The 54,272-nt window shown below is 43.1% G+C and overlaps 1 protein-coding gene across 11 annotated transcripts; it reads left to right on the top strand.

Moving 5' to 3' along the window:
* Window positions 1-1,014: 1,014 nt before the first annotated feature.
* LOC109984204 (calmodulin-binding transcription activator 1) lies at window positions 1,015-53,270 on the top strand. Of its 11 annotated transcripts, XM_065954567.1 has the most exons (23): window positions 1,037-1,142; window positions 3,218-3,305; window positions 8,403-8,506; window positions 26,438-26,505; window positions 29,361-29,496; window positions 32,388-32,459; window positions 34,131-34,284; window positions 35,919-37,789; window positions 38,972-39,098; window positions 40,296-40,442; window positions 43,508-43,656; window positions 44,159-44,343; window positions 44,422-44,500; window positions 44,587-44,854; window positions 45,475-45,986; window positions 46,162-46,310; window positions 46,420-46,666; window positions 46,809-46,877; window positions 47,615-47,760; window positions 47,936-48,007; window positions 48,183-48,213; window positions 48,744-48,815; window positions 48,978-53,270. In XM_065954567.1, exons 1-22 carry the CDS (start codon window positions 1,095-1,097, stop codon window positions 48,774-48,776), a joined length of 4,755 nt encoding a protein of 1,584 aa, XP_065810639.1. In that variant the 5' UTR covers window positions 1,037-1,094; the 3' UTR covers window positions 48,777-48,815; window positions 48,978-53,270. The 11 variants fall into 11 exon arrangements, with proteins under 11 accessions (XP_065810644.1, XP_065810637.1, XP_065810643.1 ...); XM_065954572.1 differs by having other exon boundaries at window positions 1,015-1,142; window positions 3,210-3,305; window positions 40,296-40,430; window positions 48,744-53,270; XM_065954565.1 differs by lacking the exon at window positions 48,183-48,213 and having other exon boundaries at window positions 1,015-1,142; window positions 3,210-3,305.
* The last annotated feature ends 1,002 nt before the right edge of the window (window positions 53,271-54,272 follow it).

Genomic DNA, 54,272 nt, shown 5'->3' with positions numbered 1-54,272 from the left:
AATTCCTGAGCGCCTGTGTGGCTTACATGCCAAGCATATGTAACTGAAAACAAACCATTAAAAACCTCTATGAAGCGTGTCTATGGAGACGATTGTGTGTATAAAACACAAGGTTGTTTTTTTTGTGTGTGTATAGGTTATGTGGCATATAGAGTGACAGTGTGGGCTTGAAAGGAGCACATAATAGACCCGGTTATGCCCCACTGTTAGGAGGGAATAGCCTGTTGGAAATAGGGTTGGAGTTAGTATTTTGTGATTGGGTTATTCACTTCCTGTATAACATGAACGGTTTCCTCCTGCAGCCAAAAACAACAGGAGATACCATATTATCGTACAAGGTTTCACCTCACTTGTCATCGCTGCTATAGAATAACACGACCCGAAGACAGCAGGTAGTGAGCCTGTGAGCGTGTGAGGAGCTGTCCTTTCAGCACCACAGCTTCAGCACCACAGCCAAAGACTACATCACTATATCGCGCTTCAAAAAAAAAGTCTCTCTCAAGCAGGTCTTTAGGTTAACATTCACGAGGGGTGCTTAACTTGTGTCGGGACGCGACCTTACATGGCATTTTCGCAACCAAGTCCACGGCCTATGTGTGTGTGTTTGTGTAATGTATAATTCGTTGTGTGAGTGTGTGAGAGAGAGAGAGAGAAGACGATGATGAGCATGATGATGATGATGATGCTGGGGGGAGGCTGTCAAGGTGTCCTCGAATACAGACGTCGTTCAGTGACGTGAGAGGAGAGAGAGAGAGAGTGAGCCGGGAAGAGTGCGCGTGTACGTCAGGGGGGGGTGGGAGGCGGAGTCTACGTGAAAAAACCGGAGGGAAGGACAATTCTGCGAGTCACCATCACGGATCCCCGCTGTCAATCCTCTCCGCTTGGTCCAATGGTGTGTTAAAACGCGGCAGGCTCGCTCCCCCAACCCCTTCTTTCTCAGCCCCGCCCCCCTCCTTGAGCTGTCCTCTCTGTGCACGCGCGTTATCCTCCCCCCCCCCCCCCCCTCCCCCCCCCACTCCACCACCACCACCTCCACCACCACTAGGTCGAGTCGAGGAGGAGGAGGAGGAGGAAGAGGAGGAGGAGGAGGAGGGATGAGGCGCGCGGCGGAGGGGAAATGGCTGCCGAAAACAAGCCGGAAGGTAAGAGAGAAATAAGGGGTTTTTATTTGAGGTGGCAGAGTCCACCTATTCGGGGTTCAGTCGAGGCGATGTTGGGACGGTGGCATGGTGGTGGAGAGAGATAACGGCAGGGCTTTCCCTTTCTGCTTGCCCGTCCCGAAAACACGGACGCTGGTGCTGAACCAGCGACTGTGTGGAGCACGGTTAACCGACAGCAAATAAATAACGGAAGGAGAGTTGTCCTGGTCGGTATAGGCTCCGAGCCGGGATAGGGTAGTCTTTCCACCGTCCAATGCATGCCAGCGTTTCCCCCCCGAGCAGCTGGTTTCTGAGTGCTTCTGAAGCGTTTAGTATAAAAAGGATGGGGATGAGAGAGGATGTGAGTGGTTCACGCTGAAGGAATTCAGATGCTTTCAGTGTGTGTTAGTGAGTGTGTGTTTGTGTGTGCGTTTACGTGCGTGTGTGTTTATCTGTTTTTGTATCTCTCCCAAAGCATAAGATAGACCATTGAATCGTAGATTTCCTTGCCTGACAGGCACGCAACCTCCTAGACCAGCTGTGCTTTTATCTAGTCAATCCAGTGTTGATGCGTGTGTGCGCGCGTGTGTGTGCGCGCGCGCGCGTGTGTGTGTGTGTTAAGGTTGGTGTGGATGGATGTGTGCTTGTAGTTGCAGTGAAGGTGAGAATAAGGCTGCATTTGAGAAGGGTGTGTGTGTGTGTGTGTGTGTGTGTGTGTGTGTGTGTGTGTGTGTGTGTGTGTGTGTGTGTGTGTGTCAGTTTCAGGTCATATTATGAATCTATTTTAAATCCTGAATTTATTTAAATCTTGTTATTGATTCATTCATGAATAATTGAAGGTGTGACCAAAATCACAATGTCAGTTTTATCCTCGTCTCAAATTATGAGTCAATGAAATCTTTGATTTTTTTTTCCTCAGAGTGTTTTGACATTTGTTTGTAAACATCCTCTGGCTGCTCCAATAATTGCCTTCTTTTCTGACTTTACATATAAACACAGCAGCAGCTTTCATCATGGACAACCGGCTGTTCCTGAACTAATTAAGAGCCAAAGTTACCCTAAGCAATGAAATAGTGCCTTAGACATCAGTTTCTATTGTTATTTGATTCTTGTGATCTCTGTTTAGCAGTGATGCCGAAAAAGACAGGAGGAGACTTTACCCCTCTGCCCACTAGGGAGTGATGCTGAGCAAGATATTTTGACAGGGCAGTTTTTTGGAATAACTTGAACTGCTGAAGTAGTATAGTACACTTTCCAAGCAAATACTCAGGAGTACCACACTTTGACGCAAACATACATATACACAAGTGTGCATTGCGTGCATGCAAGAGGAAGGCCGGGGGTTGCGAGTCCCATGGCGTGAAAAGATTAGAACTGTAGATGAGACAGATGGCCCATGGGCTGATCGGCATGCACTGAACCACATAAATGTTAAACCATCCCCCCTACCCTTACTGTGCATGCTTTACCTACACACACACGCAAACAGAATCACACATTTTATAGTACAAAGAGTTTTGTCCATCAGACCCTCAGTGTTGATGTGCATGGAGGATGTAATAATCAACAAGCCTCAGACATACTGAATGAAAGCCAAATAAATCAAAGGCAGGAGACAGCTGTCCACTCTTTCTCACAGATGTATGTGACGCTGATCAGAAGAAGAGTACACTAGTGGGCATAAGAACAATATCCACCATAAAGCATGGAAGACCATCTCCCTCTGTGCTGGTTGGTCTACTTTGTATCATAGCAACAGTGGTCAGGGAAACAGAGAAATGATGAGAGAGAGAAGAGAAACTAAAGCTGGGTACAAGTTAGTCACACACATGGAGGCAGTGTTTCTACTGTGGCCAATCGATCAGGGACACAATGGATGCAAGTCAGAGGATCACAAAACGGATCAGCCCACATGCATATCACAAGGAGTTTTTGTTTCAGGGCTTTAGGAGGAGGAGGAATGAGGTGAGGTGTGCGACTGCCAAGAAAAAAAAAAAAAAGTCTGGAGCGACTCCTAAATATCTCTGTTGTTGCCCCCCTTTTTCTCTCCGCTCCTTTCTTTCCCTTAAGGACTGAAGAAGATAAGAAATCCAGAGCGGATGGTCAGGATTGCTGTTGGCTACACAGGACACACCCCTCCCAAGAGTGACGACACTGACGCCAACAGTAAGAGACGCACAAACACTCTTCACACTGCTTGTGTGTACGGGCGCACACACATTTGTCTGTAGTGCTGGGTGACTGGGAGCAAGTATAAAAAGCCTTCTGGCAGAATGATGTGATGCAGGAACTGAGGTCTCCTTCTCATCTGCTCTGTTACAGACCACACTTACACATACATTCACTCACACACACACGCACACACGCACACACGCGCACACACACACACACACACACACAAACACACACACACACACACACACACACAAAACAAACACACTATCTCTGTCTCTGCTGAGACGTCATTCTAATTCAGCTCTGTTACACATCATGTTTATTCATGCATGCCAGTACAGTATTAGTGGGGGCACACACACACACACACACACACACACACACACACACACACACACACACACACACACACACACACATACAGTGCTGCACATAGCTATAGAGAAGACAGAGCTTACTTTGGCTATCAGTAGTTTATTGTCATACCTAATCTGTACACATGGCATTATGTATCTATAATCCTCAATGGGCCTGGTTAAACTAGAAGTGAGATGGAGTGTGTAATCTGGGGTCGCTGCGTGGCCGTGTGTGCATGTGGTCGTGTCCCCGGCATTTGTGTGATTGCTGCGGTGTTAGATGGACTATAAAGGCGATGATTGCTTTGATTGGTTATTGATTTCAGAGGACATGACGCAGATGCATGTCTCTGCCGCTGTTTGTATATGTGTGTTTGTGTCTGTGCAAGGGGGGACAAATTGGAGGAAATAAACAGATGTGAGAAGGAGCAGACAGACCCGCTGCTAGTGAAGTGGTGGTGGGGGGGCGGGGGATTATGGGAATAAGAGGGGGAAGGTATGTGAAAATACACACACATAAAAAAAGAACCTTTTTCATTTCAAAAAGAGCAGATGGCTTCATACCTGCTCCAGACCCTCTTATTTTGTTAAGAGGGACGAGCCAGACTGTCACATAACAGCAAATAAAGAATTAAGAGAGATGCCTGAACAACAATAGCATAGAAGAGAATAGAATAGAGGGAGAACAGAGAGTTCTGTTTGGGATGGCTGTTTAATATGAGCTGAGACTTCTCGGGCCTATCCCTGTCTCCTATCTGTTCTCACGTCCCAGCTGGAGGATTACTGGAGGAAAAGTTTATCAGCAGAATGATAAAATTAGCATGCACGCCCATCTCTCTACCCCCCCTTTAACGCCCCCTATACTCTCCCTCCCCTTCTCTCTCGTCTCTCCCTCCCTCTTCCTGCACTCTCGCTCATCCCATGCTATGTTTCTTTTCTCTCTGCCCTGGCTCCCTCCTGCCCTTCCATCTCCCCCTCCCTCCCATTCCTCTATCTGGCTGCTGTGCAATGAGCCTTTCTTTCTGTCACATTAATTTCATCCTGAAAAGGGGGGGGAAATGTGAAAATTTCCCCTGACGCCTCCTAATATCAGAAGGGGGGGGGGGGAGTTAAGAGTTGCATTTGGAGCATTTTTCTCTCTTTTTATTGAGGAGAGTTTTATAATTAACTGACAGCCATCTCACAAGGGCATTGGCTTGTTTCTGTGTTAAATATGGAGATGACAGTTTTATGAGGTAAAATATTCATCAGTCGAAGGCCGCACTTCTGTGTGATTCTAGTCTAAATTATGGTATTTGATAAGCTTCTAAAGCAATGTTTCACTTTGGTCTAACATTTTTTTTTTTTTCACTTTTAAGCACGTATACTACTATATGACTTAATGAGCCAGCAGTCCCACATTAGCATTCAAGCTTTGGCACTCAATCGGACCCCTTTTTTACAAGATTAGCAAGTGAGTGAGTGATCTTTGAATTTGCAGCTCACTGCTGAGGGACTCACATGAAGCAAGGCAGGTAATGAAACTGTTTTATTATTTCCAACATAAACGTGTACAGCTCCGAATTTCCATATTAAGATGTGTTTTCCCCCCACGTTGCAGCTCGTTTCTTTTTTCCAGGGTAGCCACAGAGGAAAGAGAAGTTTTTTGCCCCGTGTCACATCCCAGTACAGCCCCACTGAGAGCTGTTTGGAACAGATGGAAAAGAGGATTGCGACAGTACCCAGGCTAGATTTTTTTTTTTTTTTAAACAGGGACACATTTTCTGGTTTGGGATTGTTAGAAATACAAGATACAACCCTTTAGGGTGTAAAAACTCATCAGCATTCAGCCTATCTGCAAAGTTGGTCTTTCATTCATCGTCAGTGGGGAGAGTGTGTGTGTGTGTGTGTGTGTGTGTGTGTGTGTGTGTGTGTGTGTATGTGTGTGTGTGTGTGTGTGTGTGTGTGTGTGTGTGTGTGTGTGTGTGTGTGTGTGTGTGTGTGTGAGAGGAGGTAAAGACAACGGCCGTATCCGTGAAGGTGTGCTTTGAAAGGGATTTCAGCACCAAGGTCACTGGTGAAAAACATCACTCTTGGACAAATACTGTTATGTGTGTTCTTTGATCGACCGGCCGTGTGTGTGTGTGTGTGTGTGTGTGTCTGTTTGCATGTATGAGCGTGAATGTGTGGTCGGGTGTTTGGGTGTGTGCCTACACATGTGCAGCAGGCTTGTTTGATGTGGTGGTTCTGGTATATTTCAAAGGCGAGGCTCTGATGAGAATTCTTCAGAACAGCATTGGGTGGGGGTGGGTGGGTGGTGGGGGGTATAGCCAGGAGGGGAGGGGTTTAAACACTGATTGGCATTCATAGCAGAGCGGCTGGAGTGCTGCTAAAAAAGAAATTAGGCTTTAACTAAGCTGCACCATTCAGCTGTTTAACTAAGCTGCTGCACCGTTCAGCTGTTTGAAATTTTGTCTTCTCAGGCCTTCTATTAATAAATGCATAATTGATTAGGGGGAGCATACGTGCTTGAACACACTTTTTTACTGAGACAATCACACACACATGCTCCTACACCGATTCACCAGCACACACACGGAGCCCCCTCTCCTGTCCATTCACAATACTTTTCTCTCTTTGTTTTTTTTTGTTTTTTTGTGTTGGCTTGATCCATCGTGTGTCCTTGTAAATTTCTAACTTTATAAATCGTTCTTGCTCTCACATTTTTTTTCTGCATTTACTATCTCTCTCTGGTTCTTCCCTGCATCACTCGGTCTCCCTTTCCAGACCCTAACCCCTCCCCTCCCCTCCCCTCCCCACCCCACCTATCTCTCTATTCCTCTCGCTCTGTCATCTGCCCTCAGGTAGAGTATAATTCCTATTTTCCCAGGGGAGTCATGAATGGACGCCCTCTACTCAAATGCTTATCAATAACCTTTGAGTGCTTGCTCTCTTTGACTTCTGAGCCGCACACCCGTTGGGCTTACACTCACAAACAGGCGCGCACACACATACACACACCAGGGGCTCTATCTTTGTGTGAACGCTATCCACTGGTGAAGTGGTATTTTCCTGAGGCGCAGTGGGATTTTTTTTCCTCACCTGCAAACCATTCGGTATTTCGGTGATTCTCCAGGCAACGCAGTCAGAGCATAGGGACAGTCTCCCAGGTTATCCTACTGCACCATATAACTCATCTGGTGGTGTGCAATTCTTATAGCTCTCCAAAATTTAACACACACTTCTTAGTCATGTTTCTCTAAGGCTGCTCTGTAACAATCTTCCACCAGTAGTCATGTCATATTATACCAAACAAATGTAAAAGTTAAGGTTGTCTCTTTAAACAAATCCCATAAAAGACAAAAAACAACAATGTATAATACCATTTCAAAGTACGTCAATATGTCATTGCCCTGACTGTTGCATTAGATAAAACCGGTCACATTGATATTGATGTATTTCTGACATGATAAACAATTTTCACAAACAGCTGAGCACAGGATGTTTTAGCAACTGTTACCTAAGCATGCATGAAAAGGGCATTTGATGACTGTTTGGATCTGTGGATTTGGCAAAGCCTTTTCAGATAGAGGAAAGTAAATGTGGAAAGGACTCAACATAAACCATCATACCCATGTGTCATTGTAATAAAAAAAACACGTCACACAGAGTGTGAATCTCATCATTTTGGACAAAAGAGGTCAATGACAGAGAGAATGAGCTGAGTTAAGCTTTAGCTACACAGACAATACTTGTTATGGGGACCCATTCACTGCTGACTTTTTGTCGTTAGGGGTTTTTGAATGAGGAAAGTAAATTGCTAGACTGTCTTTGTCAAAGCATAATGGAAAGAGGTTTATGTTATTAAAGGATATTTCAGATGAAGTTACCTCAACTGAGGTGGGCATGGGATTCATCGTTTTTCACAGACGGTATTTTTCACTCCAGTTCAGTATGTCCAGCACCTGATTTAAACTTTGAACTGAACATCTCTGTTGTGTATCAACATCATTTGGACGTGGTTTCCTCTCAGGAGGAGCCTCGTCTTGAGTTTCTATTCCATTACCAAATTGTCTGTATAACACTGTGGGGAGAGCACTGCTTTTAAAAGGGATAAGAGGTGCCCAGGTGATTGACCTCCATTGTTGCTTATGCACTGTTAATGTATGATAATGGACTCCTCTTAATCCAAACCTGTCCCCAGTTGGGCTGCAGGTGCAGCGTGCACCTCCACCTGCTGTCCAAAAATAAGCGACACTCCCTCTGGCACTACTCACCAAACTGTTGTTTACACCATGTACCTACAATGACAAACCCATCAGCCACACTTGTCGACATCATTGTGAATCATTCGCGAGTGAGTAAGATACAATGAGACAACTTACATAAAGATGAGATGGAATTAAAAATAACTGAAGGGGCAGCTTGCTCTTCCTGTTTTATTGTTTAGGATCATGTTTTGAACATCAGATCTTTTTTGATTATTTGCAAAAAAAAATCTACTCAAGTTGAAGTCCTTCATAGGCCTGAGCAAATTTACTTGCTGGTGGTCACAGCAGGCCATTAAAATATCTTACAATAAACGTTTGCTATGATTTATTCTTCCTCATCCAATAGATGCAGTGTTTTGGTATTCTCCTCTCTCCATGTGTCAGTGTCTGATGAAAAATGTCTCTCCACTTCCTACTTTTCTCTCATTTATCTTCTTTTATTGTCCCCCCCCTGTCCTCCCCCACCTCCCATTCTGCCCCAGATGAGCCTGGACAGTTGAAGATCTACCTTCCTAAGAAGCTGCTGGAGTGTCTGCCAAAATGTTCCTCTCTGCCCAAGGAGCGCCATCGCTGGAACACCAACGAGGTGAGAATGAGACACACTCGAGAGGGAAATATCTGTGACAGTGAGACGAACTCAGTGTTTTCTGCTGGTGACTCATCCCTGGCAAATGTCACATTGAGAGATGAAGAGGAGGTAAACAAACACAATGGCAGCTTTTCATTATGGGACCCTAAAACTGTGACACCAAAAAATAAAAAAGACAAAGGGAGCTCACAGCCAAAAAAATCCCACTGACTGTACATTCTCGCTTTCTTTTTTGCTTTGTAATCCAAACACCTCAGTGTTCAGGCGTAAGAATTGGGGGACCGGGGTATACAACTATACAGGGCTTAGAGGCTGAGAAACAAGAAATGAGGGAACAAGATTGAATGTTTCCAGTGCTGATTGTTACAGGGTTCAAACACCCTGTGGTCAGTCGGATAAAGATTGTGATCTGAAGCTAACGTTGTTGCTATGCAACCTTAGAAAGCTGTTAAATGTGTGGCACATTTCTGCTCTGGATGCTTTTTCTGTGTTAAATGAAAATAAGGCTGGAGTTGAATTGTGTAATGTTGTCCTCCAAAATAAGAAACAGAGAAAAATCAAAGGCTCTCTGTGAGGTGTACTCTACAAACACAGTTAGCATGCACACAGAGGATTTGATCAGCAAAGTTAAAGTAACTTCACACACAGCTTTTTGCTCTCCATTTACTCAATGTTGACCACATTTTAAAACTTTAAGCGGGCTTTGACTTTGACGGTATAACTCAACCTTATGGCCACCACTCATTAACATAGGGCAGGGTTTACCATTGCTAAGGGACAACATTAGCATGGTATTTGCTGCATGAACAAAAGATGACTGAAACTGTGTCATGCTGGCTAAATGGTAAAATGAGGCTAAATTAGTTTGGGACAAGCCTTTACTGAGGGCCACTGATAACCCTGGGCTACACATTTTGGGTGTGAAAAAGCTTTTCAGAGTTGCATGTTGTTCCAGACTTAAGCTGTTAGCTTAGGGAAGTGTTTGATGGCTGGAAATTGACGCAGGCATTTATCGTCAACAGCTCCTTGTTTATGCATTGCACAGATCTCCACTGGTGGTTTGCTCCATCCATTGTGATGTGGTTGGCCTCTGCTGAGACATTTTCTCCATGTGCAGGCTGTGCACTCCATTACGGATGTGTGTTTGTGTTATTGATTACCAAGTCCAGCATTGTTATGCAATGCAAAGCTGATTTGGCCTGTGGTTTTTCTCTCAGGAAAGTCATTACATTTTTCATGCAATCCATCTCAAAGAAGGTCATATTGGGAGTTAAGCATGGCGCCTACTGAACAGTATGCTCCCATGAATAGGCAGTGTCTGTGTGTGTGTGTGTGTGTGTGTGTGTGTGTGTGTGTGGCTCAGGAGAACATGACCGCTGCTAGTTAGGGACTTACGCTTTTCAGCCTAACCAAGAGCAATTGTGCATAAGCACAACGACAAGACCAAAGCACCTTGTTGCTGCCCCCTCTCCTGCTCCTTCTTTCTCTTCTTCAGTCTCCCTTCAACCTACAATCTCGTCCTCTCTATCTTTATCTGTGCCCCCCCCCTCCCCCCCTTCTTTCTCTCTCCATGGCTCTCTCTTCCTGATGAGGAGGTACAGCCTCAGTTCAGGGGGAGGTTGGGTGTCCCTCAGCGAATTCCTTCAAAGCTCCTCTTCCACCCAGGCATAAAGTTTCCTGCATACTTAAACACTCCATTGTGTCTGCTGCTCCTCTCTGCTCTCTGCCTTCATAGGGGGAGCTGTGTGTGTACGTTGGCTGTGCCTCTCTAGTGCATGTATGTATTTCAGTCGGTGTGTTTCTTCCCATGTGTGTGAGTGTGTCTGTCAGGAATATGAATGACTCCAGATGACTGTGCGTGATTATTTTGTAGATGGTATGACAAAAATAATTGATGAATTTAATGTGTTTGTTGATTTCCATCGGTTTCTACTGCAGACTTTAGGAGTAGTATAGTAGTTCTCAGCAGAAAGCTTTTTAAATATTTATTTCTGGGGCTTTTTTTTTTTAGATAGGACATTGGCTTATTGGAGGAAGACAGGATCTGTACATTGTGCGTACAAATTAACCGTTTGTCAAACCAGTGCCCCAAGCAGAAAACCTTTTACCTAAAAATCATTATTGGCGAACAAATGTTGTTATAACTACGCAGGGTGTGTATATTTAAAACAGATAGTACTGTTTTCTAACAGGATTTAACCTGTCACATATGAAGCTTTCAATTTATTTTTTTAGTTGCATCGCCATAATGTGTGTGTATTAAAAATAGACTAGATATTGCTCTTGAAGTGTGGTGATGCGTAATTGACGATTGGCATGCTGGAAACACCCTGTAACTGTTTGGGTTTTGTTTGTGTTTAGTAAATTTCTACTCTTGTGGGGCTCTATGGAATTTTTCCCGTTTTAATACGCTTACACTTTAACCTCATCCTCTGTGTAAAATGTCTGAATATGAAATTAGGACTATCTGTAGTGTTTTTTTTAGAATGAAAAAGAGCAGAGTATGATGGATAGAGATATTTCCAATCTGTGTTTGAATGAGCATACCTTTGATAAAGTCAGGCCCAGTCTGTGAAAGTCTTTATCTGATATGTCCTTATTCTCACCTTTTTCTCGGCATACGTATGTCTTGTGTGTGTGTGTGTGTGTGTGTGTGTGTGTGTGTGTGTGTGTGTGTGTGTGTGTGTGTGTGCTTTTTGTGTGCGCGTGTATATTTTTTTAACATGTGCGCAATTACATATGATCCTCTGATCTCTGTTTTGTCACGCATGGTTCCCCCCCGACACCTTGGCCTCCCACCAAGCGGAGCCCATACATTTTCACCCCATCCCCTACTCCACCTCTACCTCCTTCTTCCCTCTCTTCCTTCTCACATTATCTCTCTCTCCCTCTCTCTCTCTCTCTCTCTCTCTCTCTCTCTCTCTTTTGTGTATCTACTGATGTGTGAAATTATTCTGGGATGGAGGGATGGATTCCTCCCTGAAGGGCTGAGCGGAGGCGTGAGCCTTTTGTTCAATAATAGATTGGGGGTGTATGTGTAGCTGTCCATGGTAATAGACTATAGACTAGTTTTAGATAACAAACCACACTCAGGTGGACAGACTGATGGTGGAGCGTTTTTTTATCCACCCATCGGGAATGACTTGTTGTTTGGTTTCAGCAGATTCTATGGAGCGCTGTAATAAGAAGGCAATCAAACTTTTTGAAAATGTAGACAAAGACAAACTTCAGAGCTTTATACTCCAGCTCATGATGATATATGATTACTCTTTTGGGGGACCCCTGACGTCCTGACTCATATTTTTTAAGAAGTCAGGCAGAGTTGAATTCTGGGTAAATTGTCTTTTGCAGAAGCTTTAATTAAAACAGGATATTATGCATACAAAATATGCAAACGTGCACTTCCTTTGCATTATTCTCACATGCATTTTCAAGGCTTGTACTTCAGAGCAGCCCCCTCACTGTGATTCAAATGACGCAACTGTCAAACAGATTGGTACAGACTTCAGAACATCACTCAGACGACAGCTGTCTGTGCCACAATGCTATTACTGCATGCTAGTTGGACCGACACATTGCTCAACTTTAAGAAGAGAATAGAAGATGACACTATTTTCCGTGTTATTTTTATTGAAATAATACTTTATGAAACACACTATGTTGTATTGTCAAACTCCTTTCATAGTATGCATTGATATTTGGTAGCATCGTGGTGTGAAGGCAGCTAGTTAACAGTTCACACACGCTCGTGTCTGGCTGTGCTGCTGCAATGACACTAACATGATTGCCTGAATGAGAAGCAGATCGAAAAAAAGCATATACATTTTAGACCACTGCCCCATCTGCCTCCTCTGTGTGTGTCTGAGCATCAAGGGTCAGTGTTGCCAGGGTAACAGATTGGGTGTGTGCATGTGTGTGTGTGTCTGTAGGTATGAGTGTTCCTACTAATGGTGTGATTGATGTTGCAGGTGAGACACAAACGCTGGTACATCAGGAGGTGATGAGACAAACGTGACACAGTCAGTACGACTGCTTGTGATGCCAAACATGTATGACAAAAACAAACAGAGGAATTATGTGAAGGACTATAAGCTTGAGCTTTCATGTATTAATGTCAGGTATCCAGTCAGGTATCCAGTCACATTCACTTGTGCGTGCGCTCTTGCATTTCAGTTTGTGTGTGAGCCCAAACACAGCTTTTAGTGCACGGTTCTCTGTCTATGTTTTATTTATTATTCATGTCATTATTGTTGTTTGTGAGCCATTAAATAGAAACATTGAACTGAATATGCACCAATTTCCATTCCTACGTGCCTGTGTAGCATCATTTCTCATTTTCTCCTGGAGGTTAAACAGGAGAAGTGTCTGGGAAAAAGAAGTTACACAGGAAGGTGGGATAATGTTAAATGTCAGACGACATGAAAAAAACACTGTAGAGTAAAGTTAGCAGACAGCCAGTTTCAGGCCTCTATTCAGATATTCTGCAGTGAAGGACACCCTTGATTTATGAATCTGATTTGTGAATCGCTAATGTCCAGCTCACACTGGCAAATGGCCAGTAATGATTAACCCACTCTGTTTGGTCTGCTTTGTCAGAACAAAGACAACAATAACACCCCTTTGTAAACCTACCCAATGTTTCAATTTGGAAATGCACTACAATGCATTGGGTAGTGCTGCATATGCATTTATTAGACATCATGATCATGAGAAACTTAGTGTTTCCTTGTCAGTGTGTGTATACGTGTGTGTGTGTCCCTGAGCCTGCCTGTAGCTCTAACCTCTCGAGTTGACATTGAGCTCTGTGCTGTTGCCGTTTACCAGAGTAAAGCATGCTTTAATGAGGGGACAAAGAAGGCACACACACTTGCACACACACATGCTCACAGACATGTATATACTCACACAAAAATGCACACACACCCTCACTTTACCAGAGGGTTGTTTCACAGCTCCTTACATTTGATTCCTATTCTTTTATCTTTAATCATTCCTCGTCTTTTGGGTTTGAGAGATATTTTATGTTTAGAGAGCGCCAAGTTATTATCACTAATTAGTCCTCCAGGCTCTCTCTCCCTTCCCTCTATCTACTTTACTTCTATTTGTCTATTTCTCCATTTCTCTCTGAGCCAAGCCTGGCCCAATTAACACCCAACGTCATTCTGTGACTGTTCTGACTTCATTTCCGCTCAAACTCTTCACATCCATTCTGTCCTGCTGACCAAACTGGCAACATGAGCCAGATGTGCTGCAACGCAAAGAAATAATTAGAATCTCTCTATTCATGAATTTCATTTCATCGACAATACATGTAATTATCCAGCAGGTCTTTCATTTTTAAATGGGACTCTACTCAGTGAATTGGACGTGTGCAAAGGATCAGTCTCGTCTTTAATGCATGGAAAATTTAATTACGGAAACATGAGGGAAACTTTCTAAAAACAGGAGTTGTGTTTTTTTGGATATATTTTTTGCCCAGTTCTCCTCTCCTCTCCTCTCCTCTCCTCTCCTCTCCTCTCCTCTCCTCTCCTCTCCTCTCCTCTCCTCTCCCCTCTCCTCTCCTCTCCTCTCCTCTCCTCTCCTCTCTCCAAGAGCCCCACATTTCCTCCTGTTCTATTTTCTCCGTGTCGCACAGACCCACTATTTATCTTGCCCACTATAATTTGACACAAAATATTGTTAACTGGAGACACAGAAATATATTAAACAGTGGGATTGTGCAACTGAGAGTGTGGGGGTGTTGTGTATGTGCCTGTGCTCGTTAATGTGTGCCTGCACTGCATGTGTGCGCGTGTATGAGTGTGTCTCTCTGTTCTAACTTCCTTGTAGATTCCAGTCCCAACCAAAAAGAGCTGAATGACCAGCAATGTCTGCTGTAATAAGGAGCCAGGCTGTGCAGCGGAGACATTACTTTTTGGATCCTAAAATGTCCCCACATAGAACCTCTGTAATATCTGAGTCCTGTGTAAATTAGATTTAATACTCTGGAGACAGATAAAGCATTAAAATGTGTATGTGTGCTTGGGCGCACACATATAGGTGATCCCTTTTCCAGTTCTGGTATTTCATGTGTAGGGATTTGTCTGGATAACTTTATTTAACTTTGATAACTTTCTGCTCTTCAGCCTCAGAGAGGGCTTAAGAGAGACATCTGTTACAGTAGCACAATCCAATAATCCATGTTTTCATCCCCAAATAACAGTGAGATGTCAAGAAGACATCCCAATGTAGATAAAGCCCCTGCAGGTGCTGGAACCCTGTCAGTTTGGATGAAGTTTTTCTTTAGTATCTTTTTATTTTCTTATTTAATGATTTCAGGAGCTTAGAGATTTGAAGCAAATATGCCTTATCCAGGATTTCTGAAGTCATTTGAGTATTTCATGCTCCCTAATGTTGTAGTCGAGACCACACTAACTGAGACCAAGACATACCCAAGACCAGAGTGTTCCGAGACCGAGACGAGACCAAGACGTTTAGGGATTGAGACCGAGTCAAGACCAAGACCATGGCAGGGCGAGACAGAGACAAGAGAAGTCAGGGGGTGTGTCACTCACTTAGTTAAACTGGGGAAGGTTGCGGCTGTAACCAGGGGAAAAAATGAAAATATGACCGACTAGAAGTTATTTGTTCTTTTAGAAAGATATATTTTCCTTGTGATCAAAGCAATGAAGTGAAACAATATTCTATCAGTGGTGGTCTTGGCAAGTGTGGCTTTAAAATCTGGAGTCCACCCAGTTTTCAGTCCGAGTCCGAGATTAGACAGAGTAAAAATCCTTTAGATTCCGAGACGAGACCTTCAAAAAGTAAGACCTATTTCAAGTACTACAAAACGAATGCTCCCTGTTCATATTTCATGAAGGCTGTTTCGGTTACCATAATGTAATCATAATGTGTTTGCAGCCCCAACCCCAGCTTGTAGTTTTTGGTTGTAATGCACATGATAGCCTTCAAATCCAATGATTGGAAAACTTTACTGTAATTTTATATGATCATGATGCTCTGAGTAAATGTTAAAAGGACTTGAGCTTGTATAGTGCTTGTTTAGTCTTCTGACTAATCAAAGCGCTTTTTACACCGCATGTCACGTTTACTCATTTACACCACATTCACACAGACGCAAATATGTAAAGTGTCCATCATCAGTATTAACTAATCCCATGTTGCCGACACAGAAACAGGAGCACTTCGGGGCTCAGTTTCTTGTCCAATACTAGGACATGTGACTGAAAGAGACAATGGACTCTAGCACTGAGTACTGTGTAGACAGCTGAGACAGCTTTAGAGTTATTGTACATTTGATGCTGCTTCAATATTGTCTCAGAATTACAGAGTTGCCTTGCAGTAATAGCGGGAGAGAGCAGAGCAACACCAACTTTTTTGATGTCATATATATTGTGGATATATTTAAAACTTTCTGACCACTCAACCAAGCCATTCTGAAATTACATCAGCCAGCCAACTGCATTCTACCACAAATCCTTACATATTGATCAGTCACCAACTTGTCAATTGTAGAATGACCCTTGTTCAGGATTTCTCAAGTCAAATTCTTATATACCCTAAAAGTGCATTTCTCTGGATTTATTTTTCTGCATCGATAGCATTTTGATTTTTGATTTTCAAGTATTTGCATGGGACAGCAAAAATGCTGTCCCATGCAAATACTTGATTTTGTCTCTACGGAATTTTTCTTATTTGGATGTTTTAATGTTACGGCTCGCTCTTACTTCCAGTGCAACATCATTTTTATCTTCATGAGATAAGAGAATACACTATTTGCATAAATATTTGGACTGTTCCTTCATAAGTACACACTTTCTCTTTTCTCTGTAAAGTTTACACAGAGCAACTGCATACCTTTGTTACTACACCAGACAATTGTGTTAGGTTAACCTCACTACAGGACACAAATCAAGCTAGCTGAGAATATGTAAAGATATTTATTACTAAGTAATCAAACCTCAGCAGACCACTTTGTTTATTCACTGTAAAGTTGCACAGACATCTGATTACATTGCAAACAAACACAAATGTTTCTTCACAGGCTTCAGCCCACCGACGCCTTTAGGACTGCAGCTCTATTTTTTAATCAAAACTAGTAGTATTATATGGTTGCATAATTGCAAAATCAATGTTGTTTATTGCTGAGTTAAAAAATACAATATAATGATAACAAACGTCCACTGTTGCTGCTTCGGAACACTTTAATTTCCGTTCACGTGTTCACTCATTTACTCTGTGAATTTGATATCTGTAGAATAGTAAACACAATATTCAGTTATAAATCAAACTACTAACTACAGATGGTTAATGTTTAACGGGAAGTATTTCTCAAGGTAAATCTGTTCTTGTTGTGTGCCCCAGTTAATGAGTTGAGAAGTGATATTATCATGGAGCTCTCCTGCCGTGTGTACTGCACACCATGAAGCATCTTTGTAAGAGTGATTTTTTGGCCTCATGGAGTTTAGCTTTACAAAGACTTAGATTTAGAGGGATTGCTGCTTATGTGTTCTTACACATAGATATATGTGCACTAGAGGAAAACAAGACATAAGGAATTAATTTAAAGGTCATAGAACATATACTGATAATAAAAGTTGAACTTTTTGCCTTTCTAATGGTTAATGCCTATTTCATCCTGATCAAACTTTAATGAAGGTCAAAAGATCTGAATTGTATGAATTTACATTACACATGCTATAATTGGCCACTTTTTTTTTAAAGAATTATAATGTGAACCGTAGATCTCCCTCACATAGCCAGAGTAAATACTGCATAATATCCTCGAAAACACAAACAAACATAGTGAGGGAACTGTGAATCCCACAGTACTGCACCAAGCTTTTTTGCTCACATTATCCTGTAAACGTACACGTTCAGAAGATTTACCCTGGGAGATGTATAAGCAATCAGATGCAAGGGTATGATGTTTGCATACAAGATGTGTGTGTGTGTGTGTGTGTGTGTGTGTGTGTGTGTGTGTGTGTGTGTGTGTGTGTGTCCATTGTTTCTCCACCCAAATTGTAGTTCTACCTGGCATCACATACTTCTCCCCCCCTCCTGTCTCCACCCTCCTCTTCCTCCCTCTCCCTCCCTCCTCCTTCCATCCTGCTGATGTATGGAACGTCTACTCTCATATGGAGTGTGTTTGTAAAAGTCACGGTAATCAAATCTCACTGATTCCTGGGGGATTAAACATTGTGCCATTTGTGTGTGTCTGTGAGAGTGTGTGTGTGTCTGGTGTCTTTGCAAATACACACTATTAACTGTGTAGCAAGTAGTGTATTGATATGCAGCTGTGTCATTAGTCGAAGCTCAGCTGTGATACATCATCCATCATCTTGTTCTCTGAGGAGGCAACTCTTAAAGGGATACTAATGCTGCGTTTGCATACTGACAGTGCATATATTTAATTTGAATGTACAGTTTATATAAAGCGTTTGGCTGATGGAGAATAACGCTTCACATAAGGAAGGACGACGTCGTCGTTTCTTGGCTAAATGACCGAGATTTAGAACTGTTTTTCATTCACGCCTGTAGTGGAATTTCTGTAGTTATTTAGATTATAATGTAAAGATGTCACTAGGGTTATTCACTGTTCTCTAATGTCAGTCCGACCTGACAGAGTTCAGCTGTTATTAGAACATCAAGTACAGCTTGGAGAGTGTCAACTGTTCTTCCTGATATCTGTAAGGATGTTTGGTAGACTTATTGTCTGCTCCAGTGTAATTGACATCACAGTTTAGTCTAGGTGGATCAATGTGACCCTGATAATGGTAATATATTTTAGGATATATGCAATGCCTTTTGAGAAGTTTGGCAGATGTGATTGAGCAAGACACAAGTACAGAAGTGTGATGTTGAATCATGTCTCCTCGAGCGTTCATCTGATGTATAAACTTTCATCAACGTAAGCCATCTGAGTCGACTGAGTCTTATTGTATGGAGTGAAGTCTTAGTAATTTCTTCAACAATGCCTTTGGGTGTTCAACAAGAAAAGTAAATGCTGACATGATCTTTTTTTTCTTAAATTGCTCTGTAATACTTGGAGCAAAAACCCCCATCCACCCAAAAAATGTGATTGTTATCCTGTGTTAGCTCACTGCTCTGGCAAACAAGCACACATATGGCACCAGCAAGATTTTTCCAGCACCAGAAACAGGTATTACTAAGTGTTAAGCCTGTAACTGCATCAGTGCCTCTTGTTGGCAGCATGTATGCTCTGCCTGAGTGTTTGTATATATGCAGCTTGCCAGCTTGCAAGTCTTAACAATGTCCCACACACACAACATCAGCATCACTTCTCAGTGAGGCTGTAAGCTCCAGTCTCAGTCTGCTCGAAGGTGCCATTGCCATGTTGGAAGTAGAAAGTCACACACCATTACAGTTCACATGAGCTGGAAAGTTACTAGGACAGCACGGCAGGCAATGACTGATGTCTCCCTGTTCAAAAGTCTTTAAAAGTGCATTAAATATGATCATTTACTAATTGGCTGAGGTAGAACTTTATGTATTCAAGAAAATGTCACCAAAAAATAAATCCTCTAAAACTCTGATATCCTATACTGTTGTTTTCTGTCTATTCCCTCATGTTGTTTATTTATATACATGCATCTTACATTATAGAGAAGTTTAAAGATAGCTGACATACTACTGCGCCCACTGCATGAGTCACAGTGTTTGCAGCGCGGGTGTTGATACCTTGTGCAGTGCATCATCACTGTAAATACACAGAAGCCTCGGTGAAGAGGAGTCCCTTTGGATCTATGGATTCACTATACAGTACACTTATAAACTATTCATGGCATGGATTACGTCTATCAGATATTATCGTTTACAGCGTCTCCCTGCTCGAGTATGTTGTTTGCTTTGGAATGAGTACAGTCTGGCCTTTGTGTCAAGTGGTTAAGCCGAGTGAAAGATATGGAGAAATTGAAAAGATTCAAAAGATGGATTGTGAAAAATCAATCAAGATACAAAATGAAACAAGTCCATTATGTTTCACAACAAGATACCTGACACGTCCCAGATTCTGCTGACATTTATGGAAACCTTTTCCTAGGATTTCAAAAACAACGAATTCAGATGAAGGAAAAAACACAACTTTAATTGAATGCAGTTGCAGTTATTCTAAAGGGAAAGGGCTGAGATGTGGTTCTGCTTGATTTTCATTTTGCTTGCCATTTTGTTTCATTGTCAGTAATCAGTTGCAGTTTGCTGGGTAGTACATCATGTCAGTTTTTAAAGTTGAATTTTTGAACATTATGTGACTTTGCCTCTTAGCTTTTTGAAGCAAAGGCTGGCAATCTTGTGAATTTGGAATCTATGCATTTTGGGACTCCTTTATTAAACGGTGTGAAAGGAACATCACATTTTTGCAATACCCTGAAAAGCGTGATTGCAAAGCCCATACTTACAGTCTGTTCAGGTTGACAGCCCAAGGCTTCATGCTAGGCAGAGACAGATCAAACTACACACCAGTGGGTTGAGAACCTTTTAATGTTTACTTATAGTTCTGATTGTTTTAACTCTACCTTGCACGTCTTCTTTGTATAAAGCCTCCAGTCCTGAAATGGTAAGAAAAGATAAACCCAAGACTGCAGACAATTTGTACATCTGTAAATTGATGCTTGTCTTTTGCAGTTTGTTTTTGAGGCTTGAGTAGAGTTAAATATGCATGAATTCAACACGGGTGGCTCCAAGAGTTTCTTCAAAAACAACAAACAAATGACATGAAATCTTTATTTGCCAGAGACAAACAGAATTCCGAATTGATTTTTTTGAGAGAGGGGGCTCCACGTGAGCTTCAGCAGTAAACTTCTTCTGAAATGGCGCAACAGTGATATTTACAGCTTTGCACCCACACACACACACACGCTCGCACGCACACATGTACGCACTCACACACACACACACACATACATACCGTATGCTCCCATCTTCAGTGTGTTGAGGAGGAGACAAACCTAAAGATCGCCACGGAGACCCATCTTTCAAATTTATTCATTAAACTCCCAAATGCTCCCCTTAACGAATGTAATTAGAATATGGTAATGAGAGAGGGCTGAACCAGGGAGTGTTGTAATACGCTTAGCAGCACAGAGGGAGAGACGGAGAGAGAGTGAGACAGATAGAGACATGGAGGGAAGAGAGTCAGGGAGTAAGAGGAGAGAGACTGACTGACAGGGTGCCAATTTATGTCTGGTTGTAAACAAGTATTTATGCCAATGAGAGGTGGCACACACTATTTCTTTCTCTCTCTCTCTCTCTCTCTCTCTCTATCCCTACCTCTTCCTCTTTCTTTCCATGCATATCCCTCCTTAGCCTATACTCAATAGAACAACATCAACAATAGCAGAGCAGAGATGAACCTCGGAGGGCAAGGTGACTCACAGAGCGATGAGGAATCAGGGGGTTAACACAACCACTGGAGAGACCCCCCACCCTCTCCTCCATCTCCCTTTTCTCACTATCTGTCTTCTTCTGCAAACAACTGGCAAACACACATTTGTCATTAGAGATAATTCAAATATATCTGTGTGTGTGATCTTGTGTGAGTCTGTGTGAGTTTGCACTTTATCTGGTTAAATTTTGTGGGAGTTTTAGAGGATTCTGACAGGCTCTATCCAAGACGCCCTAGCGCAGCAGGGGTCCTGGCATTGTGTTTGACACGGCACACCTGTTGCAGCCTTTGATGTGTCGGTCCCCCCCCCCGCTGAGACAGAGGGGGCCGTCTCCTCGAATGCAAATACAAGGCAGGGAGAAGAGGACATGGTAAGGTGTGCATCTGAGAGGAAGTCTTAGAAAAAGATGATTGATGTTCCCTCAGTGGATTGGAGCTGACTCGTCCTCTCTCTTAGGTCTCAACTAAAAAAAAAAAGTTTGTGCTACTCCGTTCTAGGTGTGTGTGTGTGTGTGTGTGTGTGTGTGTGTGTGTGTGTGTGTGTGTGTGTGTGTGTGTGTGTGTGTGTGTGTGTGTAGGTGTAGCAACCTTCACCATTTGAACTTCTAAATGTATTGAAAGAGGAAGATGAGAGGGGCAGAATAAAGAGGGAAGTGGGGGAGCTGGGGAAGGGGATGGGGGTCAAACCAAAAGGGGAGTGGAGTGAAGGAGAGGGGAGAGTGGCTATTTCATTATAAAGCCGTCACTCACACAGGCAGCAGCCAACACACACACTCTACTGGGACCGAGCCCATGTGTGTGTGTGTGTGTGTGTGTGTGTGTGTGTGTTGTGTGTGTGTGTGTGTGTGTGTGCGTGCGTGCGTGCGTGCGTGCGTGCGTGCGTGCGTGTGCGTGTGCGTGTGCGTGTGCGTGTGTGCATATATACTCATTCATGCCTGTGCGTCCTTCCATGTACAAGTTCTGACATGGGAACTATTTTTGTGTGTGCATGTACGTTTGTCTGTCTGTGTGTGTGTGTGTGTGCGTGTGTGTGTGTGTGTGCGTGTGTGTGTGTGTGTGTGCGTGTGTGTGTGTGTGTGTGTGTGTGTGTGTGTGTGTGTGTGTGTGTGTGTGTGTGTGTGTGTGTGTGTGTGTGTGTGTGTGTGTGCGTCTATGCTGTGAGCATCACAGTGTGAAAGAGATGGATGTAACACACATGTCTCTCTACCAACCAGATGAAAGGGGCGGGTCCCCCTCTGAAGGTCAGAACTTGTCCTCCAATGATAATCCAGTAGGAAAGGTGTGTGTGTGTGTGTGTGTGTGTGCGTGTGTATTTTTTGTGCGTGCACTGCTGTGTTAAACAAGAGGAAAGACAGAAAAGCCAGGACAAGTTTATCTTTGATTTATTTACTCTTCCCCACATGTGTTGGTGTATTAATGGACGGGCCTATTTGTATGCATGTGTCTTTTATGTGTGCATGTGTGTGTCGCCCAGTGCGTGATGAGGTGTTTATATGATAAACACAAGGCAAGCTTGAGAGGAATTCTGATCAGGGGCTTTGCAACAGTTGTTATGGAAACAGCATTAAGCAGTTGTATTAGCCAGTGGAGGTAATATAAAGGCTGTTGAAAGTACCACACAGCAGGGAGTTAGGCAGTTTGGGAATATAATACAAACTACACATTATTGCTCTGGTTTGCAATTGACTTGCTGGAATATTTAATGTCTGGTTAGAACAAAACAAAATTGCTCAACTCGTTGTTAAGCTGTGTTTGTGTTGAGAGCCGAACATTTTAATTAGCCGGGTTATGAGAACAAACAAGACATTATTTGTCTGCTTTACAACAGGTGTGACATTTACATCAGCTTGAAGCCAAGCACAACTAACTCTTTATCGTCGGCCATCATTATTTCACAGTCCTGTTAAAAGCAGTCATTGATCCATGACATTGGGGATTTTAGAGGCCAACTCAGGGACTGAGATACCGGCCCTGTCACATTTTTTTTTTCAACAACCATGGATAATAACATGCTCACAGGCGGCTCTCTTTACTCATGCATTATTGATCATTATTGTTCAAATCGAATTGTGCAACAATATAGGTTTAGCATATGATTGTTAATCTGAATTTAAATGATGAGCCATTGTTTAAAAATAGAGCATGATCAATAAAAATGTGGGCAGAACGAACGGCTTGGTTTAGTGCATGGCCGATTAAAAATAATAGTAGTCTGCGAAAACATAAAGAAATAAAAACAGGAGGCACTTTTGGATTGAGTGTCTATCAAAGTCAGACACTGACGGAGCTGTTCTGGGAAAAGAGAGGTGGAGGTGCTCAGAAACAAATTACAGCATCAGCAGACCTCCCCAGATAATGCTAATGCAGTCCTTTCGCCCATATATATAGATATATATATAGAGATATATATATATCTCTATATATATGTAGACAAGAGTCTCTATACGCTTGAGGAGGAAGGCAGATTCTGTAGTTGAATAGGACACTTGAGTTTGCCACCTCACTGTACCCCCCAAAAATTAAGTGTTCAATGCCAAATGACTTCTGTAGTGAGACCCAAAGGCAGCCATCATTGCACACACTGCGAATGGATGTGACAGTTCCAGTTTACAGACAACTCTGTTTCCCCCCCAGATCTCTGTCGGGGTGATGCTCATCATTAGACTTCAGACGTGCATACACACACACATACACACACACACACACACACACACACACACACACACACACACACACACACACACACACACACACACACACACATGCACACACATACACACACACTGTCAGACACACACTAGCCTTTGGCAAGACCCTATAACGGAATCTCCCTAGGGAAAGCTCCTGGATAAGTCTGTTTTGCGGTGTAGGCGACCCCTCCCCACCTCCCCCTCCCTCCTCTGGAAGTCCCTGAGGGCCTGTGTGTGTGTGTGTGTGTGTGTGTGTGTGTGTGTGTGTGTGTGTGTCTGTGTGTGTGTGTGTGTCTGTGTGTGTGTGTGTGTGTATGCATATTTGTGTGCATATGTGTCTGTCTGTCTGTCTGCCCTTCTGTACATGCCACCAGTTTCTTGGAGGGAGATGGTCTCAGTGAAGCGTGAGTGGGAGGCTGATTTCCCCAAACTGCATCACTCGCTCCAATCTAACTTCCCACTCATGCGCTCGGCTTTGTTAGATGTTTCTTAAGTAACTCGCCCTCTTCCTCACTACCTCTTTCACACAGGCACAGACAGACAGACAGACAGGCAGGCAGACAGGAAGAGGTGTGTTGGGAAAAAGTGTGTCTGTGTCAGTGCGTTCAGCCGGGCCTGTCTGAATGGATTATTACGTAGACTCACACAGACATGCAGAATGTCTGTGTTTCTAGAGTAGATCCCCGGAGAAGGACACTTGTCCCTGTCGCTGTCTGGCACTGCTATGCTTACACACACACACACATACCCACACACTAAAACAGTATTCCTGAAGGGTCAGTGTGTCGCCAGGCATGCTCAAAGCGCTCCATCACTGCTTTCCACCGGGACAATAACTGTGACTTCCTGAGGATCGACCTTCACCATCTCACTTCTGTCACTCTTCACATGGGCGTCTGTGTGTGTGAGGGAGTGAGCAGCAGTGTGTGTCTGTGCTGAGGGGGAATATGTGTGCGTGTGTGTGTGCGTAGGGGTGGGGGTGGGGGGAGGGGGGGGGTGTTTTAGAGTGTGTCAGGCTGCCATTTCAGCTGACTCTTCTGTTTCTGGCTTTTTAATGGCTCTTATGGGGCAGGCCTTTAATTGCAAGTCTCTCTCCCTCCCTTCTTAATCCTCCCATCCTTCTGTCTCTCCCAGCCCCTTGGTCTCCTCTCTGCGTCTCCTCTCTCCTCCCCGCCTCCCCGCCTCCCCGCCTCCCACCGGCTGACAGTCACTAGGGGAGCCCAAGTACCTGGCTGGGGCGGTGGAGGCCGTATAGGATATTGACTTGCTGCAGAGTGGTTTGGGAGGAGGAGAGGTGGCTGCCTGTCACAGCTAATGAATAGATGCATAAGTGAATGAGGCACTACTTGTTCCTTGTGTGTGTGTGTTTGTGTGCGTGCGTGCATGCTTGCGTGCTTGTGTGTTGTTTTGGTGTCCCCAGCTATGGCTTAAACGTTTTATGCGCCTAAGCCAGACAGACATTAACAAGTGGCCAGCTTGATACTGATAATTATTAAGGGTGTGATGACAGTACCTCCCACAACACAGGCACATTTATATGTAAACACATTAAATGCAGAGCCAGGCAGTGGGATGGGGGGGGGGGGGGGGTTGGGACTTGACTATCGAATGGAGGACACTAAAAAAAACAAAAAAAACAATCCAGTTAAGTGCCAGCACCCTCCAGCTGCTCTCCCCGTTTTCGTCTCTCCCTGCCTTTCTTCCCCTCTCCCTGTCTCGTCCGATCGGTTTTGGAGCTACAGTGCTCTCATGCCAAAGAGGGACGAATACCTAAACACACACACACACACACACACACACACACACACACACACATGTACACAGAGAGAAAGACAGAGAGTGAGAGAGGAGGACTGGAGAGAAGGCTGTTGATCAGAGGGGCAGATGAAGGAGTACTGGAGTGTTGATGTCTTCTTTACTGTTGCTTTTGTGGCACATTTCAAACACTGATTGCCTTAAGAGGACAATTTACATTTCATAGTCTTTCACGACAAGTGGGTGAGATGGGAGATGGAGGGGAGGGAGAGAATGAAGTTTCAAGGAGGAAGCCAGGGGTGAGAGTGCTCAGTAAGCAAAGTGGGGAAAGGCGCTGTTGCGTGAGAAACTAAAAAAGCAGCAGGTATAAACAATTGTTTCTTTTCGGGCTGCATCTCTGTTTGTGTCTCTGTGTGTTTGGACATTTTGTTTTTCCATTGCTTTCGTAAGAATGCACCTGTATGATTTGAACTTTCTTATTGGATTCATGTGGGTGTGGAGGAAGAATAGAAATAGTGTGGAGAGGAGAGCCAAGGAGATGAAAAGGGAGCCAGAGGAATTAAGAATCAAGTTAGGAGCCGGCTTTATCTGAAGAGAAACTGTGAAACTGCAAAAGTACAAGAAAACTTTTCCTATCAGCCAACTCTCTCAGCAAGTGTTTGGGTCTGCACCCCCACTGTGCTTGTGTGTGTGTGTGTGTGTGTGTGTGTGTGTGTGTGTGTATGTGTGTTTATGTGGCATGTGTCTGTGTATTGTTGAGATAGCTTTTCCTCCCCAGTGGAGAGAGACATCGGTGTGTCGGTGAGCGTGATTGGCTGTTGGCCCCTCAGGGTCTGTCCTCTGTATCTGCCCCCATGACTGGCTGCTCTGTGACCAATCAGGCGCCAGAACACTGTGGCAATCAGATAGTGACACGCTCTCCGTGGGCATCAGTAGGTCATCTGGAAATACCTGTTATGTTTTATCTGCTAGCGACTCACACAAACACTCATGCACACACACACACACACACACACACACACACACACACACACACACACACACCGATATAACCTTTCTGTCTTGTCTTTGTCTCTCCAGGAGATTGCTGCATATCTCATCACTTTTGAGAAACATGATGAGTGGCTGACGACATCGCCAAAAACCAGGTGAGGAGATTGCAAGATAGTGGTTTCATCTCACGCACAAACATGGCATTCCTCAATCAGCCAGTGAGTCACGTTGATTTAATTTCAATGACTGAGTGTCCGTGTTTGATTAAAACATTAGCGATGTACTTTCGACTACATCTCTGAGGGCTCCCACTGATGGCCTGCTCCACATGTAGAGAGCGCTACAGAATATGGCCGGACTGTAAAGCACCTAGTCAGCTGGAAATGGAGTAATAATGAATGTAAATGTATTAGGATAAGTGATGTATAATTCAGATACAGCAGGGTGAGGTGGGGTTTAAAAAAAGGATGGGGAGGGGGTTTGTGTATATAAAATGGGATGTGAGCAGGGATTTGCATGGCACAGCTGAATATTCATCCTGTCGAATGAACCATAGGTAGCTCTTTTTCATAAATCAAGGAGAGGTTGTAGTCAGGCAGAATAGACATGGAGAAAGAAGAAAAATACAGGCTGATGACAGAGGGCAGCTTAATTTATTGATATATCACCTTATTGACATTTACTTTGGTCAATGCAGCTGTAGCTGATAGATAGAAGAAGAGTAAAGAAAATTTAAAAAAGTAAAGTAAGTGAAGAGGTCACCTCCTGGCCCTATTTCTGATTACTGAAACCGCTGAAAGCCCGAGGTGATGCCTGTGTGTTCCCATTGTGCCAGCTGAAGGACTCTTCTCAGGAGCAGCCTGAGGCCAGCTGCACGGTTTATGTTGTGGATAGATTTCTCATTGATTGGTTGTGCTGCCGTTAGTCTCGGCCTCCCAGCAGCAGCAGCAGCAGCAGCAGTCATATTGGTGTTATTGAGCAGCAGTTAGATATAATCCCATTTACACATGACACCAGGCACGATTAGAACAGATTACACCTAATCCCATCAGATGGAAAGGAGCTCAGCTAACAGCGCCAGTGATATTTATGTGTGGCTGTGCATCTACGTGGTTGTTGTGTTTTAATCCATATGCGTTTGCACACTTGTGGGGTTTCAATATTATAAGATAACAATCAATGACCTTCATTTCTCCCTTCAGTGAAATACCTCATCAATTCAAAGTAATGACTGTTACCTCCTCTCTCCCTCACTTCTCTGCTCCTCCTCCTCTCCTCCCTTTACCAGACTCACTCACTCGCCCACTCCGTCTCTTTATCTTTGCCGTTCTTTTTCTTTTTTTGCCTTCTCTGTTTTCGCTCTGCTACACGGTGTAACGGTGGAAAAGCTTTTTATATCCCACACATCAGAGCCCAGTTACAATCAATAGCATTTATGTCTGCTTAAATCGGAGGGTTTGTGAGGAACATGGGCATCATCCATGTGCGCACACACACACACACACACACACACACACACACACACACACATATTAACAAACATGCACGTATTTCCCATCCACCCACACACACACACACACACACACACATAGGCACACATCTGATCTCATCCATCTTCTCCATAACATAATTAGAATCAGCAGCTCCAAGATGACTCACACTGCTCGAGACAGAGACTAAACTCGGCTTTGATCGGAGGGTGGGGGTCTCCACTCCGCTAAGAAACTGGCAGGCTCACCCCAAAACAGAGCAGATTTCAGGTGTCAAAGAAAATCAGCTCAAAGCAAATTCAATTTCACTACATAGTGTTCTGCGTAGATTGCAATCATCTTAGTCCATATAGATCGGTCTACATCAAATTCCTTCAAGAGAGGAGAGGAGAGGAGAGGAGACTCAGCAGAGGAGGAGAGGAGAGGAGAGGAGAGGAGAGGACAGGAGGGGAGGAGAGGACAGGAGAGGAGAGGAAGGAGAGGAGAGGAGGAGGAGAGGAGGAGGAGAGGAGAAGAGAGGAGGGGAGGAGAGGAGAGGACAGGAGAGGAGAGGAAGGAGAGGAGAGGAGGAGGAGAGGAGGACAGGAGAGGAGAAGAGAAGAGAAGAGAGGAGAGGAGAGGAGAGGAGAGGAGAGGAGAGGAGACTCAATAAAAGAGCAGAAACAGAGGTTGGGATGGGAGATAAAAGAAATAAATGAGATGAGATTAAGAGTAAGAGTAAATAAGTGAAGAATGAAGGGACTGAAGCAGCAATAAATAGAAAATGAAGAGATACTATGATAAGAGGGATAAAGACTGCAGGTTGATGGAGAAGAGAAGGGCAGAGAAAAGAGAGTTGAGGTGTGTAAATGTGCGTGTGGTCTTGTGTGTGTGTGTGTGTGAGGGAGAGAGCACTTGTGAGTATGTGTCAGTTTATTGATTGGTAACGTGCCTGCTCTCTTTCTGTTGTCATGAGATAAGGCAGAGAAGATTTTTTTTCTCCGCCTACACATGCACACACACACACACACAAACACACACACCTGCCCTTAACGTTTTAGAAGTGTAATGATTGATTGCTGAGCAGCAGGTTTGACATTGAGCCTGAAGAACACACGGCAGTAGGTCCTGCCTTGTCTGATATCACTATAGCATCTCTGTGTTTTTACATGTATGGTGTGTGTGTGTGTGTGTGTGTGTGTGTTTGTGAGCACACATCCCACCAGGTGTAAATAGAAAAGAAGCTTAGAGGCCAATGTTCCTGCTGTGCTGATAAATCACCCTGGTAAAATATTAACATGTAGGAGTGTTAGTCTACATATGAGAGGGGAGGGGCAGTAAACTTGGCTGTGGCAGAAAAACATTGATGCAACCATGTAAACCAAGAGCATGTTTTTTTAAGTTGGAATTTCAGAATCAGCAATGCAGAAATAATTTATTACTGGTCAGGTTCCACGGAGTTGAATCTTCACTTTTTTAAGAGTTTACTGATCTACACATCATTCATCATGCATGTCGGTCTTTCTGCTTTCTTCCATCAGGCCCCAGAATGGCTCCATGATCCTCTACAACCGTAAAAAGGTGAAATACAGAAAAGATGGCTACTGCTGGAAGAAAAGGAAAGACGGGAAGACCACCCGAGAGGATCATATGAAGCTCAAAGTCCAGGGAGTAGAGGTGAGAGTCTGCAGCAGGAAAAACAAGTCGATGAACAAGCTTGGAGCTGCATATGGTTTCACTTCCAATCCTGTCCGTAACTTACTCTCCTCCACTCCGAGCAGACACATAAGTGGAACACAAATGTTCACACAAACACACACATGCTGAACTGAATGTGTTTCCTGAGAGCGAGTGCTGCCCCTCTCTCTTCACCTCCCTCCCTGCTCGTGTCCCTGTCTCCCTCTCTCTCTCTGCCTAGCTCACTCTCTTTCTGAAGGATAAGAGTGTGTTTGGCCCAAGGCCAGGAATGATGTCAATGCCTCCTTCAGCAGAACAGAGAGGGGTATCGATCCAGTCTCAAGGCAGCGTCTGTGCATGTGTGTGTGTGTGTGTGTGTGTGTGTGTGTGTGTGTGTGTGTGTGTGTGTGTGTGTGTGTGTGTGTGTGTGTGTGTGTGTGTGTGTGTGTGTGTGTGTGTGTGTGTGTGTGTGTGTGTGTGTGTGTGTGTGTGTTTGTGTATTTGAGTCACATCAGCTAGCTCAAAAATTGATTATTCAGCAGGAATATACCAAGAGGTGAGAGGAGGGAGCATGCATGTGTCAGAAACAAATAAAATGAGGTAGAAGGGAAAGTGAAGGAAGGACGGCAAGGAGGCATATGGATGTGTGCAGAGGGGCAGATCATTTTGCATTAAAGGTGAGCAGGAGATGGGGCGAAACAGACACAGAGGCAGAGAGAATAATTGAGATCAAGTATTCCCATCTGCACCTTTATTATTCACAAGCTCACACTCACACAGACGTTCATCGCACATGCAATAATTCTGCAATCATGGATGGATGCACATACCCACACACACACATATGTATATACAAAGGAGAGGGTTTCCTCTTCCTGGTAGTTGCTCAGTAATTGTTTGTGTCACATCTTCCCAGGACCCCCTTAAGCAAGCGAGCGAGCAGTGTGTAGAGCAGGGGACGGGAATGAGGGAAGAAGCGGAGCGGTGAGATGAACAGAGGGTGAGGCAGGAAGCAGGAGAGAAAAACATAACCCTGGATAGAGAGGCTCCTCATATTGAATGGAAATATATGGAAATGCACTCTGCCTTTGGCAAAGCACACTTTAGATAGAGGGCGGGCTACTTCTTAGAAGAGGCAAAATGGCGAGAAATTACAAGTGTATACCAGAAAGAAAGCAGGAGGTGTAAGCTTTGATTATATACTGCCATGTTGCTGAGAGTTTGTGTTTTCTGCGTGCAATTTTGTCATTATGCAGCGTGTCTTTGTTTGTGCATGTGTGTTGATTTCAGAGCTTGTGAAGACGAGGCATTGACCTTGATAGCAGGCGTTTCTGTCATCACTTAACCCTTCCTGTGTCAAACACAACAAACACATACTTTATTATAAGACTGTAAGGTGTATTTAACCACAATAAGTATCAACAAAAATGTTTTCCATTAAACACAAATCACCAAAATCTGTCACGACATCTGTCACAGAATATTTATTGTGTTTACTTTCGTCAATCAGATATCTTCATGTCCAAACCAGAATATTTCTAATTTAAGAAATAAGTTCTGGAGCTGTTTTATTTGCATTTCATATACAGTACATTCAATGAGTTTGTTAAGCTTACATTTTTTAACTTTGAAAAAAATGTTTTGCAGCCAAAAAACTTTAGTCCTTAAAGGCTTTATATGTGATTTTTCACACTTAAATGTAATAGAAATCAAGTATATCCTCTGAAAATAACTCTGTGAGTCATGACTGTCTACAATGGGTGTAACACCCGAGTCCCACTGTCTGTGATGTTTTCAGAGTTTTCAGAGTCCTATCTTCACTTTGTTTACAACGCCCGGACGGCCGACTGACTCCTCCCCTCACGTATAAAAGTTGTTTAATTGAGGGACTAGAGAAAAGAAGAATAACATACTGTACTCACTGCTTAACTGTGTTTCTAGATCACGCTCATTTCAGGTAAATTTACATGCAGTGTGAAGATACGAGCATAATAAAGATCGCTAGCATTAGCATGCTAACACAACAATGCAGCGCGAGTTGTTTTGGTTTCATGCTGGTGCTCAAGGGCGACATCTGCTGGATCAAAAAATAAAGCCTTTAACACAAGGTGTCAAGATTTGGTTCTGGTATGGTTCAGAAACATAGGTACTTTAATGCATCATACAAGACATTGTCTCTGTCTCCTGCCCAGGGACTACTGACATAAATTAGCTTAACTCTGGTCGAGTACACTGTCCCTTTCAAAATCACCAAATAGAATATGACAAGTATACACATCTCATTATAGACTAAATGTGATAGACACTCTGAAGTTGTTTCCATCTGTAAATCGACCTCTGCAACCATTTTTAGGCGTCTACATCCACACTTGCATACACATAGTTAAAACTATTTTGTATGTATCTAAGCACCTCCTGGTGGATGGAGTCTTCCTCTTTTTCTTGTCTACCTCCCACTCCACTTTCACTCTGTATTTGTCCTGCTTTCTCCTCTTCTTTTTTAGCCCTTTCCACTGTTACTGATCTCTCTTAGAGTGTCTGTAAGCTGACAACATTGTGACTTTTCATGAATTCCAAGTGGCTTGAGTCTAGTCTTGCTGAGGCAGTAAATTTCACAATCTCTTGCGCTGTAATTGTCAACACCAGATTTATGGTAGTTTTGAGACATTAAGAAAAAAGACGCATATTGCACATATTCAATTTTACTGCATTTTTTAAAAACACATTAGCAAATACGACCTTAGTCTCTATAACCTACGTTTTTCCTCTCCTGTTATCTCATTTATTGTCCTCTCCTCCTCTTCTCTTTTTCACTTTTTGTCTTGCTTCCCTCCTTTTCTTTTCCCCGTTGACCCCCGGCAATCTCCTCTCCTTTCCTCTCCTCTCTCTAGTGTCTGTATGGCTGCTACGTCCACTCCTCCATCATCCCCACCTTCCATCGTAGATGCTATTGGCTGCTGCAGGTAAGCCCACCCCCCTTCCCCATCCTTCCTTTTTTTTCCCAAGTTTATTCAATTACAAAACACAAGGATTTGTAGAGCTTTTATTTTTTATTTACAGTTGAATATTTGTTAGTTACAACATCATGGTTTCCACATTAAGCCATACTGCGAGGAAATGTGTTTTATATTATCTGCTTTGTCTTTTATTCTTTCCGTTAAATTGTATTTTCCAACAGAAAACTAACCAAAAGTTGACTGTAACTTCTTGGGTACAGCACACTATAGAACCATGACTTACAGAGAGCATCAAGGACTCAGGCTCTGCTCTCTATGTGGTCCTTTCCCAGAAAAACACCCTGGGGCTACAAACAATACACACCAACACACTCATGCACAGGTGTCCCATGTGTATAAAAGCATGTTGTTTTTCATAGAGCTGTTGGATTCACTCTATTGCTCTGGTGAAATATGCCAGAGAGTAGCTCTCACACACACACACACACACACACACACACACACACACACACACACACACATCCCTCACTCTTTTTTTCACCATGCAAGAGCTGGCCACCAGGACAGCATCATCTGCAGACGACAGGTTACATGATGAATCTTAACAAATGTGCATATATTCACACTACCTCTCTCTTTTCAACTCTGTTCATTTCAAAGCAAATATTGAAAACCAAGCAATGTTCATTTCATTTCAAGTAGGGAAATGCATACATATTAATATATTCCTCACCAGGATTTTCCTGCATAATTTGTCACATTGAATTTACAAGGACATTCCAGCCATCGGCCATAAATTGAATTTGCCCAAACCACATAAATTTACTTTTGCCACAATCCTCTTCCAGTTAGACTCGTGCAGTCTGAAAATTATAAAAGGGAATTCTGCTTGTTTTTATCTGAGGTAATGCAATTTTCTGCTCTTTGCGCAAATATCAAAACACATCAGTGAATATGATCATAAATCAGTGTGTGAGTGCTGTTGCATGGCACAGTGTGGTGCTGTAGAAGCCCACTGTGCCATCCTCTTTTGGAAAGAATAGTGTTCCACCTCAGCAGGTCCTCCCCCTCACCTGAGTCCGTCTACTGAATCTTTCATCAAGAGGAGCTTCTCTCTCTCTCTCTCTCTCTCTCTCTCTCTCTCTCTCTCTCGATTTCTCTCGTGTTTGCACACACACACACACACACACACACACACAGATGTATGTGAACGCACCAGTTGAATCATTCATAGGGTGGAAATTCCATAGGTCCACTGGTGGCCTACAGTATAGTGAGAACCACCCGGAGACCACTCTCTCTATCTCTCTCTCTCTGTCTCTCTCTCTCTCTCTCTCTCTCTCTATGTCCATCACACACACAAACACACATGCAGACTCTCCCACAGGCCTCTGCAGGGTCAGAGAGAGTGATGAGTGGGCTTGAGCTGTTAAATCTTTTATGGGCAGGTGAGGGAATCTTAGCCGACACGCTATGTCTGACCTCCCCCCCTGACCTCCACGTTCCCTCCCGCTTTCCTTCTCCATTTCCCCTCCTCTCTTCTCCCTCGCTCTGTAAAATAGACTCATCACTTTATTCTCTTTCTCCCTCATGCTGGGAGAACATGACAATAAATGAATGAAGAATGTTTAACTGATGCCATGTCAATGCATGTCTGTGTGTTTTCCTGTGCTGTAGAATCCAGACATCGTGCTGGTGCACTACCTGAATGTACCAGCAGTGGACGATAGCGGGAAGCCATGTGGTCCTGTCCTCTGCTCCATCAACACAGACAGGAAGGAGTGGGCCAAGTGGAGCAAGGAGGAGCTCATTGGACAACTCAAACCCATGTGTGAGTTAGAGTAACTGTCATTTGAGCACTCACCTTCCTCCTACACTCCAGCGCTCATGTTCCAGCCCTCACACTTTTCCTAAACCTGGGGCTGTGAGTCACCTTGGGTCCATAACAATACCTCTTGTCGTGGTGCAGTAATGATGAAAAGTATGATGACGTACCCTCGCCAAGCTACAAGATTATTATGTGTGAAACTAGTGTAGTAAAAATAAAGCTGATAATGTAGTTCATTGGCTTTCTTGTAGGTTTTGTAAACAACTTGGCTGCAGAATGGGGCGCAGTCTGGAGCTCATCAGGTGAGACAACAAAATCAGCAGTTCAAAAATAGATGATATGAAACATTCTCTCTAGTAGTAAAGAAAAATATATATGATCCTGGTGTGTTAATTATTTAGAAAAAAAAGCGTTATTTAGATATCACTCATTGTAATTTTAAATCTTAACTCTTAAATATGACACTGGACTGCTAAAAGGTGTGCTCAGACATCAAGATTGTGACCGTGTTTCTATCTCAATTTTGTTTTAATAAATTTGATAGATTTAGATTTGGTTCACATTTTCCCTCTTGTTCAATCAAACAAATCATCACAATTTAATAATATCTCTAATGACAACTTTGTTCTTCAATGTTCTCCAATGAAAAGATATTCAATACATGCACACCATTCAGACAAGATTGTTTTAGTTTTTTATTTAATTCATCTGTCAGCGCCATGCTGCCACCTAGAGGCAGAAACACATTTCACCCGAGAAACGGAGGAACAGAAAGAAAGACAGAGGTGCCTGAAATATCCAGCATGTATTATTCATAAATGAGCATCAGGGAGTAGATAACTGAAGTACACTCACTGATACACATGTGAAAAACACACACACACACACACACACACACACACACACACACACACACACACACACACACACACACACACACACACACACACAGAGACACAGAGACACACAGACTCAAGCACTCTTTCCCAATCTCCCCCATCCTTACCCTTCTTTTGATCTGGTTCAGAAGTGCATCTAAGGACAGCTGCCCAAAACTAAGTGCTTGTTTGGCTGAAGTAGTACCTTGCCTTGCCACACACACACGCGCACACACACACACACACACACACACACACACACACACACACACACACACACAATCGTTTTCCCTTTGCTTTTCTACCTGCCCTATTTTGCTCACATAAGCAGAGTCTGTTTTTTTCTTTCCTAGCACTTCTCTAAATCATTTACCTAATCACTCTATGGTCATTCTGAGCCATTTATGGGCAATGTGTCTCTTACACTTATTTGTATTTTACTAAACATTTATTTGAGAAATCGCCTGAACATGAAGACATCTAATTTAAAGAGTGCAGACTCCCTCAGATGTTATTAAAGTGTGTAGCAAGAAAAGCATATTCAGCTATTTTGATATGTCTAAGATTTGTATCATTTCAACTGTGTTTGAGATTTTAAATGATTCAAGGTTCAGCGCACCTTGTGAACACTAGAGGGCACCATTACCCATTGTCTAATGTATTTATGTGGAGTAAATGACTGACCTGATCAGATCAAAGGATAGAAAGTGAAGACATTATGCATCTAAAATCTGTTGTCTCCTTTGTTTCTTCTGTCAGGTGCTGGAAGCAGTCTGCATCAGAAATGTTCCAGTGTCAAGCAGCGCATCATCTCATCCAAGCAGGAGTCAGGGGCAGCACCTGGAGGTGGAGCAGCAGTGGGCACAGGCGTTGCGGCGGCCCAAAGACTTGAGGAAGCAGATGGCACAGAAGTCCAGAATAGCGACGTGTCAGAAGGCCAGACGGAGCCCAGTCCTGGAGGAGGCAGGAGCAGAGCGGGCGGAGGAGGAGAGAGGAGGAATGGCAGGATAACTAAACCCTCCCTCCTCCCACAGAGCAGCATGGAAGTGTCCTCGTCCACCTCCACAAACCAGGTGGAGGTCCCTGACACGACCCAGAGCTCCCCATTGTCAATCACCAGCGATATGGCCGACAGCCCCGCCCTCGCCATCGGGGCCAGCTTGTCACAGAGCACAGCGGTGTTCATGTCTGAGGTCACCACGCTGACCGGGGATTCGGTTTACTCCGCTGGCCACACCCACCTGCTGGCATCCACTCATGAGAGCACCACCACTGGCATCCTGTTGGCTGTTCCCCCTGAAAACCAGAGGTTTGCTTCATTTCCTGGAGGGGTGGGATTAGGGGAGGGAGGAGAGTTGGTTCTGTCCAGCTCTCTGGACTCCAGTGGAGTCGGCATATCTGAGACCACAATGACGTTCGACCCCGACTGCTTCCTCAATAATCCCAAGCAGGGTCAGACGTACGGAGGGGGCGGGGGGAAGACTGAGGGGTGTAACGGTGACGATGGAGGACTCCACTGTTCCTCTAATGGCTTTGTCTACAACCAGACCCTCGTCAACAACATCAAGACAGAAGCTACGTCCCTGGAGCAGCCGCTGTCCGCTCAAAGCAGCTACGTAGGAGAAGGGACAGGCCTCAGCCCCAGCACCACCCTAGAGCAGATGGACTTTAGTGCTGTGATGTCATCAGCCTGCGTCCCAAGCCTGAGCCAGTCTGCACACCACCCCTCACAGAGCCTCTTCCTCCAGACCTCCCCCCAGACAAGCGAACCCTCCCAGCTGCAGACCAACAGTGCTGAGGCAACCCAGGAATCAGGCGAGGCTCAGGCTTTCATAGGCCTACCCACAGTGCCAACAGACTCTCCAGTATCCAACGGTGACCCGCATACACACCTCCACCAAGCCAGCTCAGACCAGCAAGGCCTGTGTGTAAGGAATGGACAAGGAGGGGCGGTGGGCTCCTTTCCCCTGATGCCACAGGAAACAACTACCAACCAATTGGGCGGTAGGAGAAATCGGGAGGTCGGGGTCTTAGACAAGGCTTCTGAGAATGGAGGGGAGTTACCAATCAAGCCTGGAGACCCTCATGAGGCCTACACGAGTGTGGACACAGAGCACTACTTGCAACCCACAGATGAAAATGGAGGTGGAGAGGGGAACGGGGGAGGTGGTGGAGGGGGAGAAGGAGGGGGAAATGAAATTCTCTGTAATGGTGTGAGCTTGTCAGGGGCCAGCAGTTCAGTGGTGGCCAGTCCTCAGTCTATATCTGCAAGTGGAGGTATTGAGGGGCCACTCTATAGCTCCCCTCTCCCTCAGCAGGGTGGGGGGGTGTCCGCGACAGCAACTGGGGCAGGAGCAGCCATCAGTCTGGAGGGCTTCGAGGCTTCTTTTGGAAGCCAGTTCTCTGATCTCATCAATGATTTCATCTCGGTCGAGGGCTCCGGAGGCGGGGTTGGGGCTGCAGTCACTGGGGTTCTGATGCCCCAGGAGGGGGCAGCGGGAGAAGAGCAGGGCACAGGAGCGGGCCACCTGCAGAGCTCAGAGGTGGAGCAGGGAGCTCTGGGACTGCTGCAGGAGACTGGGAGACTGTTTGGTGTAACAGACTACTCCCCAGAGTGGTCTTATCCAGAGGTTAGTAAACCCAACGTGATTATTGTTCATTATTTATTCATCGTTGTTCCCTTCAAGAAAAAAAAGAATCAGTGCCTCTACCAGTGCTGTGATTGACGGTGGCTTGTACTGATGCTAAACGCACAATTTGTAGTAAGGCCGCCAGCCCGGCTGTATGGTCATTAAGGAGTTAGAATATCTCACACTCAGCTGATTGGATTTTGATGAAATTTCAATAATACACTTATTCCCTTAGGTGGCTTCATTCATTTACCCATGTACCACTTATAATATCACACACAACAGTTTTGTCAAAGCATAGGGTTGAAATGTGTAGACTCATAGCATCTTGCATACATTTTTTAATCCAAATTAAATGTTTAACTGTGTCAACATTTAGTGCAAAAAAACTTTGGAAGCTAAATGCATCTTTTAGAATTGCACATAATCAGCTCATATTTTGCTGTAACTTTCTTCCACAATTGTCAGTGTTGCATCACACTGGCTATTTAAAAGTTTTGGGTTTCTTGAAAAAACACATCACAGTTTTTCCTCCAAAGGCCTCAAGCATGATATCATAATATTTAAAATTGGTTAATCAGCAAAAATAAAGGACACCAAAAAAGAAAAAAAAAAAAGCCAAATCCTTTTAATGGCTTTAAATATCACACAGTTTTCATTGTTGTAAACTCATACCTCATGACGCCAACATTTTTAGAGAACAATATGTTGTTTATGTTTTATTTTTAGCTCCACTAGAGACAACATATGCCAGTGTTGTTTGGATGGTTCGAACAGCTTTGTTCTACTTGGATGTACGGAGTAAAACAGCCTCTGGGGGCTGCTACCAGGCCTTATAGCATCATGGATTTCTCATTAACAAAATAATATGCAGTTTGTATGGAGGCATGTTATATCATCTTTCAGTTTAGATTTATATAATGGAAAAACATAAATTTAGGCCACTGTATCTCTGGGGCAAAATCCAGATTTTTAATAGAAGCACATTAACAAGATAGACTGTGTACAAACACAAAAAAAGAACCACTGACTTTCATACATTGTTATATTGCACATTGTGTCTAATAATCACATAGATGCTCATTTCTTTTTGGTCACTTTTATCTGAACCTATGCTCAGAAGCAGTTTCCTGCAGACAAAGTGTGTGATATATGAGTGAAGCCTCTGTTTGTGTGCTGCAGGGTGGAGTGAAGGTTCTGATCACAGGGCCGTGGTTGGAGTCGAGTAGTGAGTACAGCTGTCTCTTTGACCACATCAGTGTCCCTGCTGCCCTCATACAGCCCGGGGTGCTGCGCTGTTACTGTCCAGGTAACACACTTCTTTTACACGAAACACATCCATCATCTAACACAGAAATACACTTTCCTTTATTTTATTATTTAAAACTTTATCTCACTAATCCTTACAATAAACAGATTCTTTCAAAACGCTTTACTCTAGCACACAAAGTGAGTCTAACCCTGCTTTCAGACTGGCTGTGTGATTGCTGTGTGACAGCTCGGTTTTCTTTTCAGTGGGCATGTTAACAAGTCAGAGCTTTCAAAACAGCCGCGCCTGAGCAGTGCGTATCACACGAGTGTCTGATGTGCAGAAAATCTGGAGAATAGTAGTCTTGCCTATTTTTAGCAAGAGCTGTGCGAGGTCCTCAGCAAGAATAGACAGTGAAATGATTTGTGGAGAGCTTTATTGCGCTTGTACAAGCAACATGTCTCTCTACATATAGTTAGAATATTTGACAGGCATGAAAGGGGAAAAGCCCAAGCCAGCTTTTCTGCAGAGAAAGCCCCTTGTTTTACACAATGCTTTATACTGAAGTTGTTCCAGGACAGTAGTTGTTATTCCAGTTACTCTCAAGATAACTTACTGGGTTCCCCACAAAACTTTATTTGGAGTAAAACAAATTCACAAATCGCAGTAGGCTATAAGTATGTTTTTTAATTAATGAAATAACACCAGGTTCAGTGTGATAGGCTGTATTTCTTCTTGTACAAAATATCTGTCTTCCTCGCTCTGTTTTGTCCTCTGCTTGGAGAGTTGTTGCCCTGTATGTAAAGTAAGTACTGGTTAATAATGTAAATAAGTCCCTTTTCTGATAAGCCCAGCCCCTGAAACGTGTATAAAAACACCCGACACAACCTTTGAAAATTGCAGTCTGGAGCGGGCCTGACATCTGCATCTTCATCTGGAGATGTTAGCACATTTATAAAAGAAGATAAATACAATATTAAAATGTACATTGTGAGCAGGCCCACTAAGAGGTTGGCAAACACTGCAGAGTTCTGCTAAGAGATGTGTTTTGGGATGGTATAGATTGATACACGATTCACATCCTGCTAAGTTATCAGGCAGGGTAAACCTGAAAGGCAGAGAGTCTCTTACAGACATAAAGGACAAAAAGCAGGTCAAGACATTCACAGTTCACACGCCGTAATGTGCTGTCCTGGAGTTATTGCTTTGACAGATTTGTCTTGGCTGTCTAATCCATTGCCTGTTGTCTGTTTGCAGCGCACGATACAGGTCTGGTGATGCTGCAGGTAGCTATGGGTGGTGAGGTTATCTCTTCCTCTGTGGTGTTTGAATACAAGGCGCGTGACCTTCCAGCCCTGCCATCCTCTCAGCATGATTGGCTGTCCCTCGATGGTAAGAACACTCGTGAGTCTTTTTTTTTTGAGCACAGTTACACTCTTATTGTCCGGTGTTGTTCACTCAATAAAAAGCATAAACTGTAAAAATAAATGTACTTATACATACTGTATCTGTTTCATTGTGTTGCATGTTTTATGTAAAACTTAAACTGTATTAATATTACTATATACTATATTATCATATTATATACACTTTTTTTTTACCATATATTATTTTCGATTTAACCTACACAGGTTTTACATAAACCAGGCCTTTGACATTATTCATCTAAAACTTCCAGAAATCCTCTTGTGTCTGCATGTTGCTGTCATTGTGTTGCCTCTCTATTTGATGCCCTTGCATGCTGTGAGATGTTTTGTCTGAAGCAACAGCACACAGACAAGATTTGTTTTCCTCTCTGCTCGGCTGGAGCTTTTTTTCCTATTTATTCCTCATAGGCCTGTATGCAGATTACTTCAAAAAGTAATCTAATCTGGGAATTTTTGACATACTTAATGTGAAAGGTGTGTGTGAGTGCAAACTGTGCATTTCACCTTCACAGAACTTTTTAATAAGGCAGTCATGTAGTCTATCACACGTGGTCATTGTGAGTGTATGTTGGAGATAAATCAGTTTCAGCTATCAAATTATTTTGTTAGAGGAGTAAAAACGCTCTTGTGAGAGCTCAATGATAGTGAATCAAATTAAAACATAGTGTGCAAGTTGTTAGAGGACAATTGAGTCAACTCTGGGGGATTTGCAAATATCTGCACTGTGCCGCGGGGGTTAGCTTTTGTGTGAAAATAGATCTCCTGATGAAATTGCAGCTCGGAAACACGCGGGTCTCCTCAGCGAGGCATGTCCTGGGTTACTCCGTGTTCGCCCCCGTCTATGCGTTGCGCAATGCGGCAATGCGGCTCTACAGTCACAGCAGGCTGGCTGTTTGCTGGAGTGAAGGGCAAGGACATCGAGGCACAATCGACTTGATCCAGTTGACAGTCGAACTGTTGGGCACCCCTGGCACTGTGCTGCTTCGCGGACGCTATATATAGCCTCGGCTTTGTTTGGCTTTCAACGATGATAGACCTGGATATGTGCCGTTATTATTTTCACTCTGCACCTTAGTGTGGCCTCGAATTAACATCAAAGGCTCATTATTGGAAAAAATAGACGGATATAAACAGTGTTTAGCAAATATACGTCAGCAGCTGTATTTGTCACATGACATTGTTCCAGTTTAGGCTATGTGCTTTCTATTGTTGTGCCGATGACGAGAGAGCATCCCGCAGCTCCGAGTCTGGCGGGCCGATTTGAAGCGTGTCTGCTGCTCTCCCAGACACAACGTGCGCTCTCTCTCTCTCTCTCTCTCTCTCTCCCTCTCTCTCTCGCTCTCTCGCTCTCTCTCTCTCTCTCTCTCTCTCTCCCTCTCTCTCTCGCTCTCTCGCTCTCTCTCTCTCTCTCTCTCTCTCTCTCTCTCCCTTTCTCTCTCTCTCTCTCTCTCTCTCTCTCTCTCTCTGCACTTAGTTGTGTTTTGCTCGCTCGGAGTAGCAATGTGTGAGCCTCCCTCTTCAAACTAACGCGGTTGAGCAGAAGCGGGAACAAAGAGAGCAGCAGATAGAGAGAGACTCGCTGGTTGGGTTCGTAGCTTATTTAATTTTAAAGCGATGATTACTTCAAAACGCGCTTCTTTAAAAGGCTGTTCAGGTCCGTGTTGTTTGGGGCAAGTCGTTCGTTGTCATGCTGCTGTAGATGGATGTGGATATATGCCTGTTGTCTAAATATCGACTTTTACATTTCATGTCTCAGTCAAAGTATGTGCAGGAGCCTACATGTGGTGCACAGTGTGTTTCGAAGGTAGACAAAGGGAAAGGGAGAAAAAGCCACAAGTCCTCGCGTTGGTTGAACTACAAAGCCTACTGGACTCATTCTGCAGACCTGATCACAGTGGCGTGTTGTGTCTTGTGTAACGCGCTGTTCAGTTTCAGCACCACCGGGGGTGGACAGCGCCAATTTACCCATGAACAACAAAATGAAAAGAGGGTAATCAGGATCCTGCAGAGGCCCGGATAATGACAGGCCTTTAAGTGCAGGCATAAATACAATTTAATCAAATATATATGTATGTTTCTATATAATGATGTTTACTACTAAGCTTCATTATATTGACTAGTGACAAAAGTATATCTGAATCATTTTCCAATAAGCATAATCTGCTTTGTTTTGTCACCATGTTGTGGTTTGTAAGTGGTGAGAACCAGTGCATATATTTAAACACATGGATATATTTACCAGGAAATCAAAAGTTTTTATAGCTGGTCAGTTAAGCCACAGGTGCCCAAATAAGTACTCATTAACTTAACTTAACTTAACTTAACTTAACTTAAGCAACCATTAAAACAGGTTTTTTAATGTTCAGTTATAATCCATAATCTTAATTTGTAGCTTTCAATGTAATGTGTGAAAGTAGCAATAGAACCTTTCATCCCCAAACAATAATATAAAATATTTCAATACATGCTAAAGGTATGTTGGAAACATGTTTCTATGTCTTTATACAACAATGGAGAAAACATCTTCATTTTGTGTTTGGCAGCTAAATAGTGTTTTGCTGTGTTCCAAATACTGTGCTCCTCTTCTCACTGGTCGGTGTAGTGGGAGGAGTCAGAGCCTTTGTATCGCTATCCATGCACCTCCTTTCAAGCTCTGTTTGCTTGCTGCTTGTTGCAGACAGCAGTAAGAAAAAATATGAGTGAATGAGAAGCAGAAATTAGAATCTGAATGAGAGAGCAGCAGGTAGGATGACAAAATGTGCACTGCAGCAAAACTGCAGCAGCAGTGAAACAAAGGGTCACATTTACATACAGCCTTGCCATAGTTGCACATTTTCGCATAAACACACACACACACACACACACACACACACACACACACACACACACACACAGGCAAACACATACAATTAACTTGGTTCCAAAGTTCCTATTTATTGAGCTCCTCAAACAAGAGCTTGTCTCTCTAAGCCTCTCTAAGTAGGAAGTACCAAAAACCTAGCCAATGCTTACAGCTCCATGAATCCTGGGTCATTTCTGCAGATACCCAGTTCAGGATGTCCATCCTGGAGCGTCTGGAGCAGATGGAACAGAGGATGGCTGAGATAACCAATCAGAACCCCAGCTCAGAAACCATGGCAACCAAGGGTGGTGGAGCAGAAGGAGGAGGAGCCACAGATCAGAAGTCTCAAGTAAGGCAGAAGGAAGTGATTTAGTTTGGGTGCTTTTTGTTTGAACATTTTTTTAAACATGTTTTAAACAAGACATGGAACAAATTGTTTAGTGTATAAAAATTAAAAGTATCATTCAATGAGATTACATTTGAATGACGCAGGTTTAATGGATAACATTGCTTGAGTTCATCAAACCTTTCAGCATTTTATGAACCCAGACTGAAATACTCACAACAGTAGCCAAATACATACAACATAATACAATCAGGAAAACAACTACCACAACTTCAGATTAAGAGATGTGTTGAATCCCATCTTTTGTATTGTCTGACATAGTTTTCATATAATTGTACAGCCAAAAACACATTATGATAAACTATCCTCTGCTAGTGTTTAATAGCCATTTGTTGATCTTCAATTCCTTCATTTAAAAACAAGGAGAATTTTTGCAATCAATTTTGACAATAATAATTTAAACATGGGAGGTCAATTTCTTTTAATTCCGTCTCCGATCTTCCAGATTGCCCCTGATCAGGGTTCGTTCGAGGGTCGCGTGGTGGTCGTGTGTGAGAAGATGATGTCTCAGCCGTGCTGGGCCACTTCTAATCAGCTCGTCCACAGTAAAAACTCCAGAGGAATGACCTTACTGCATCTGGCTGCGGCTCAGGGCTATGCAGGACTCATTCAGACACTTATTCGCTGGCGGTGAGTAACAAACCATCATTACACAAACTCATGAATGCACAGACCGCGTCAGTTAATTCCACTTTTATGTGTCTGCAGCACAAAGCATGCTGACAGTATTGACCTGGAGCTGGAGGTGGATCCTCTCAACGTGGACCACTTCTCGTGCACTCCACTGGTGAGTGATCTTCTGCATGGTCTTGTGAGTGTATCTGTCTTTTTCCATGCCTGTGTGTGATTTTTTTTCTCCTTTGGTCTTCTCAGATGTGGGCATGTGCTCTAGGGCATACAGAGGCAGCATTGGTGCTTTATCAGTGGGACCCGAGAGCTTTGGCTATTCCTGATTCACTGGGACGCCTGCCGCTCAACATCGCCCGATCTCGGGGCCACACTCGATTGGCCGAGCTCTTGGAGCAGCTGCAACAGAGTCCTCAAGCTCAGGGTCAGCCTGGTGACACTTGGATGGACAGGTGGAGAGGAGAGCCACAGACAAGCGGAATAGGCAACAACCATACCCAAAACGCTAACCCAGGTGTGAAAGCCTGACATGTTCTCTTTCGTCTTCTATAAAAGACATGTTTTTGAACGAAACCTCTCAACTGCTTGCCTGCCAATTTTTCCTGTTGCAGAAATGGTCATGCAGATAATCCCTATTTAAACTAAATTATATTATTTTGGATGTTTATTCACACTAGCAGGCATGATATGATGTATTTATAATAAAACTTTAGAAGTACGTTGTAGGTGGTTTTGTTATCTTTGCACAAAGCGAGGCTAGCTGTTCACCTGTTTTGCAAGTCCGTATACTAATGCTGAGCCACTTCAAGCTGTCAACTTCATCTAAATGTTTACCTGATAGACATGAGACATTGCATCATTCTTCTCCTCTAACTTTAAGCAAGTTTTTGTGTCAAACTTTTACTTAAAATGAAGTTTGAACATTTGAACAGGTCATCATAGTTACTCACAATAATTGGCACACCTCAGTCTAGGCAGTCTGAAATTGAAAAAGTAAAATTATGAAAAATCTCTACTTTATATAAATGTAAATTTGGAATATTACATGTTTGTGTTTGGGCTAAACTGCCCTATACTATGTAAGCACACCAAAGGTGGTAGAACAAATGTTGTAATTTTCCGTTGATTTTCCAGAGCTGAGGAGAGCCAAGCCAGAAAGCCAGCCGGAAAACCAGAGCTGGAGCCAAGCAGGACACAGAGCTCAACAGGGAGAAGAGGGAGCCCCGCCCCCAGCCAAGAGACTCAAACCAAACACAGACACCCAGCAACAGCTTGATAACTCAACCCCTGGCACCCAATCCCTCAACACCCTCCTCAACTCGCCCCCGAGTCATAACCCTCAAGGTCCTCTCCTCCCAAACACCACACAAACTCAAACCTCCAACCGCAGCTGTCAAAACACACCTCCTGCCAGTTCCAGCCATAACCGGTCGCAGCTCCCCAGTGCTCCGTTCTCCCACCTGCAGGCCAGGATAGGGGGGTCTGGAAGGGGCACCAGGTGGAGGCAGACTCTGGGGCAGCGAAGCCTGGCCAGGAGGATTCTAGGAAAAGAACGACTGGCTATTCACCTGCGCCGAAGAGTGTTGTCTGACAGGGGAGAGGAGACAGAGCTGCTGACCTTTCAGGATAATGCAGAGGACCTGCAGGTAAGGGGAGTGAATGTGTGTCTGAGAGATGTTGGGAGAGGTTGTTTTCTTAAAACCATTTGAGGTGTGTCATCAGCATAATAATTCACCTATATGCAGATTATAGATCATTTTTCATTCTAAGGAAAGCAGGTGATAAGAATCTGAGATAACACCTGCTCTGCATGTTTTGCAGATGGACATTACGATGCTAGCTGATCATATCCTGGAAGCCTCAAATGGTCGGCTAAAGCAGGAGGATATGGAGACTGAAACTGACTCCGGAAGGATGAGGATCAGCAGTGATGTCAGATTACTGTCTGGTTTTCTTGCTGAGGTGGAGAGGTGAGGGCTAGGAGCTTCATGAATGTACTAGATTCACTTTACCTTAGCTATCAAACAGTGCTTATCATTTTAATTATGAAACTTTTGTTCCTATCTTTTGCTTTGTCAGGTTTCTAAAGTCCAAGTCCCACTCTCCAAGCCCCAAAACAAACTCTCACTCAGGGTCTGAGGATCCGCAAAGTCCTCAGGCTAGACAAGCCCTCCCCTCACCCTTTGACTGGAGCTCCTTCCTCTGTGCAGCTATGGAAGAGGAGAGGTTGAAAAGTGACTCCTCCTGTCTAACCATGACTGAGACCGAACAGGGGGAGCTGTATGAGACCATCAGGCATGCTCTGCACTTTCTAAGAAAACACAAGGTAAACCTAAAGTTCACCGCTTGCACACGTGGAATTAGTTCAAATGACCTCCTCTATATTAGAAATACATGAAATACAATCACTGGAAAACGCTGAAGATGACTATTAGCCATTAATCATATTTTGATGTCTCTGCACTCAGGGTCCCATTCAGGAACAACGCAAAGAGATTGCAGCAGTGATTCAGCGCTGCTATAAGAGATACAAGCAGGTAAGCGTTAGTGACATGCAGCTAGTAGCTGCTATCATGTCAGGATAACCTACATTTAAGTCCGGAGTTACAATTTAATAATCCACAAACAACAGAATGAATGTATGTGATCTCTGAAAGAGCGCTTTTAAGTAACATCAAAAAAACATCATTTAGGTTATTTTGGATTTCTGCTTTATTGTTTATAAGAAGATCATATTAGTAAGATGAACTCATAATGAACATATCTTAAATAAAACACAAGGCTCAACATTGTTATTCTCCACATGCCATTTTATTAAAGAAATTGAATTATAAAAATGGCTGATGTCCAGGATTCAGTTTAATACTTGAGTGAACACATTTTAGTGCTTGTCATAAGGCATCATGGACATGTACGAGTGTGTGAAGCATGTAGATCAGTGTACAAGCTCTTGACCTGTGATCAATCTGTAGTTCAAGGTTTTTGCAGAGGGAAACATGACAGATTCTGAGCACTTCAGAACATAACAGTTATTGCAACAATGGATATATAATTGCTCACATATATCCAGTGGAAGTCCTTCCTTTGTCAGTTAATCTTTGAGTTTATCCAACAAGTGTATCTTATTGTTCTTCGGTTAGTTATTTATCTGTCCAGCCTGTATTTAGGAGTACATTTGGATACATAAATGATTCCACATTGAAAATGTACATTTGTGGCATTCAAAGAGTTTACAACATGCAGTAATATTTACCACATCTGTCTCTTTTCTCAGTATGCACTTTATAAAAGGATGACCCTGGCAGCCATCCTGATCCAGAGCCGTTTCCGGAGTTTCCATGAGCAGAGGAAGTTCCAACAAAGTCGTAGAGCAGCGGTCCTCATCCAGCAATATTACCGCTCCTATAGACACTCCCTCGGGTACTCATAGATGCACACACACACACACACACACACACACACACACACACACACACACACACACACACACACACACACACACACACACACACACACACACACACACACACACACACACACTGATTTCTCAAAATTTTGGTTAAAAAAATTCTCACTCCTGTGTCTTTGCTTGCAGCAGCCTCCTAACGAAAAAACAGAACCAGGCTGCTCGAAAGATCCTTAGGTTCCTTCTCCGATGCCGCCACAGGTGAGGCATACAATTTATTCAGTCAACATCAAACACCACTGCACACACACACACACACACACATTCAAGGACACAACAATACACATTACACACACACACACTTACAGCCCACTGCCACATGTGCACTCTCTACACTGGTGCTAATAGTTGGTGTTGTTTTACTGTTCCTGTGAAGCCCCTTGATGGACCATAGGCCTCTGAAACGGGTGAGTCTTCTCCCCCTCCCTCTCTCCGGCTGATGCCTGTTTTTGCATGTCAGCGGAGGGAGGGGGGGAAGGAGATCCTGGCTTTTTCATCCTCCCCTCTCTATCCCTCCCTCTCTCCTCTTCCCTCCTTTACTCCCTGTCTCGCTCCCTTTCTCTACCTGAGGTACTGCTGAATGACGTCGGTCCTCGTGCATGATTGACAGATAGATAGAGAAAGGATTCCTGCATATGTTCTTCATGGGGGCATGTTCAGACTTGACATTACTAGAGGACTTTTAAATGTCTTGCTTGGGCTGCCAGTCTCTTTTGTTTTGCCTTGTTGGGTGGGGAGGATAACAAGATGGAGAGAGTGTATGCACTGGGGTGGGATCCGCAGGGTATTTGTTAAACAACTTTTACTGTTGCTCCAAGAATTTGCTTTTGTATATAAAATGGAGAAAAATTAAAAAAAACATGCAGTTACATCCACAGGCCACACAAATCTGTCTCTCTGAGTGTTTATCTTATATTTGTTTGTGCTTTTTCACCAGGGTCAGAGAGCAGAGAAAGGCCAGGGGTCCTGAGAGCCCATCGCCAGGCTCCATACATAGCCCTCTCAGCCTGTGAGCAATCTAAACCCTCCTCTCCTTCATCCTCTCCCTTCTTTCACCTTCCAGAAATCTCCCCTTTTTTCTTTTTTTCCCATTCCCCAGCCCCTTCCCCTAACCTTGCTCTTCCCTCCCCTCCCTTATTTTTTCTCACCCTCTTTCCCCTCTTCTCTCAAGAGGGACAAAAAACTCTTCCCAGACAGACTGAGGACAGGATAGGTGTCCATCATGGCAGCTCAGACAGACAGACTGCTGGGTGGAGCCCAGGGACCTGGCTCCGCCCACAGCACTGATCCTCCTCCACAGTTTCACTGGGAGGCCATCACATTAACCTCATGGCATTCTTTGCACTCTTCATGGGTATGTTTCTTTGCAAGAGAAAGTGGACAAGTCAGACAGAAGAGGAGGCAGAGGAAGCGCCTGACGCCGACATCCTGCCGTTTGTGGCAGCAACCGGATGTGCTGGAAGGCTCAGACGAGGAACAGCTGGCTCAACGTGAAGGCTACTTTGACATGCAGAAAATATACAAAACCTTTTTTTTGAGTTTTGTATCTAGACAGCGATCCATGAAAGAATAAGAAAACATAAACCAAAAAACTCACTTCTATGTTGCATTTGCATGCAAGATTTTTTCGCAAATTCCTCCCCTCCATTATCCCACAGAGCTATAGCGGCGACTCATTCAGCTAATTCAGTATATCACAGTACCACCAACCACTCTGACTCACAGGCTTACAAAACCTATTAATCAGTCACCCGACCAAAAGGGGAGGAACTGCACTTGAATGTAAGAGGGGCATTGTTAGATAAAGGGTGGGGGTCTGAATAACGATGTCTTAATTTGTTACATGGACTTTGTATGGAGTCGTTCGCAGAGGCGGCACTTTGCTCGCCTGCCGTGGTGTGTTCAATGTGTTTGTTCAATTCAATGCATGTGTTTGAGCCACGAGCTCCTGCATGCTTGCCAAACTGCTTTAGTGTTGTTTCTTTTGTATTTCTATGTGTAGTTGTGTCTCACTTACGTCCTCATCAACTTATCCTTGCCCTGTGTAATGTGAACTGTGTAAGGACAAATGTCTTATTTCGGGTGCTTTTTTTAAAACTTTATTTATTTAAGGGTCTGATTATTTATTTAATTGGCTCAAGACTGGGTTAAGCTTGAGACTGGTTTTCCCCCCTTGTGTGGTAAAATATGACATGTTCCAATGGTTAAATGTCTCTGTTAGTTTGTTCTTTGCGTGAACCTCTAAATCCTGACTGTGGATTTGAGGAGAGAGTCACATACCATTGCCTTGACTTCTTCTTGACTCTGAGAGGTCTCTATGCTTGCTCTGTACAGGACATGGGTCCTATACCTGCCCCTATACAGGGCATTGGTCCCCATATTAGCCCATATGGGCAATAAAATCCATATTTTGGACTATTGCATATTCCTGTATATAAACTGACGAGGTAAGGGGATACGAGGACCCTGAAACTTTTTCATAAGAGGACTGTATTTAAGATTATAAATTATTTTACTCCCATAATGAGAACTTAAGACAGAGACCTGGGTACACAGGATGGCTGTATTGCTTGTAAATAATGTAGATATTACAGAGTAATGTGCATGAGATTTAAGACAAAGAAACAGCAAAAAGAACATGTTAGTGGCTATGGACTGTGAGAGGATTTTAACTGCTTCACTTTAAGAGTATCCAGTATAAGTGTTACTGAAAAGAACATTTTGTTCAAGCATGCAACTGAAAAATCTAACGTTAGAAATATAAGTGGGAAAACAAAGTTAGCTGAAACAATGACCTTTCAGACAAAAACATTTACACATTCTGTGCTTTTGTTTCTTGGCTAGCAAAAATTAAACCCTTTTGCCAGTAGTGCCAATTATTATGAATGCTATTTTGCCTAATAATATGTTATGTTGGGTAAACCAACACCCAAAAGATATCAGTAAGATCCACAGAGGCAACACACAGACCATAAACAGTAGACGAGACCTAGAACTAGTTCAAATGTAGACCTACTACAAGTTAAAGGCAGACTTACAGTATGTGTAGACAGTGATACAAGACGTTGATGCAAGTGTGTAAATGATACTAATGGTGATGAGGATGATGAAGGTTATTTTACTATGAATGCAATGAATGATGATCCAAAAAAAAGGGAAGAGGGCGCTACATTCTTGAAAATGTGGTTGTGCTTCAGCAACATCCTAGCTTTTATCAGGACCATTTCTCACACCTACAGCGGATCCAGCCTGGCCTCCAGTCAAAGCTCTCCATCTTCAAACAGAATGTCTCCTCCACACTTTCTACATATCAGTTGATCCTTCTTTCCTTCTCATTGTCACTGCCATTACTGTACGACGTGTACTTCTGGAAAGCTCTGTTTAGAAAGTGCCTGCTCAATAACAGAAAGCTAATATCAGGAAATATCTATTGTATGTCCTCCAAAAAAAAGGGGTTGCCAGTTTACCTGTTTATTTTCCTAAATTGTGTGTCAAAAAAAAAATGAACTTGACAGTGTGAAACTTGATCTGAGTCTAAGCTGGAAGCTCTAATTTGTCATTGGTATGAATGAATCCTCATGGCCTGGTTGATGCTATGTGTTGCTTTATGAGACAAACCAGTAATTATTACAGTATCACTTTTTGCCCTACTTGTGTGTCAGTCCTGCAGTATTAGAACAAAAGGACCATCTCAGTGTATGAAAAGCACTGTCAAGTCTAGTCTATTACGTAACCTAGTGTCCCCTCTTGGAAGAAGACTTGCTTTTTTTTCTGTCCTTTTTTTTCTGTTTTTTCCTCAGAAATAGTTTTGCAGCATTTAAACAAAAAGTGTAACAGTTTTCCAGAGGATGAAATAGCTGTCATACACACCGTCTTTCTTTGTTGCTCCGTCACTCACTCTCTTTGACTGATATGCACATAAAAAAACATACATACACACGTCAAACAGGAATGTACACATTCAGACAAAATGTGCCACACTCTTTCTCTCTGTGCTTATGTCTTTGGGGAAAATGAAATCTCTCCCTTAGATTTTACTCAGGGTTGAAGAACAGGGAGACAGGATGTGGAGTGTGAGGATCGCTGATAAAGAGTTGTACAACTATTTGTGTTGATCGTGTACATTTGTGTGTGTATATGTATGTGTATGTATTTGTGTATGTTAGGGATTCTGCGGTATCTACAAATTACTTTTCAAGTCATGTTCTTGAGTGACGCACTTCTAAAAAAAAAAAAAAAATCCAGTCTCATGTTGTGAAGCGGCAAAGCGTCATCTTTTTGCTTCATGCAAGCTGCGTTTGCATCACTTTTTCTAAAAGAATGTCCAAAACCCGTATTTTATAGGATTTTTTTTATGTAAACTAAATTCAAAGCAAGTAAGGAGTGATATTTCTATTTATACACTTGCTCTTGTCTTAAACGCACAAGACTCTTGATACAAACGACTCTTGAACACTGCAAAAATAAGCAACGGCCACGTATCACCTCGATTTTCGTAATTAAAAAGAAAAACAAGTTCTAAGAGACAGTTCATTTGAAGATTTACAATTGGAAGATATCTCTAATTTGTGTTTGACATGTTTTCTGACTTTTCATCATACTGAGAGACAGCCATGGTCAGGACAGCGCTGTCAGGAGCATTCATGCTACAATTTCACTTGAACCTCCTCTTAAACTGCCCCTCCTCTCACATCAGCACAACTACAGCCACACAAAGGACACTCCTTTATATCTAGTATGCACACACTGACAAATATAAACACACTCCGGCGTTCAAACACTTGGGCTTATCAACTAACCAAAACACACATTTTAACCTACACACGCAGACTGCAAAAATCTATCGGTATGTTCATGTTTTTGGAGAGGATGGTGACTGTAAAAAATAAAACAGTATGTAGAGTAGAAAAAGAAAAAATTCAAAAAAAGTAAGAAACATTTCAATAGTAGACAGCTGGTAGACATGCGCAGAGATGGCCTCTGTTCTCAGAAGTCCGCCTAAATGAATGGTATAACCTTTCAGGCCTTGTTTTGAGTGGGCGTGGCCAAACACACATTGCATGCTAGAATGATAGACCCTTATAGATTATCTATGGCTAGACCTCTCCTTGCCTTCCTCCTCTCTCGCCCCGTCTCCGTCTCCTCTCTCTCTCTCTCTCTCTCTCTCTCTCTCTCTCTCACATCCCCTGCTGTATTTCCCCCCTTTGCCTGCCGTTGTGTTCTCCATGCCTATCTCAGTCCTTCATTCCTCTTTTTTTGTAGCCTAGTTTTTACTTTGTTTGTTTTACAAACGTGCATGCACAAGCATCACTAAATTGTTGATGTTTTTAAAAGAATATTTTGTTGCTGAGGCCATGCAAAGTGTTTTGAATATTGCCCTTATATGTGGAAAATGTCTTCTGAATGCTTTACATAATTTCTGCTGTAAAATGAAATCAGAATAAAAAGAAAATTTGCACTTTAACTTACTTTTTTGCCAGATATTTGTTTCTCCTGTAGTCATAATCCGTCTCCAATTATTGTCTGAAGTGTGCAATTTCTACATTTGTATTTCCTGCAAATACTTAATACAATATATTTCATGAAGTATTCTCTTGTTTGGTTTACAATGGCTTACAGCTTTTATTACTTCATGTTTAACAAGATGAAAAAGCATAAAGGTTTACGTTCAAACATCAAAGTGGACCTGTAAGAAGAGATTTACATTGAGATAGAAAATACAGTAGAGAGGCTGATCAACAGAGGGCCAAAGCTTCACCCTTTACTAAAAACAAAGATAGGGTCATTCATAAACAACAATGTATGCATTTCTACCATTTATTTATGTTGGTTATTCTGAAGTTATGACATGTTTCACAGGAAGTAGACTTTGAGTAATTACCATGATATAAATCAAATGTTCAAAATATGATAAAGCTAGTATTAAAAGTTAATTTAAAAAACATGCAAACAGAAATACAAAATAATTGTTTTGCCTTTAACTTTCACTTTAACATGTTAAATAAATAAAACCACTCTTTTTTATTTCCATATTGAATGTGCTATACAACATTGGAAGCAGGGTTTAACTCAGTCTTATATTTCTGATTTGGCAAGAAGCTTTTTCCCTAAGTTTGGTTTTATTATTTTAGTCTTGAATGCTTTTATCAGGCTGATATAAGAGTTGGTTCTTTGAACATGTAGAATTTGAGGATTTCTATGTAAATCATGGATGAAGATACCTCCAGTCTGAGCTCTTGTTTTGAAATATAATCGTAATGAATGAAGTGAGTAATGTACAGATTTTATTGGGTGTATGAACAATGTCTGATTGATTTCAAAGAAAGAATATGTAACTTTTTCATCCAGTAGATGTCAGCTCTCAAGGGAACAAGCGCAATCATTTTCTTTGATGAATTCAACGTACAAAAACAATACAAGGTTTCAAATTCAGAAAACAAGTATACAGTGTAAATTCAGTTTTGAC

The sequence above is a fragment of the Labrus bergylta genome, chromosome 5 (assembly GCF_963930695.1).
Source record: "Labrus bergylta chromosome 5, fLabBer1.1, whole genome shotgun sequence".
Taxonomy (NCBI): Eukaryota; Metazoa; Chordata; class Actinopteri; order Labriformes; family Labridae; genus Labrus; species Labrus bergylta.
This window is presented reverse-complemented; position numbering and strand designations above follow the sequence as displayed.

Coding starts and splice junctions, on each gene's coding strand:
- LOC109984204 (XM_065954562.1), top strand. CDS start 1,095: ATGAGGCGCGCGGCGGAGGGGAAATGGCTGCCGAAAACAAGCCGGAAG. Junction 44,344..44,421: donor CAGACACTTATTCGCTGGCG/GTGAGTAACAAA, acceptor ATGTGTCTGCAG/CACAAAGCATGCTGACAGTA. Junction 46,311..46,419: donor TTTCTTGCTGAGGTGGAGAG/GTGAGGGCTAGG, acceptor TTGCTTTGTCAG/GTTTCTAAAGTCCAAGTCCC.